Source organism: Bombina bombina, chromosome 1 (genome assembly GCF_027579735.1).
Source record: "Bombina bombina isolate aBomBom1 chromosome 1, aBomBom1.pri, whole genome shotgun sequence".
NCBI classification, from domain to species: Eukaryota; Metazoa; Chordata; class Amphibia; order Anura; family Bombinatoridae; genus Bombina; species Bombina bombina.
Window position 1 is genome coordinate 1,304,027,220 of NC_069499.1, and position 72,089 is coordinate 1,304,099,308.

A 72,089-nucleotide genomic window follows, 5' to 3' on the forward strand; every position below is an offset into this window, starting at 1 on the left:
AATTACGTGTCACATCTTTTAGAACTGGCCGTTGTTTTTTACGATTCGTAGCCTAATTTGCATAAAACTACACTTTATTGAGACTTTACGTGAACAAAATACTGGCGTAAGTACTTGCGACGACTAAAATGTGTATTTGCGCACATTTTAGTTGATCGCCGGTTTTTCCTACTTACGCCAGTTTAGCATCTGACGGCGCAGTATATTGGATAGGTCGAGTTGCGAGGTGAAATTACGGGCGGCGCGGGTTCTCTCGCTTGCGCCGAAAACTACGACCTATATCGGATTGCGCCCCATGTACCATTTTAGTAGCCCTCCTTTGGACAGTTTCTAGTTTATTTATAGCCTTCTGAAGTTATTGAATTTTCTATGGATATAGATAAAGAACTGTACACAATGTTCAAGATGAGGCCTAACTAGTGATCTGTAAAGTGACATAAGAACCTTTCTATTTCTGCTGCTAATACCTCTACCAATGCAACCAAGTATTCTACTGACCTAAGCAACTGCAATGCTGCATTGTCTACCAAATGTTTAATTATCTTAAAGGGCCATAATACCCAAATGTTGAAACACTTGAAAGTGATGCAGCATAGCTGTAAAAAGCTGACTAGAAAACATCACCTGGACATCTCTATGTAAAAAAGAAAGATATTTTACCTCAAAAGTTTCTCAGTAGCCACATCCCATTGTAAAGGACCTCTAAGCAACAAATCAGTATGTCTGTTCCGGGACAGCCGAAGGCGCGAGCTTTTGTGCACACTCATCTTATTTCCCTATTCAGTGTAAGGAAGTTTACAATGAAATCTCATGGAGTTAAGTGAAATCTCATGAGATCAGAGTAAAAGAGTTCATGACCTCAGCACTGTTGATGCTGATTGGCTGCTGTTCATGTCTTCATTTTTTTTTTTTTTTTTTTTACCTGCAGCTGGGCTGCAGCTGAGTATAAGTTTTTACACAGAACTTACTCTGCTGAGCTGAGGAAATTGTGAGGTAAAATATCTTACCTTTTTACATAGAGATGCTCAGGTGATATTTTCCTGTCAGCTTTTTACAGTTATGCTGCATCGGTTTCAAGTGATTTAGCATATGAGTATTATATCCCTTTAAATAAAATTCCCCAAGTCCTATTTATCTTTGGCAACAATTAGTAATGTACCATTGAGACTGCAATTGGCCTTTGGGTTTTTGAATGGGTGGGCTAAATTGAAAACGTAGCTTGATTGGTTGATTTATTACTTGTGGAGCCTGCTGGGAAACAGTTGGGACTAAAGGTGAGCACTAATATTTAATAAAGACACAACATATACAGTCACATATAATAGGTATGCTCACAAATGAAAACTCATATCTATAAGCCCACATCAAAGATATCTTAGCAGAATCTCCAATATTAACCAGGGTACGAGGCCCCACAATAAGCCTTATAACACCTCATGCACTCCTCATCCTGAGCCGCCTGGCTCCCTCCCTGGGATGTCCCTGGTGTGGGTTCCTCCCTATCCTCTCCCTCCTCCCCCCTTCTATCCCCATGTGTACCCTCTATCCCTCTTCTGAGTGTGCCTGGCCTTGGGGCAGCCCCACTCCCATCCTCCCTTCTAACTCTCCCTCTCCCCACTCCACTCACTCCCTGATGGGGACCCTGCTGCTCCTCATGTCCATAATCCTCTCCCTGCAACTCCACTTCCCTCCCCCCCCCGCCCTAGCTCTCCCTGTCATCCTCAAACTACACACACTCACACTCACTCCCACTTCAATCACACACAATCACAACCAAACACTCAGCCTATCACACTGTAAAAGATAAATAAAATGTGTGAGTTGTTATAAAAAAAAAGTGTTGTGTATTTTGTATATGTGTGCATGCAAAATGTGTGCAATATGTAAAAAAAGTGTAAGTAAATGTACAGGCTTAACAATCCAACAATCCGACCTAACTAACTGAATGAAATGCTCCTCTCTCACTGCTCTTACCACTAATCTCTACTCACTGTAGTGTGCTGTAGCTCCAAGAACCAACCAAACACACTAAAGAAAATGGCTGCTGCGCATGGGTTTATGTATGAATTTTGAATGGCATAATTACGTGTCACATCTTTTAGAACTGGCCGTTGTTTTTTACGATTCGTAGCCTAATTTGCATAAAACTACACTTTATTGAGACTTTACGTGAACAAAATACTGGCGTAAGTACTTGCGACGACTAAAATGTGTATTTGCGCACATTTTAGTTGATCGCCGGTTTTTCCTGCTTACGCCAGTTTAGCATCTGCTGGCGCAGTATATTGGATAGGTCGAGTTGCGAGGTGAAATTACGGGCGGCGCGGGTTCTTTCGCTTGCGCCAAAAACTATGACCTATATCGGATTGCGCCCCATGTACCATTTTAGTAGCCCTCCTTTGGACAGTTTCTAGTTTATTTATAGCCTTCTGAAGTTATTGAATTTTCTATGGATATAGATAAAGAACTGTACACAATGTTCAAGATGAGGCCTAACTAGTGATCTGTAAAGTGACATAAGAACCTTTTTATTTCTGCTGCTAATACCTCTACCAATGCAACCAAGTATTCTACTGACCTAAGCAACTGCAATGCTGCATTGTCTACCAAATGTTTAATTATCTTAAAGGGCCATAATACCCAAATGTTGAAACACTTGAAAGTGATGCAGCATAGCTGTAAAAAGCTGACTAGAAAACATCACCTAGACATCTCTATGTAAAAAAGAAAGATATTTTACCTCAAAAGTTTCTCAGTAGCCACATCCCATTGTAAAGGACCTCTAAGCAACAAATCAGTATGTCTGTTCCGGGACAGCGGAAGGCACGAGCTTTCGTGCACACTCATCTTATTTCCCTATTCAGTGTAAGGAAGTTTACAATGAAATCTCATGGAGTTAAGTGAAATCTCATGAGATCAGAGTAAAAGAGTTCATGACCTCAGCACTGTTGATGCTGATTGGCTGCTCTTCATGTCTTCATTTTTTTTTATTTTTTTTTACCTGCAGCTGGGCTGCAGCTGAGTATAAGTTTTTACACAGAACTTACTCTGCTGAGCTGAGGAAATTGTGAGGTAAAATATCTTACTTTTTTACATAGAGATGCTCAGGTGATATTTTCCTGTCAGCTTTTTACAGTTATGCTGCATCGGTTTCAAGTGATTTAGCATATGAGTATTATGTCCCTTTAAATAAAATTTCCCAAGTCCTATTTATCTTTGGCTACAATTAGTAATGTACCATTGAGACTGCAATTGGCCTTTGGGTTTTTGAATGGGTGGGCTAAATTGAAAACGTAGCTTGATTGGTTGATTTATTACTTGTGGAGCCTGCTGGGAAACAGTTGGGACTAAAGGTGAGCACTAATATTTAATAAAGACACAACATATACAGTCACATATAATAGGTATGCTCACAAATGAAAACTCATGTCTATAAGCCCACATCAAAGATATCTTAGCAGAATCTCCAATATTAACCAGGGTACGAGGCCCCACAATAAGCCTTATAACTAAAGTTAAGCTCCACACAATTATGAATAATCTTTTCCACCAAATAATCTCTATCAAATGCCTCTGTGATGAAAATTCAAGAGCATTATACACCAGCAATAGCTTGGAGGAGGAAACTTTAAAAGTGACCTGATTTCATTGCAATTCCTCACCCCATTTTATCATTCTCCTCAGACAATGCTCTACTTACCCAATAAGGGAAGAATAATTTCCCGTAAATGAACTGCTACTGGGTGCCTACCCGTATAGTTAATATCCTCCTCATTCATACAGATTCCCAATGTTTCTGTCACTGCTGCAAAACAGAAAGCATACACAGTGAATTCAATGTATTCAAACCAAACAAACTTAAAAATCTCAACAAAATACAAAATATAAATGCAAAGGGTAAGACTCATCATAATGAAGAGAGACTTCTGCTCTAATCTGCAAATGCTCGCTAACACTGCAAATTGCTATAAATTGCTGTACCAAACCTTAAATCTTTTTCCCCTTCTTTTCTTCCTTTGCATAATCTGATCAGTCTTTCTGAACTGTTCAGCCCCTAGAGTGGAACATTAAGGTGGCTGTATTTTGCTTGGGACAATAACATAGATATATGGGTCATAATATAGCCTAAAATAACTGATTAAATATAGACATTTTAACTAAATAGGTCAACAATTATAAGAGGATAAAAATCACAGAATCACTTCCTAAGGGTATCATTAAATCTGTATTTTGAGAAAACATTTATATATATGTATTTGAAGTTGAAAATAATTAAGGGGCATAATAATAGGTTCTATTCCAACCTATTAGAAGCTAATTCAAAGTATTCTTTATGGCAGAAGTTTTAAATTTGTGGCTATTCCAATCCATTAAATGGCATGTTATCATGTGACTTTCCTGCAGCTTTACACTGCATTACCTTCACCAATAATTTGCATTAAAAGAATACATGAACTATACTGCATTGCATCACAAAACACTTTTTAAGCAGCTTTTCTTATGCTTTGCTTTCTTTGCTGTCAACATGATTTTTAGGCCTTGATGATAGAAAGTGCTGGGAGGCGGCGATATATTCATAAGGTATCCAACGCGATGTTGAGAATTCCGACAACATATTAAAAAGGGTTGACATTGCTGTTTTAAAGGCAACATTGTCAATAGTCATTTTACTATACATCACAATGGGTGGTGATGCTGGTGAAATATTCCAAGCAGCATCGGCACCAATATTGGCAATATACAGTAAAGGATCCCCTTCAAATATATAGCATCAAGCCTGATAAATATAACTATGTACCCATAAACCAACATAACCCAAACCGCAAACTAACCTTACACTAAATAACCGCAATAAACTTCCTAACCTATTAACTCCTATACCACCAATAGCCCACTGCAATAAACTTCCTAACATATTAACTGGTATATATAGTCAAAAGCCCACCGCAATAAACTTCCTAACCTATTAACCCCTAGACTGCGAATAGCCCATTTCAATAAACTTCCTATCCTATTAACCCCCATAACTCTCCACAAAAACACCCCCTAACCTATTAACCCCTAAACTTCCACAAACCCCAAGGCAAACACCCCCTAACATTTTAACCCCTAAACCACCACAATGCTGAACACAAACACCCCTATCATATTAATCCCTAAACCACCACAACATTCCTATGCAAACTAGCACTACACTACTTAACTACCTAACAGCTAACTCCCCAACTCCCCCTAAGTTACACAATATAACAAACATTACGGCCCTGGAAATTTTCTGAAAGCTAGCCGAGACCCCGCCCCCTTTCTGATCCAGCCAACCATGCTCCACCACAGTCCAGCCCCCCACCCGCCTTGTGTCCTGCTTTGTGCGCGCTTTGTGTCCTGGCCGGGAAGTTCCCTCTGCACCTCTGCCCAGGATGTGGCCCTGTGGCACTAGCAGCCCAAAAGCCTACCAGGAAGTCTCCCATCATCCTGGTGGGAAAATCCATCACTGTTTATAATGGAAATGGAAACTGCGCCTTAGAAAAAATTTTCTTGGTCGCTTACACAAAATTTTCAGTATTAAAGTTCTTACATATGCTTTGTTCATGTAATAAAAATGGGTTCACTTTATGTAAAAATTAAAAATATAATTCAAATCAAAATATGAAACTTGTACACAAATTAAATACTCTAATATAAATGTTATTTTTTTTTATTGTAATCAAGTGTTTGGAGGTTAAGACTTGTTAATTATAAAATTAATCAAAATGATAAGACATTATTAATTGTACACATTTCATTAATTAATAATATTGTTTAAGTGTAAACACCTGCATTCAAACATTTTAGACAGTCATCATAAATGTTTAATTTTAAATTGATTATCTGTCTTGTCTTACTTTCATTATGGACACATATCTCTTACTTCTATGAAGCTATCTGAAAAGACTTGAAAAAACCTACTTTAAAATTATGCATAATCTTTGTTTCATAGTTGTTGTTTTTTTTAATGTGTTTAAATACCTGGGAGCAAAAAAGTATAGGAAGCCGGGAAATATCCTAAACAACCCAAGTTGTTTTTGGATATTCATCAGGCATTTGACAAAAAAAATGGAATACAGGAATCCAATGTTGACATTTTGGGTAAAATAACCACTTCTTCAGAAGTGAAAACATAATTTTTACACGTACCAAATAGCAGATTATGGATATCCATACTGCAAATTTTGTGCCAACAGAGGGCTAGATTATGATTGGCGTGTTAACTGTTGTGTGCAAGCGAAAAGAGTTTTACCGTGGCTCTTTGTGCGTTTCGGAAATACTGTGTATTATGAATTGAAAGTAAACGTGTTCACTTGAGCACAATTCAATTTAAAACACATCAGGACTTCAGAGCTTTGGTTTACTGTTACACGAAACAAAAAAGTTGCATAAAACACATTTAAAAGAACAGTTACACACATAAAAAACTGATATATTTTTTATATATATATATATATATATATATATATATATATATATACACTAGAGTAGCAGCAAAGCAAATATGCATGTACCCACTTATAAGTTATCTAACAATTGTGCAGACCCTTTAAGAAATTTAATAGATAGTATAGGAAGAAGAGACAGTGCTACAATCCTCACTGAACAAAAGAAAGGGAATACATCACTCTTTTCATAATTAAAAAATTCATATTCATTTATTATTTTCAAGAGATTAGTAATGACTTTATAATCTCATTTGTAAATTTGCAAGTTACTCATCACGGATTAAAAACAATACTCCCCCAAACATAAACCACACAAAGAAATCAAATACAAAACAGTGAAATAAAAAAAAATGAAACAAATTCATATAAGTGATGTCCAGGTAGTTACCACCCAAGATAGATTTATGTACAACACCCTGCTGTGTTGTGATTTATGTACAACACCGGACTATGAGGAGCAGGAAACGCCTGGGCAGGTTATCAATGAATTCTATGTACACTGAAATGGCAGCAACACTGAGTAGAACCCGAAAGCCATGGGAGCAGGAAGAAAGTTAAGCAATGTGTATACAGTAGCCAAGCGGTTGGGATCTGAAATGTAGCAAGCAAGTTGGTATCGGCATAGAAAGGTAAGGCAGCTAGGCAATGTTGGTTAGTAGCGGCACCTAGAAACTTGTAATACACGTGCTACCCGACTCACGCAAAAAGCTTACTTCTAGCTGAGTTGACAAGTGAGCAGGAACGCAAATCTAGCCCTCATAATCTAGCTGGAAACTGGCTGTGAGTATCTGTAAAAAGTTTCTGTTTAGTGTCCACTATATAACAAAATGCATCCTATTCTGTGTCACCCCTATATGAAAAGCCAAGCAATCAAGCTTAAGTTGGTAAAATAAAGAACTAGATCATATAAATTAAACAGATTGGGCGAGATTACATATGCGGCGCAAGCTTAAGCGCAACTGCTGAAACCCGCGCCGCCCATAATTTCACCTTGCACATCGGGGTATCACATATACAGCGCCAGCAGTTTATAAAGTGCGGTAAGTTGGATAAACTAGCGATGTCCAGAAATTAGCTTAAATACGTATTTCTGATTTTAAGCACTTTAGAACTGCCGGCGCCTAAGAAAATAAATAAAAAATATCAAATCTCCCGTAAAAAAGTCTGATCCGCCTCCCAAAAATAAACACGACACGTAAAACCCCTATATCCGCCATCAAACCCACATCGGAACTAATAATAAAAGTAATAACCCCTGAACCAACAACCCCCCAACCCGCAATATGCCTAATTAAACTATTAACCCCTAATCAGCCATTCACCCACATCGCAATCTACCTAATAAAAGTATTAACCCCTAAATCAGCCAACCTCAACATCGCAAACTACCTAATAAATGTATTAACCCCTAATCAACCATTCACCCACATCCCAAAGTCCCTATTAAAACTATTAACCCATAATCTGCCATTAACCCACATCGCAAAGTACCTATTAAAACTAGTAACCCCTAATCTGCCATTAACCAACATCGCAACAGACCTTAAAAATCTATTAACCCCTAATCCGCCAAACCCACACAACGCAATCATCCTAATTAAACTATTAACCCCTAAACTGCCAAACCCCCACAACGCAAATAACTCATTAAATTACTAAGACCCTAACCTAACACCCCCTAACCTAACACCCCCTAAATCAACCCCAATTACTTAAATTAAAAAATACTAAGTTACAAACAATTAAAATAAAAAAGCTAACATTACTTTAAAAAAAAAAAAAACTAAGATTAAATTAATTTAAGATTACAAAAAATAAAAAAGTCTAACATTATGTAAAATAATTTAACCAAACTATTAAAAATATAAAATAAAACCTAATACCTATGAAAATAAAAAACAAAATAAATACACCCCAATCTAATGCTAAACTACCAAAAGCCCTTAAAAGGTTCAAATCTCTCATCCTATTGGCTGATTTGAATTTGAAGACTCAAATTAGCCAATAGGAATGCAAGGTATCCCATATTTAAACATGTACCTTGAACTCAATCCTCAGTGTGCGGCGGTGATCATACGAAGAGGATCTCCACGCTCCATTGCCGGTCTTCAGTTCTGCAGTCAACGGTCTTCAGTTCCGCTCTCCGCTCTGCGCCGGCTTGTTCCTGTAAGAAGATGGAAAATATCACCATTTGGAAGAAGACTTCACCGCCGGACTTCAGGAACCGTGAGTACTTATCTGGGGGTTAAAAAGAGCTGAATGCCCTTTTTAAGGGCTATTGGTATCTTAGCATTAGATTAGGGGGTGTTTTTATTTTGGGGGGCTTTTTAATTTAATAGGGATTATGTTTAATTTTAAAATTTTTGATAATTTGGTTTATTATTTTATGTAATGTTAGAATTTTTTATTTTTGTAATCTTAGATTAATTTAATCTTCGTTTTTTATTTTTAAACAATGTTAGTTTTTTTATTTAAATTTTTTGTAACATAGTATTTTTTAATTTAGGTAATTGGGGTTAATTTAGGGGGTTTTAGGTTAGGGGCTTAGTAATTTAATTAGTTATTTTAGTTGTGGGGGTTTGGCAGATTAGGGGTTAATAGATTTATTACATAAATCTATCTTTGTAGCGATGTGGGTTAATGGCGGATTAGGGGTTAATAGGTTAATTAAGTTTATTGCGTTGGTGGGGGTTGGCGGTTTAGGTTATAGTTTTAATAGGTACTTTGCGATATGAGTGAATGGCAGATTAGAGGTTAATAGTTTATTAAGATATATTGCGTTGTGGGGGGTTAAACATAGAAACATAGAATTTGACGGTAGATAAGAACCAAAAAGGCCCATCAAGTCTACCCATATTACATGTTACTTTTTCCTTAGGATAGCCTTATGCATGTCCCAGGCATTTTTAAATTCCTTTACAGTCTTTGTGTTTACCACCTCAAATGAATCCACCACCCTTTCTGTAAAAAAATGCTTCCTTAAATTTCTCCTGAATCTGCTAAACTCTAACTTTAGATTGTGACCCCTTGTTTTGGCATTTATTTTTTTGTGATAAATGCTTTCAGCTTCTATTTTATTAAGTCCCTTCATATATTTGAAGGTTTCTATCATGTCACCTCTTTCCCTTCTATCCTCTAAACTATACATATTTAGATCATAGAGTCTTTCTTTGTACGTTTTATATTTTAGACCATGTACCATTTTAGTAGCCCTCCTTTGGACAGCTTCTAGTTTATTTATATCTTTCTATAGATATGGTCTCCAGAACTGTACACAGTATTCCAGATTTGGTCTAACTAATGATCTGTAAAGTGGCATAAGAACCTTGCTATTTCTGCTACTAAAACCTCTTACAATGCAACCAAGCATTTGACAGGCCTTGCTGGCTGCACTGCAGCATTGTGTACCAAATTTTAAATCATCTGAAATAATAATTCCCAAATCCCTTTCTTCTTTAATTTAATTTTTTGACCAGTCCTCTAATTTATTAATGTCACAGTTCATTTGATCAACTCCTCCTGGAACATCTACCCTGTTACAAATTTTTGTATCATCAGCAAACAAGCAAACCTTCCCCTTAAGCCCACTTCCAATATCACTTATGAACATGTTAAACAAAACAGGCCCAAGAACTGACCCTTGGGGAAAACCACTAGTAACTGATGCCTCATTTTAATGTACTTCATTAATTGAAACCCTCTGTCGTCTATCTTTAAGCCAGCATTCTACCCACTTAACAATCTTAGCATCTATTCCAAGGCAATACATTTTGTGAATAAGTTTGTTGTGTGGGACGGTGTCAAATGCTTTGCTAAAGTCTAGATATGCAACTATATTAGGGGTTAATATAGTTTATTAGTTATTTCGGTGGGGGTTGGCAGTTGACAGGTAGATAGATATTGCGCATGCGTTAGGTGTTAGTTATTTTCAGGAGCTAGATAAATATTGTGCATGCGTTGGGTGTTAGTTACTATTTTCAGGGGTTACGGTGCTCACATACTCAGCGCAAGTCTTGCTGCTCCTGCCTATGTGTGGTGAGGTTAAAATGGAGTAAAATTTCTCCATTTTCACTGCGTAAGTCCTTGCGATGAATATGTGATACCGATTTGCGATGCGGTTCCATGTTAGCTTATTTTTTATAATTGCGGGCGACGGGTGAAATATATGCGCCACATTTATATGCGGCACTGTATATGTGATATCAAAACCGCGTAGAAAACTGTGTCAACGGATTTTGCGGGCAACGCCGCATATGTAATCTTGCCTATTGTATCTATTTATACAAAATCAAATAAAAAGTTTAATGCACATTCAAGGAGTATATATCGATAAAGTGCCTGCATATTCTAAACCTTAAATGAGCATGAATGCAAAAAGAAAACTTCCATGCTTCAAAAAGAGCATGCAATTTTAAGATACAATTCAATTTACTTCTATTATCAAATTCATTTTGTTCTCTTGCTATCCTTTGTTAAAAGCAAACCTAGGTTGGTTAGGAGCAGCAATGCAGTACAGATGGCTAGCTGGTAATAATGATAGGCTACGCTCATATGCCTCTTGTGAGTGGCTCACCTGATGTGTTCATTAGCGCATTAGCGCATTGCTGTTCTGAAGCTAAGTATTGGTTTAAGCCCTGTATATATATATATATATATATATATATATATATATATATATATATATATATATATAAAGCAACAGAGCATTAATTAAATGATTTACATGTTACTTTAACACCAAAACAGATCTCATTACTACATAACACAGAACATAATGTATCTCATGACTTGACATCACAGGAATGAATATGAAAATAATATAATAGAATATCGGGCTAAATTACGAGTTTTGCGGTATGAGTGAAAAAGCAGCGTTAAGGCTCTTTTTCACTACCGCTGTTATTATTGAGTCTTGCAGGTATAGGTGCACCGCACACTTTTTTGGCCGTAACGCAACGTAACTATCGCAGCTTTCAAAAAGTCCTTTTTCAATGGGACTTCCTTTGCGCCGGTATTACGAGTTAGCCTTGGAGGCCAAAAAGTGAGCGGTACACCCTATACAGTCAAGATTCGTACCGCCACCTGAAAGTCAGTAGTTATGAGTTTTATGTTACAATGCCGTAACATTAAACTCATAACTAAAGTGCTAAAAAGTACACTGACACCCATAAACTACCTATTAACCCCTAAACCGAGGCCATCCTACATCGCAAACACTATAATAAAAATATTAACCCCTAATCTGCTGCTCCGGACATTGCCGTCACTAGAATAAACATATTAACCCCTAAACCGCCACACTCCCGCATCGTAAACACTAGTTAAATATTATTAACCCCTAATCTGCTGCCCCAATCTCGTCACAACCTACATACACTTATTAACCCCTAATCTGCTGTCCCTAACATTGCCACAACCTACATTACTGTTATTAACCCCTAGTCTGCTGTCCCTAACATCGCCGCCACTATACTAAAGTTATTAACCCCTAAACCTAACCCTAAGTCTAACCCTAACACCACTAAATTTAATATAATTAAAATAAATCTAAATAAAAATTACTATCATTGACTAAATACTTTCTATTTAAAACTAAATACTTACCTGTAAAATAAACCATAAGATAGCTACAATATAACTAATAGTTACATTGCAGCTATCTTAGGTTTTATTTTTATTTCACAGGTATGTTTGTATTTATTTTAACTAGGTAGACTAGTTAGTAAATAGTTATTAACTATTTACTAACTACCTCGATAAAATAAATAACCTAACCTGTCTTACACTAACACCTAACCTTACACTACAATTATTTAAATTACATTAATTAAATACAATTAACTAAATTAAAAAAACTATAAACACTATATTACATAAAATAAAAAAGAAATGATCAAATATTTAAAGTAATTACACCTAATCTAATAGCCCTATCGAAATAAAAAAGCCCCCCAAAATAAAAAAAAAACCTAGCCTAAACTAAACTGCCAATAGTCCTTAAGCCCCAATAGCCTATTGCCCCAAAGAAATCAGCTCTTTTACCTGTAAAAAAAAATACAACCCCCCCCCCACAGTAAAACCCACCACCCACACAACCAAACTGTCAGGGTGCCAGGAATCAGACTGAGACGAGAAGTGCAAAAATAATCACAAAACCAGAGCCAGACGAGCCGAGTCAGGAGCCAAAGAGAATAGTCAGACGAGCCGGAATCAGAAACAAGGAAAACATCAGAGTCAGGAACAAGCCAGGGATTAGGAACCAGGAAGGACGTCAGGCAGCCAGGTAATACACAGGGACTGTCACAAACAGGTCTGAGACAATGCAAAGGCAAAGCATACTGAACAGAGCCCCTTTAAATAATAAGTGATGACATCACAATTCTGAGACTGCATCCTGTCTCACATTGATGATGCACACCAGTCTGGCCATAAAAGGAAGTGCAGGAATTGAGCAGCATTCCCCACAATGCACCATAGTCAGGAAGAGAGTTGAGTAAAATAGCTGCCAGCAGCACATGGCAAACACAACAGGGAAGAAACCCTAGCACAAACCCCCCAAATAAAAACCTATCTAAAAAACCTAACCTCTCCATTGCCCTGAAAAGGGCATTTGGATGGGCATTGCCCTTAAAAGGGCATTTAGCTATTTTTCTGTCCAAACCCTAATCTAAAAATAAAACCCACCCAATAAACCCTTAAAAAAACCTAACACTAACCCCAGAAGATCCACTTACAGTTTTTGAAGTCCCGACATCTATCCTCAACGAAGCGGCAGAAGTCCTCATCCAAGCCGGCAGATGTCTTCATCCAGACAGCATCTTCTATCTTCATCCATCCGGCGCGGAGCGGCTCCATCTTCAAGACATCCAGCGTGGAGCATCCTCTTCTTCCGACAGCTAACGAAGAATGAAGGTTCCTTTAAGGGATATATATAACCTCTAAAGGTTTAAGCATTTATTTGTGCCCCATACTCCTACTTTTTCCTTTTCAAAAGGTATCTAACTATATCATTTGGGGTTGATATCTCAGGAGTTATGGCTTACCAGTACTAAGCAGAGCAGAAAAGTTTTTAAAAAACTCCTCTTTCTTTAAGGGACGTCATTCCAAGATGGCGTCCCTTGAATTCTGATTGGCTGATAGATTTCTATCAGCCAATCGGAATTAAAGGTGAACAATTCCTATTGGCTGATGCAATCATCCAATAGGATTGAGCTTCAATCCTATCGGCTGATCCAATCATCCAATAGGATTGAGCTTGCATGAAGATAGAAGATGCCGTCTGGATGAAGACTTTTGCTGCCTTGGAAGAAGACTTCGGCCCGCTTGGATGAAGACTACTGCCGGCTTCGCTGAGGATTTCTGCCGCTTCGTTGAGGATGGATGTCGCGTCTACAAAAAATGTAAGTGGATCTTCGTGGGTTAGTGTTAGGTTTTTTTTAAGGGTTTATTGGGTGGGTTTTATTTTTAGATTAGGGTTTGGGCAGAAAAAGAGCTAAATGCCCTTTTAAGGACAATGCCCATCCAAATGCCCCTTTCAGGGCAATGGGGAGCTTAGGTTTTTTAGATATGTTTTTATTTGGTGGGTTTGGTTGTGTGGGTGGTGGGTTTTACTGTTGGGGGGTCTTTGTATTTTTTTTTACAGGTAAAAGAGATGACTTCTTTAGGGCAATGCCCCGCAAAAAGCCATTTTAAGGGCTATTGGCAGTTTAGTTTAGGCTAGGTTTTTTTTTATTTTGGGGGGGCTTTTTTATTTTGATAGGGCTATTAGATTAGGTGTAATTAGTTTAAATATTTAATAATTTCATTTTGTGCAATTTAGTGTTCTTTTTTTGTAATTTAGTTAATTGTATTTAATTAATGTAATTTATTTAATTGTAGCGTAAGGTTAGGTGTTAGTGTAAGACAGGTTAGGTTTTATTTTACAGGTAAATTTGTATTTATTTTAGCTAGGTAGTTAGTAAATAGTTAATAACTATTTAGTAACTATTCTACCTAGTTAAAATAAATACAAACTTAGCTGTGAAATAAAAATAAAACCTAAGCTAGCTACAATGTAACTATTAGTTATATTGTAGCTATTTTAGGGTTTATTTTACAGGTATTTAGTTTTAAATAGGAATTATTTAGGTAATAATAGTAATTTTTATTTAGATTTATTTTAATTATATTTAAGTTAGGGGTGTTAGGGTTAGATTTAGGGTTAGGGGTTAATAACTTTAGTATAGTGGCGCCGATGTTGGGGGGTGACAGATTAGGGGTTAATAAGTATAGGAAGGTGGCGGCGACTCTGGGGGCAGCAGATTAGGGGTTAATAAGTGTAAGTAGGTGGCGGCGGCAGATTAGGGGTAAATAAATATAATGTAGGTGTCAGCAATGTCGGGGGCAGCAGATTAGGGGTTAATAATTGTAATGTAGGTGTCGGCGATGTCAGGGGCAGCAGATTAGGGGTGTTTATACTCTGGGTTTATGTTAGGGTGTTATGTGTAAACATAACTTTTGTTTCCCCATAGGAATCAATGGGGCTGCGTTACGGAGCTTTACGCTCCTTTATTGCAGGTGTTAGGCTTTTTTTCAGCCAGCTCTCCCCATTGATGTATATGGGGAAATTGTGCACGAGCATGTACAACTAGCTCAAAGCAGCGCTGGTATTGGAGTGTGATATGGAGCTCAATTTAGTTCAATTCTTACTTATTGCCTGCTAACGCCGGGTTTATGCAAACCTGTAATAGCAGCGCTATAGGGAGGTGAGCGGTGACAATAACTTGCAAGTTACCACTGAGCAACTCTTATCGCAAAACTCGTAATCTATCTGTATATTAGTTAATTGGTTTGGTAATTACTAAATAAAATATATATTACCACAAATTGGATATTACAAGATGAAAAGGAGCAGAATATAGTAGCAACACACAGATGACATCTAGAATTAAAAAACATCCATTACCAGGTGACTTATAGATGATTTATGATAGATATAACATCCCTTAATAATATTGATAAGATATCACATTAAAAAGGCAAACATATGTATAATAACAATCAAAGCATATAAAAAATAATCATTGCTAAGAGATCACAAAGACAGGTAATGCAACTTTCATTCTGTGAGATCACATATAGAAAAAAACAACTAAATTGTTCCTAGAAGATTATAAGATTTAGGGCTTATTACCACTGAGCCGCAATTGAGTTGTAAAACGAAAAAACTGCTATTAGAAGCCATTCTGTTTAGCCACAGTTTCTGATGGCGCATTTTTCATCATTACTGGCAGTTGGCTCCGGCTGCCGAAATAGAATTATGCGGCCCATAGAAAATAATAGGAGCCAAAAAACATAAATTTACAACAGGTTTCCATTGAAAGCGCAAACAGTTAAACCACTGTCAAAAGCTGTCGATAAGGTTTCAAACATTACGGCATGCTCCGCTAGGTGTCTGAATATATAAATTTATTGTTATGTATAATATTTATTGCTGGGCCAGGTGTTTGGAGTTATGTTCCGTTTTAGCACATATCTCCAAAATTCCAACTAGGTTTATGACTAGGGCAGTGCTAAATATTACATTTATCATTAAGTTTTAATAAAACAACAAAAAAATGTTTTTATTAAATAAAAAATATTTTAATTTATTTTAATTTGTTAATGAATTCAATGTATCTTTGTTTTGTTTCCCTCTAGAAGCAATCAATTTTATAGTGTGTGGTTAGGTTATCATAGAAACAAACTTGCTATGGTGCGATTTCCAAGAAATCTGGCGTTGAATGGAAGCATTATTAACTTACACCTACATGAAAAGAGCAATGCACAAAATATTTCAATGGAAGCCTGGTACTAAAATGGAGCTGTAAAATACATTTATCAGTGAGCAACTTCGGTAGCTTGCGGTTCCTTTTTTAACAGCTAAGTGGAAACAAGCCCTTAGTTAGTATTGAGGACATGTGGTTTGTGAATAGTGGACGTACAGTAACATGATAGTAGCAAAGTCAAATATATTGAATGCACCAGCAGAATATGTATACCAAGTTAAATGGGGTGAGCTTAGGAGAAAGCAGAGCCATCAGCAGAATATTATAAAAAATCCAGTCAATTTATCAATAATGATATAACAATAACTTTCTGTCATGATCAGTTGATCACATCACTTTTAATGCTAGCAAGATAGATTAATGTGAATCCTAGGGGCTCCATTTATGAAGCAGTGATAGCTGCTTTGGAGGCCAATAGTTTCAGACTTGCCTGAAACAGAATTTAAGAAGCATTGGTCATAAGACTGTTGCTCCTTGACCTGTCTGCCAAAAGGTTGCGGATTTAAATCATCCTGATACAATTGGAATGATTGACAGCTCCTGTTAGCAGCAGATTGGCCGCCAGTGGGCAAGGGGCAGCACTGCACAAGCATTTCATTAGAAATGCTTGTGCAATGATAAATGCTGACAACGTATGCTGTCGGCATTTAGAGATGTCTAGCGGACATGATTCGCTATAGCGAATCATGTCCACTCGACATTTAATACATTTACCCCTAGGTCTTTAATAGTGTCAACAATGTTATCAAAGTAATGCACTGAGTCAACCTTTATTTGAAAATAAATAATAATATTAAATTATTGTTCAAGAATCAGAAATAGTATTTATAATTGATAATAGCAATTGCCTGACTCTTATCAGCTGGGCATATTGCTATATTGTTGACTCTCCTGAGATCTTTAAGGACAAAATGTTCAGATTTTATGAGTGTGTGTCTTTTTTCAGGTAATGATTTTATTTATGTTTCTATTTAGTTGTTTGCCTTTCCTTTCATTATGCTTTTCTTAACAATATAAAGCCTATATATCTAGGCTTAATTTGTTAAACCTGAGCATGCAGAAGCTTTTAATCTTAATAAATGACAACAAAAGTGAAATGATTAGCTTTGAGCCATGCATGAGGTGGAACTAAGCACATAAACATATAGGGCCAGATAACGAGTGGAGCGCAAGCATTTGCAAGCAAGCGATATCGTGTTTTTTCGATCGTTTTCTCACAGGTTAAATTGTGCTGGTATTACAAGTTGAAAATAAACGTGATCACTTAAGTGCAATTGTCACATTAGCGCGTCCTCAGAGGTTAACTGTTTTGCAAAACAAATAAGTCTCCTAAAACACATCAAAATATATTACAAAGTACAGTTACACTCATTATAACACTATCTAATACTAATTATTGAAACAAAATTGCATAAAAATGTTATAAGGGCTCAGAGATATGAGAACTCAGGGGCGCCATCCGATATGTAGCGTCGCCCGCAAAAGCCGGCGATGCCGGTTTTTGCGCGGGTTTGGTATCCTATATACAGCGCCGCATATAAATGCGGCACGTATATTTCACCCGTCGGACGTAGTTTTTTCCCCATAGACTAACATATAAAACCCACGCAATTTGGTATCCAATATCCAGCGCAAGGCCTTACGTGGTGAAAATGGAGAAAACTTACTCCATTTTCACCTCGCCATAAAATGCAGCCGTAGCAGGCCTTGCACTGATTATGGGAGCACCGTAACTCCCTAAAATGCCTGCAAAAAAAAAAAACTAACACCTAACGCATGTGCAATGTCTATCTACCTGTCAACCGCAATCCCCCACCGCAATACCTAATAAAGTGTATTAACCCCTAAACCGCCACTCCCGGAGCCCACCGCCACCTACATTATATGTATTAACCCCTAAACTGCCTCTCCCGGACCCCACTGCACCTAAATAAAGTGTTTAACCCCTAAACCGCCGCTCCTTGACCCCGCCGCCACCTACATTAAATTTATTAACCTCTAATCTGACCCCCCTACACCACCGCCACCTACATTAAATTTATTAACCCCTAATCTGACCGCACTACACCGCCACCACCTACATTAAATATATTAACCTCTAATCTGACCCCCCTACACCGCCGCCACCTACATTAAATGTATTACCCCCTAAACCTAAGTCTAACCTTAACACCCCTTAACTTAATTATTATTTAAATAAATATAAATAATATTAATATTATTAACTAAATTATTCCTATTTAAAACTAAATACCTATAAAATAAACCCTAAGATAGCTACAATATAATTAATAATTACATTGTAGCTATTTTAGGATTTATATTTATTTTACAGGTAACTTTGTATTTATTTTAGCTTGGTACAATAACTATTAAATAGTTAATAACTATTTAATAGCTACCTAGTTAAAATAATTACAAAATTACCTGTAAAATAAATCCTAACCTAAATTACAAATACACCTAACACTACACTATCAATAAATTAATTAAATAAATTAACTACAATTATCTAAAATAAAATACAATTAAATAAACTAAACTATATTACAAAAACAAACACTAAATTACAAAAAATAAAAAAAATTACAAAAAGTTTAATCTAATTACACCTAATCTAAGCCCCCTAATAAAATAAAAAAGCCCCCCAAAATAATAAAATTCCCTATCCTAAACTAAGTTACAAATAGCCCTTAAAAGGACCTTTTGCGGGGCAAAAAGCCTCTTCATACGTCAGAAATGACGAATCCGGCTTCCTCCAATCACGGCTTCTTCCCGGGGGAATCATGGCCTGAGGCAACACTGTGATTGGAGGAAGCCGGATTCATCATTTTGGATCCGCGAAGAGGGCTTGCGACGGGTGGAGGAAGCGCTGCAGTGGCTGTCAGGATTAAAAGGTATGTTTTTGCAGAAAACAAGTGAAATGTCAATTTTGATGAATTAAAGTGCCCTTGTTTTTAATAGGATTATTAAAAAAACGGGCACTAATTCATTGAAATTAAACTTCACTTTAGTAGATGAAAATATTAAAAACATAATTTATGTAAGAACTTACCTGATAAATTCATTTCTTTCATATTAGCAAGAGTCCATGAGCTAGTGACGTATGGGATATACATTCCTACCAGGAGGGGCAAAGTTTCCCAAACCTCAAAATGCCTATAAATACACCCCTCACCACACCCACAAATCAGTTTAACGAATAGCCAAGAAGTGGGGTGATAAGAAAAAAGTGCGAAAGCATAAAAAACAAGGAATTGGAATAATTGTGCTTTATACAAAAAAATCAAAACCACCACAAAAAAAGGGTGGGCCTCATGGACTCTTGCTAATATGAAAGAAATGAATTTATCAGGTAAGTTCTTACATAAATTATGTTTTCTTTCATGTAATTAGCAAGAGTCCATGAGCTAGTGACGTATGGGATAATGACTACCCAAGATGTGGATCTTCCATGCAAGAGTCACTAGAGAGGGAGGGATAAAATAAAGACAGCCAATTCCGCTGATAAATAATCCACACCCAAAATAAAGTTTAAATCTTATAATGAAGAAAACGGAAATTATAAGCAGAAGAATCAAACTGAAACAGCTGCCTGATGTATTTTTCTACCAAAAACTGCTTCAAAAGAAGAATACACATCAAAATGGTAAAATTTAGTAAAAGTATTCAAAGAAGACCAAGTTGCTGCTTTGCAAATCTGATCAATCGAAGCTTCATTCCTAAATGCCCAGGAAGTAGAAACTGACCTAGTAGAATGAGCTGTAATCCTTTGAGGCGGAGATTTACCCGACTCGACATAAGCATGATGAATTAAAGATTTCAACCAAGATGCCAAAGAAATGGCAGAGGCCTTCTGACCTTTCCTAGAACCGGAAAAGATAACAAATAGACTAGAAGTCTTTCGGAAATTCTTAGTAGCTTCAACATAATATTTCAAAGCTCTAACTACATCCAAAGAATGCAACGATCTCTCCTTAGAATTCTTAGGATTAGGACATAATGAAGGAACCACAATTTCTCTACTAATGTTGTTAGAATTCACAACCTTAGGTAAAAATTTATAAGAAGTTCGCAACACCGCCTTATCCTGATGGAAAATCAGAAAAGGAGATTCACAAGAAAGAGCAGATAATTCAGAAACTCTTCTAGCAGAAGAGATGGCCAAAAGAAAACAAAACTTTCCAAGAAAGTAATTAAATGTCCAGTGAATGCATAGGTTCAAACGGAAGAGCTTGAAGAGCCCCCAGAACCAAATTCAAACTCCAAGGAGGAGAAATTGACTTAATAACAGGTTTTATACGAACCAAAGCTTGTACAAAACAATGAATATCAGGAAGAATAGCAATCCTTCTGTGAAAAAGAACAGAAAGAGCAGAGATTTGTCCTTTCAAGGAACTTGCAGACAAACCTTTATCCAAACCATCCTGAAGAAACTGAAAAAAATTCTCGGAATTCTAAAAGAATGCCAGGAAAAATTATGAGAAAGACACCAAGAAATATAAGTCTTCCAGACTCGATAATATATCTTCCTAGATACAGATCTACGAGCCTGTAACATAGTATTAATCACAGAGTCAGAGAAACCTCTTTGACTAAGAATCAAGCGTTCAATCTCCATACCTTTAAATTTAAGGATTTGAGATCCTGGTGGTAAAAAAGGACCTTGTGACAGAAGGTCTGGTCTTAACGGAAGAGTCCACGGTTGGCAAGAAGCCATGCGGACAAGATCCATATACCAAAACCTGTGAGACCATGCTGGAGCCACCAGCAGAAAAAAACGAGCATTCCTTCAGAATCTTGGAGATTACTCTTGGAAGAAGAACTAGAGGCGGAAAGATATAGGCAGGATGATACTTCCAAGGAAGTGACAATGCATCCACTGCTTCCGCCTGAGGATCCCTGGATCTGGACAGATACCTGGGAAGTTACTTGTTTAGATGAGAAGCCATCAGATCTATTTCTGGAAGTCCCCACATTTGAACAATCTGAAGAAACACCTCTGGGTGTAGAGACCACTCGCCCGGATGTAACGTTTGGCGACTGAGATAATCCGCTTTCCAATTGTCAATACCTGGGATATGAACCGCAGAGATTAGACAGGAGCTGGATTCCGCCCATACCAGTATACGAGATACTTCTTTCATAGCCAGAGGACTGTGAGTCCCTCCTTGATGATTGATATATGCCACAGTTGTGACATTGTCTGTCTGAAAACAAATGAACGATTCTCTCTTTAGAAGAGGCCATGACTGAAGAGCTTCTGAAAATTGCACGGAGTTCCAAAATATTGATTGGTAATCTCACCTCCTGAGATTTCCCAAACCCCTTGTGCTGTCAGAAACCCCCATACAGCTCCCCAACCTGTCAGACTTGCATCTGTTGAGATCACAGTCCAGGTTGGAAGAAAAAAAGAAGCCCCCTGAACTAAACGATGGTGGTCTGTACCACGTCAGAGGGTGTCGAACAATCAGTTTTAAAGATATTAAATTAGATATCTTTGTATAATCCCGGCACCACTGGTTCAGCATACAGAGCTGAAGAGGTCACATGTGAAAATGAGCAAAGGGGAACACGTCCAATGCAGCAGTCATAAGAACCTAGAATTTACATGCATAAGGCTACCGAAGGGAATGATTGAGACTGAAGGTTTCGATAAGCTGAAACCAATTTCAGACGTCTCCTGTCCAACAGAGACAGAGTCATGGACACTGAATCTATCCGGAAATCTAAAAAAGGTTACTCTTGTCTGAGGAATCAACAAACTTTTTGGTTAATTGATCCTCCAACCATGTTCTTGAAGAAACAACACTCATAAAAAGCTGGAAAGGATCTTTCCATTGAAAATGAGCAAAGGGAATTGAATCCAATGCTGTTAAAACTTCTATGCATATATAGCAACTGAAGGAAATAATAGAGACTAAAGGTACCGACAGACAGAACCCAATACAAATTGTCCCTTGTCTGATAGAGACAAAGATAGTGACATAAACCATCTGGAAACCGAAAAAAAGGTGACCCTTGCGTGAGGAATCAAGAGCTTTTGAAAAAAGATCCTCTAACTATGTCCTGAAGAGCAAGTGAAACATATGAGAATCCGCATCCTCAGGAAATAATCTGAATGAAAACAGAAAAATGAAGAATACGCATTTATTGTATCTAAAGAAAACAAATAATGCTATCAATGACCACAAAAAGGCAAAATAGTTTGAATAAAACTCCAAAACCCAGTTCCTAGAAAAGGAACTGGAATAAAAACCCCAGAAGATTCCAGGTCTGAGCAGCACTTGAACCCCATGGGTACCCAGCCATGCCTCAACAGTATCCAAAATATATAGGACAGAAACACACTGAAAGAAAGTGTTAGCCTTACTGGAATAAAATCAAAGAAATTTCAAAGAAGTCTTAACCTGCCCCTTACCAGCCAAGCTGGAATACGGCACGTGCATCGCAACATTAGGGAGCTAATTTCGAACCCCAATTAAAAACATGTTACTTGGGAAAGAACTCAGGATTCGTTCTTTAATAAGAACAACCAAACTAGTATAAGCTTAAAGTATTAGTCTTAGAACTCAATCTTGAAGCCCATAGTAACAGTTAAGAATTGAATCCAATTATAATTGATTATCTTAGAACAAAAGAAATATGGATTTTCTTTTTTTTTTTTTTTTTTTTTAAATCACAGAATTCTTCTAGCTAAAATAGCTAAAGACATAGATTAACCCTCATTTGCGAATATATTCAATAAAATGAAGACACAAATGAAATCATTAGCATGATAGTCCAGTTTAAAGGACCAGTCAAAACAGAGGACTTGCAAAATGCAAAACAACAAGACAAATGCAACGGCACCTAGTCTAGTAAATGTTGTCCCTTAACAATGCTAAAATAAATCATGATCTGATACTTGATCTTAAAGTAAACAGAAGAAATGAAGCAATTGCAATATCACAGGACCAAGAAAAGTACCTGAAATAATTTTCCAAAAATAAGATACAACTATATAAAGGAAAATAAATACTATTTTGCTATAAAAACAATAGCATAATTAGTAGGAGTAGAGATAGCTCCAATAAATTGGAGAACCCTCCAAACTGAATTTAACTGCTGACAAGGAATATAGTTTAAAAATAAAAGAAATTTCTCAGCCTATTACATTCCCTAGTATGGGGAATTGGAAAGAAAACCTCTGAAATCACAGAAGAAATAAAAAGGCAGAAATAGTGTCAGCTAGTCTTAAAGAACTAGTTACCTTAATATCCAAAATAATCAACACCTCTTCAACAAAGAACAAATGTACTTTAATAATAAAAAAATTATATAAAAAAGTAGATTTGTTAGTGTCAATATCTGATGAAGAGAATTTCTGAAAGAGAAAAAAACATTATCAGAGAAGGATAAATCAGTATGTTGTTGGTCATTTGAAACTTCAATAATTAAAAAAGAAGTGAAAAAGACCTAAAAATCGTATTAGAAGGCACGAAGTCAGACATAGCCTTAATCAGAAAACATATTTCTTATAAATCTTCTAAACATTTCTTGCACTTAAGAATGGAAATGTATAAAGCATAAATACTAATGGAATCTGCATGTAAAAGTATATCATAATAACTTATTACAAACCATAGCTAAAGATAAACATTTATAACATTTAAAATAAATGAACTTAGCTTTGGTAGAACTGAAACTCAGTTAAGCATTTTTCCAGAAGTGGCTTCTGACTCAGGGACAAACGGAGACATCTTGCAATATGTAATAGAAAAAACAACATATAAAACAAAATTGATCAAATTCCTTAAATGACAGTTTCAGGAATGGGAAAAAATGCCAGTGAACAAGCTTCTAGCAACCAGAAGCAATAAATAATGAGACTTAAATAATGTGGAGACAATAGTGACGCCCATATTTTTTAGCGACAAAAAAGACGCCCACATTATTTGGCGCCTAAATGCTTTTGGCGCCAAAAATGACGCCACATCCGGAACGCCGACACTTTTGGCTCAAAAAAACGTCAAAAAAAGACGCAACTTCCGGCGACACGTATGACGCCGGAAACAGAAAAAAAAATTGGCGCCAAAAAAGTCAGCGCCAAGAATGACGCAATAAAATGAAGCATTTTCAGCCCCCGCGAGCCTAATAGCCCACAGGGAAAAAGTCAAATTTTAAGGAAAGAAAAAATTGATTCATTCATATGCATTATCCCAAATATGAAACTGACTGTCTGAAATAAGGAATGTTGAACATCCTGAGTCAAGACAAATAAATGTTTGAACACATATATTTAGAACTTTATATAAAAGTGCCCAACCATAGCTTAGAGTGTCACAGAAAATAAGACTTACTTACCCCAGGACACTCATCTACAAGTAGTAGAAAGCCAAACCAGTACTGAAACTTACTTCACCACCTCCATAGGAGGCAAAGTTTGTAAAACTGATTTGTGGGTGTGGTGAGGGGTGTATTTATAGGCATTTTGAGGTTTGGGAAACTTTGCCCCTCCTGGTAGGAATGTATATCCCATACGTCACTAGCTCATGGACTCTTGCTAATTACATGAAAGAAAGCATATTTATGCAATATTCATATTTAATAAAGTGTTATACTGGGTATTTACTGTAAATATTTCACATTCCATTGTTCTGCACATAGCAAAATATGTTGTATGTTTAAATAGGAATTCATATATATATATATATATATATATATATTTAAAAATATATATATATAAATAATCATTATATAATTAATTGTGTGATATTTTAATTCCTATTTCAGATTTGTGGATGGTTGACTGATGAATTAAAGGGACATGAAACCTAAAAAATTTTCTTTCATGATTTAGGAAGAGAATGCAACTTTAAACAACTTTCAAATTCTATTCTATAATTTGCTTCATTCTCTTGATATCCTTTGTTTAAAAGCATATTTAGATAGGCTCAGTAGCTACTGATTGGTGGCTGAACATAGAGGCCTCGTGTGATTGGCTCAGTCATGTGCACTGCTATTTCTTCAACAAATGATATTTAAAGAATGAAGCAAAATAGATAATGGAAGGAAATTTGACTATTGTTTAAAATTGTATTCTCTATCTCAGTGTTTTTCAACCAGTGTGCCGTGGCACACTAGTGTGCCGTGAGAGATCCTCAGGTGTGCCGCGGCAGACTGACAACAGTGCGGGGGTGTCCCTCTTTCAAATTTTGAAATATTGGTAGGTATGTGACAGGCTCATCAGGCATCATTTACAACCATGACATTGACATTCAGTCACAGACAATGATTATGATTGTTTGTGAATGAATGTCAATATGTCATGTATAGTTTGTAGGAGGCATGACAGCACAGCACAGTGTGTGTGTATATATGTATGTGTATATATATATATATATCCTGTATTAGGCTACAATGTGTGATTTTGTAAAATTTTGGGATGGTGGTGTGCCACAGGATTTTTTAATGTAAAAAAGTGTGCCACGGCAAAAAAAAGGTTAAAAATCACTGCTCTATCTGAACCATGAAAGAAAAAAAATGGGTTTCATGTTCCTTTAATAGCTGCCATGCTAGTGGGATGTTCTGTGATAACTTAAATAAGCATGAATGTGTGTGTGTGGCTTTGTGTTTATGTGCATGTGTGTATTACATTGTGTGTGTCTGTATACAGTAGATAGATAGATTGATAGATAGATAGATAATAAATAGCTAGAGGATTAATACATAGCTAATTGATACATAGATAATTGATACATAGATAATTGATACATAGATAATAGATGCTGATTTTTTATTTCCACTTTTGAGAAAAGATGACCCTGCCTTGATAAGTTCATATAAAAATAGGAACAAAAGGAATAAAGTATCATAATACAGCTCACCTTGCTTGCATTGTAACTACATAGCACTATTAAAATGCATGGTTTGTTGGCAACATCACAGTAAAATAAATAAGATTAATTATTACACTGAGAGAAATCATACAGCGTATATTGCATTAAATCTCATGCAGAGGCCATCACACTTGAGCACACCCTACAGCTTATTGTTATAAGACCTCAGCAAACAGGGAAAAAAATAAAGAACAATGCATCAAGCGGAAAGGGGGCATTTTTCAACTCTTATTTTATTTTAATGTTTCTTAATTTAGCTTTCAGTCTCAATAGTATAACCTGTTTCTGAATAACAATTCGCAGCAGATTTGCAAATGAAACCCTATCATCATTTTTTCTAATAATTTCTAATAAATCAATCAAAAACTAGTTGAAGCAGTGATAAGTGGTGTCCGTGTGTGGGTTTGCTTGTTAAGACCTAGTGAGGTCTATCATTAGTTTAAACTACATATTCATTTCCTGATCCCATAATAACAGTATCGGCACTCATCCACATAAAAGAAATAATCATATATTATAATGCCATTTGCACAAAATTACAATAGTTTTGTCTAAAATCAATGTGGTTAGTTTAGTATGAAAGTAAACCAACGGGGAAAGAGAATAAGATAGCAGTATTGTGATAACTTAAATAAGCGTGCATGTGTGTGTGGCTTTGTGTTCATGTACATGTCTGTATTACATTGTGTGTATATTTTTTTTAAGATTAAGGTTTGGGCAAATTGATAAAGAGCTGAATGCCCTTTTAAGAGCAATACCCATACAAATGCCCCTTTAGGGGCAATGGGTAGATTAGGTTTTTTTTTAGAGTTAGGTTTTTATTTTGGGGGGTTGGTTGGGTGGTGAGTTTTACTGTTGGGGGGCTTTGTATTTTTTACAGGTAAAAGAGCTGTTTAACTTAGGGGAATGTTCTACAAAAGGCCCTTTTAAGGACTATTGGTAGTTTATTGTAGGCTAGGGGGTGTTTTTATTTTGGGGAGCTTTTTTATTTTTTATAGGGCTATTAGATTAGGTGTAATTATTTTTATTTTTGATAATTTTTGTAAGCTTAGTGTTTTTTATTTTTCGTAATTTAGTGTTTATTATTTTTTGTACATTTAGATGTTTGATTTTTCTTGTAGTGTTGGCGGTTTAGGGGTTAATATGTTTATTTAGTTGCAGAGATGTGGGAGGCCAGAGGTTTAGGGGTTAATAACTTTATTTTTACGTCTGTGGTGTTGGGGAGCGGCGAATTAGGGGTTAATAGCTTTATAATAGTGTCGGCGATGTCAGGGGTTGGCAGATTAGGGGTTAATAAATGTATTTAATAGTCACAGTGTGGGTGGGCGGCAGATTAGAGGTTAATAAGTTTCATATAGTGTTTGTGATGCGGGAGGCCGGCAGTTTAAGGCTTAATAGGTAGTTTATGGGTGTTAGTGTACTTTGTAACATTTTAGTTATGAGTTTTGTGCAACATTTTTGTTACACAAAACTCATAACTACTGCTCTCAGATGGCGGTATGGATTGTGTCGGTATAGGCTGTAACGCAAGCTTTTTAGCCTCACCGCACAACCTGTAATACCGGCGCTATGAAAATCCCACGCAAAAAAATTCATTTTTTTGAGTGCGGAATGGATGTTGCGTTCCAGGCTAAAATGCTTGCGGTATAGCTATACCGACATGACTCATAATATGCGTTACTGGCCATTACGCTGAAATTGCAATTAAATTTTTTTCAGCCTTAAAAGTCGTATTGCAAAACTCGTAATCTACCCGATAGTGAGATATGGAAGTAAGTTGACAACCCGTTTGCAAGTGTTTCTTCTGGCTGATTATTTAGAGCGGGATTACTCAGTTTTGTAACTGAAGCTGTGCACCACAAACCTTGTCATTTTTATTAAATTAACTAGGCCCAGACTGTGACAACAATAACTTTTTAACCAGACTTAAGTTCTTTATCACTAGCTGCAAAAGGTGATTAACTAGTGGTAATTAACACTTGGGACCAGAAGTTCTTTGGAACTCCCAAGCAGGGTCGGCTCCAAGGGGGGGCTTTGGGGGGCAATGCCGACACAAATGGAATGCTGTGCCCCCTCAAAACACAGGGCTGCTGCAGTGCAAAGAGATTTTTTTTTTTTTTTATTAGACAATCTGTTCTGTAGTGCGATTGCGGGAGCCTCTGAGGAACTGAAAGAGCACCCTGGACAGAATGGGGGAAGTTGTAATAAGCAGCACATTCAGTGTGCTGTTCTGTAGCTATTTCCCTGAATTATAGCAGCACTTCCTGTTAAGAGCTGTCCCCTCCCTTCTCTCCCCCTTCTTCCTGCCCAAGCGCAGTTCTTTTGCTTTGAGGCAGCTAACAGTGATCAGCCACATGAAAGAAAAGCAATTAGAGGTAAGAGAGGGGCAGAGGTCAGCAATAAATACGTTTTTGTGTGTGTGCTGCACTGCAGTTCACAGCAGGTCACAGCCTTTTAACCCCTCCTAGAGCAGAAGGGCTGCTTAGTGTTTGTGAATTCTCTGTTCAGGACACTGTATAAATGTGTTGCATAACAGGGAAAAATATTTCTATTCCTTTTTCTCCACTCTCCCTCTTTTTTTTCTTCTTCTTTCCTCCTCATCTCTCTTTCACTATCTCACCTCCTGTCTCTCTCTATGCCATTACCCCTTCACTTTTTATCATCTCTCTCCTTTTCTTTCCTCTTTCCCCTTTATTTCAATATTTTTGTTTTTTAATGTAGAAGAAAACTATCACCATAAAAGCTTAACAATAAAAATATTACTTTAAGTGAACATACACTGCCCTTTAAATAAACACTAGTGAGCCTACATCTGACAGCACTCTGGCACAAGATTAATTATTTATAGGTTACAAACAGAAAAACATATTTTATTGCAGCTTTAGTTGATTTAAGTAAAAGGTGTCAATTTGTAAAATATGTATTACTGGATTAGAGCATTTCATTAAAGGGACATGAATACATATGAATTTTACTGACAATTTACTGACAATGTTTTTTTCATTATTTGATTTGCCTATTTTCCTCCAATTTTTCCTGCCTCCCCACTGCCCTAGAAATGCTAGATTGCAACATTCTACGCAGTGATTTATGGATCACTGCAGGAGCTCATGTAGATCTGCCAATACATTCCAGTATTTTTAGGGCAATGGAAAAAAAACAGGACAAATTTGAGGTATGTGTATCTATGCGTACTGTTGAAGTGTGTGTGTATCTGTGTACTGTATGTGTCTGTATCTGTGTGTGTACGTGTGTGTATATCTGTGTGTGTATCTGTGTACTGTATGTGTCTGTATCTGTGTGTACCTGTGTACTGTGTATATGTGTACTGTGTGTGTCTGTATCTGTGTGTGTATCTGTGTACTGTGTGTCTGTATCTGTGTCTGTATCTGTGTGTATGTGTGTGTGTCTGTATTTTTGTACTGTGTGTGTCTGTATCTGTGTGTATCTGTGTGTGTGTCTGTATCTGTGTGTATGTGTGTGTCTGTATTTGTGTACTGTGTGTGTCTGTATTTGTGTACTGTGTGTGTCTGTATTTGTGTACTGTGTGTGTCTTGTATGTGTGTGTATCTGTGTACTGTTTGTATGTGTGTATATATATATATATATATATATATATATATATATATATATACAGGGAGTGCAGAATTATTAGGCAAATTAGTATTTTGACCACATCATCCTCTTTATGCATGTTGTCTTACTCCAAGCTGTATAGGCTCGAAAGCCTACTACCAATTAAGCATATTAGGTGATGTGCGTCTTTGTAATGAGAAGGGGTGTGGTCTAATGACATCAACACCCTATATCAGGTGTGCATAATTATTAGGCAACTTCCTTTCCTTTGGCAAAATCAGTCAAAAGAAGGACTTGACAGGCTCAGAAAAGTCAAAAATAGTGAGATATCTTGCAGAGGGATGCAGCACTCTAAAAATTGCAAAGCTTCTGAAGCGTGATCATCGAACAATCAAGCGTTTCATTCAAAATAGTCAACAGGGTCGCAAGAAGCGTGTGGAAAAACCAAGGCGCAAAATAACTGCCCATGAACTGAGAAAAGTCAAGCGTGCAGCTGCCAAGATGCCACTTGCCACCAGTTTGGCCATATTTCAGAGCTGCAACATCACTGGAGTGCCCAAAAGCACAAGGTGTGCAATACTCAGAGACATGGCCAAGGTAAGAAAGGCTGAAAGACGACCACCACTGAACAAGACACACAAGCTGAAACGTCAAGACTGGGCCAAGAAATATCTCAAGACTGATTTTTCTAAGGTTTTATGGGCTGATGAAATGAGAGTGAGTCTTGATGGGCCAGATGGATGGGCCCGTGGCTGGATTGGTAAAGGGCAGAGAGCTTCAGTCCGACTCAGACGCCAGCAAGGTGGAGGTGGAGTACTGGTTTGGGCTGGTATCATCAAAGATGAGCTTGTGGGGCCTTTTCGGGTTGAGGATGGAGTCAAGCTCAACTCCCAGTCCTACTGCCAGTTTCTGGAAGACACCTTCTTCAAGCAGTGGTACAGGAAGAAGTCTGCATCCTTCAAGAAAAACATGATTTTCATGCAGGACAATGCTCCATCACACGCGTCCAAGTACTCCACAGCGTGGCTGGCAAGAAAGGGTATAAAAGAAGAAAATCTAATGACATGGCCTCCTTTTTCACCTGATCTGAACCCCATTGAGAACCTGTGGTCCATCATCAAATATGAGATTTACAAGGAGGGCAAACAGTACACCTCTCTGAACAGTGTCTGGGAGGCTGTGGTTGCTGCTGCACGCAATGTTGATGGTGAACAGATCAAAACACTGACAGAATCCATGGATGGCAGGCTTTTGAGTGTCCTTGCAAAGAAAGGTGGCTATATTGGTCACTGATTTGTTTTTGTTTTGTTTTTGAATGTCAGAAATGTATATTTGTGAATGTTGAGATGTTATATTGGTTTCACTGGTAAAAATAAATAATTGAAATGGGTATATATTTGTTTTTTGTTAAGTTGCCTAATAATTATGCACAGTAATAGTCACCTGCACACACAGATATCCCCCTAAAATAGCTATAACTAAAAACAAACTAAAAACTACTTCCAAAACTATTCAGCTTTGATATTAATGAGTTTTTTGGGTTCATTGAGAACATGGTTGTTGTTCAATAATAAAATTAATCCTCAAAAATACAACTTGCCTAATAATTCTGCACTCCCTGTATAATGTGTGTGTGTATGTGTATACAGGTGTCTGGGATGCACAACATGCAGTGTGATGATCCCGTGTAAAGTCTTCAGACATCCACACACAACCCAGAAATATACAATAAGACATTTCATTACCTGTACAACCTCTCATGTTATTTATCTGCTCAGCTGTTGTTGTGGCCTATTTTATGTAGGAAAAACGACGGACAACGCAAGACTCAGGATGGCGAACCACAGATCAGCCATAAGGAGTGCCCTGGACAAAGGGGTATCGGACCAACCCGTGGCACGCCATTTCCTTATGGCCAAACATAAGGTAACGGACCTAAGATTCGTCTTGATTGACCACGTTCCACCACTTAAACGAGGAGGTGACAGGGACAAAGCCTTACTTCAGTGTGAAACGAGGTGGATACACAGACTTGGTACCCTACATCCTAAGGGCCTAAATATGTCTAACGATTGGCATTGCTTCCTCTGATAACAGTGTGGAGTGGTTAAATACCACTGATCCCATACTTGTGAGGATTCACCCGTGGTGAATCACCCGCTATAGTGGGACACTTGATAGAGCTTGATATCCAACCAGGGATAGTCACTTGTAGCTCTGGGATACACACTAAGATGGACCACCTCGATCTTGACTATACATGAGGGTTGGAATACTAACCAGTGTGTTTCATGTTACATAATGTGATACACACTGGATTAGGCATCCGTGCCACTCATGAGTCTCTACTGTTGCCTTATCAGAGGTGGTTTAAACATGAGAATGAAGGGCACTTGGATAATGTTAGGGTACCATGACACCTCCCCGAACCTAGTATGAATATAACTCTCATTTCTCCATGGAGTCACCTGTCACCATCATGAATGGAATTCTATGACCACTATAATACCACCACCTTATAAAAGGAGTTAACACCTTATAATGACTTATGTATGGACCAGAACTAAACTAGATTACATGCCCTTCCTTGATTGCCAATTATGAATAGTGAACCAATGATATTATTTGAGGTTCAGTTATATGGACACAATGGTATCCAGACACAAGGAGGTAATACTGTTAAACAAATGTTATGCTAACAAGTATCCTGAGATATATACTCATTTGCTAGTCTGTATCAGATATATGCTTAAAATTGGAGTAACAATACAATATGCTACCTTATTTGATGAGGTATGTGGGATACCATAATGTGTTGGACCATGTTATGTTGCTTCTAGTGGAAGCTTTAGTTGTATTTGTATTTACATTTAGTTTTATCTTTATGTACATTTTTGGTTTTTTTGAGTTTCTCATATGACCCATTTGCCATCATAGCTGCTGTAACCTAACAAGGGATTAACTACTAGAGCCTTAGCAACTACCCCACAATAGCTATATGGGTGACAATACACTTTAACTATGCACTATAAGTTGTGCACTATGTAAATTATTCCCCACCGGAGGAAGCCTTAATACCTTGCCCTTTTACATCTGTTTTAACCGTTCTGATGACATTGGGTGAGCTACTGCTTTATTGTTACATGGCCACTTAACACTCACTAATGTGTTCACATCACTCTGATAATGCTGTCAGGGCTTGAAGCTGTATAAACGCACCGCGGTTACCATGACTACAAGCAGTAGCGCAAGCTGGGTGACGTCAGCCGCATATGCTAATTAGCCATGCGGTTTGAGTAATTATACCACAGACGCCGGAGTTCACTGCTCAGCGTCTCCGAGACACATAACTTGGCACTTGACAGCAACACATCTATTTGGCAGACCACTAGTCAGACTGGGGATACTGGCATTTTTACATAAGGTATGTTCCTATACGGAGGTGTCTGCTATGGTTATCAGCAATAATTTAGATCTGTTATGACCTGATAAACATGATGCGTTTACAATAGCAGTGGCATAGATTTACTAGGATTCTCCAATTCTGGGTAACGCTTATTTAAACAATATGTGATATGGTGACTGTGTAATAACCTCAATTATGGACACATACAGACTCATATAAGTAACCAACTAGCTGTAAATTAGGGATAGATTATTGTGACTCAATTTTTCCATGCTTAATGTGACTTTGTAACATGAATCTCGTGCTGAATTATTGTTAACACAGTGTAACCTGATACTGCAAATGTTGGTCTATAGGGATATACATTGCTATAATGATATGTTTGTATTTCTGCTCTATATATTTTACTATTTTATTAGCTTAGTAGTATGGCAATATTGTTTGGTTGAGGGGGTCATCACCATGACAACCACGTTTTTGGCGCAATTCACACAGATATTGTTAGCTTATTGTATATATAAGGCACTATGTTCACTTGCATGTTTGTACTGGTCTGAGGAAGGAGTCTGTGGACTCCGAAACGTTACCACAATAAAATAAGTTTTATGCTTAAACCCAGCGAGTGCAGTCCTATTTTGAAAATACTATATATATATATATATATATATATATATATATATATATATGTATCTGTGAGTGTGGATGTATATCTGTGCTCATGGTGCATTGTCCCATTTCTTTGAAGTATTTTTTGTTCTGGGTAGGGGCCCTGTTCTGTCATTCTGCTTAGGGCCCCTACCCAGTCAGGTGGAGCAGTTGCATGAGAGGAGCTGCGCATAGGCTGCTGCTTGTTTCAGTCAATTTCTGACTGTTAATGTGCTTCTATTACCCAGCCAGCAGGTAGTCTTAGGAGTCTCCTCCTCCACCCTGAACCCAACCATCATGTGTGTGTTTTTGTATGTATGTGTATTGTGTATAAATGTGTGTGTAAGTATGTGTGCATGAGTATGTGTAAATATGTGTGTGTATACTATGTATGTGTAAATGTGTGTATGTGTGTGTATATATATATATATAGCAGTTAGCTGCCGAACTGTGAGGTTGCATCACGCATCTGCAAGGAGCTCCGTGTCTTAACCTCTTATTTGGAATTGGAAGTTAGAGACTTTTTGGACTTGTCTTAACCCTATTAAATTTACCTAAACATCGTGAGTTACTAATTTTTTTAAACAATAGACTATGATAAGAATATGATTGTATCATATAAATATAAGTCTATAAATGGCTACCGGCTTTTATCGATGCCTCAAAAAGTGCACTGTGCCGGGCCTAAGTTCACAGTGCACTTTTGAGGCATCGATAGAAGCCGGTAGCCATTTATAGACTTATATTTATATGATACAATCATGTTCTTATAGGTTCTTAAAGGTTCACAGTACATAGGTTGTATTAAGTAACCTGATATCCATTCGTTATTGTGAAACAGGTATAGCTAAATCTAATCTACAAAATTTCCAGTACCTGAAAACCTAGTATCCTCACTACTATTGCAAACAAAGGAGTTAATTGCATAGGGGGGTTTGGGGTGAATGGCTGTTTAGGGGACATGATTGAGATTTGAGAATGCGTTTAATGGTTTTGGATCATGGTGGTTAAGGGGTGAATTGTTTTTAAGGAGCTATTGCACTGGGGGTCTCAAGTTTAATGGCTCTGTTTTAGTGCACTGCATAGGATTTAGACTTAATTATTTTACCTAGTGATTTAGCACATATTTTCCAAATGTTAATAGTGGGGGATAAGCCAGCCACTTTCCTGCAGAATATGTAGGTCTGCTCTTATTTTGACTCTCATACATGTTTTGTAAATGTGTGCCCCCTCGTTAAAAAAAAATGCCCCCCATTTCATTCGTTCTGGAGCCGACCCTGCTCCCAAGCAAGGTCTCCAGTTATAAAATGACATTAGAACATCATTTTTCACAATAATATCTTGTTAATTCATCAGGAATTATTTGCTGCATTGCAAAAGATCTGCATGCAAAATAAAGCATTTGAAAATGTAATTTTCTTGGATAAAAATAAGTATTGTTTTGCAGACTTAATACATACCTTATTTGCTGTGCCGATTAGGGAAAGAAATAAACAATCACACGTACACAACAACTAATCTCTCTGCAGCATGTAGGAGTGTCAGTGCTCTGAATTCCATGGAATTCACTCTTTGAAAAATGAAATATGTTGTGCTAGATTACAAGTGGCGCTTTATCTGTTGTTTATATTGGCTCTTTCCAAGTTTCGAAAAAAGCTTGTGTATTACAGGTTGAAATTTAGCACACAGGGGGATAGTGTGACTTCAGAGCAGTGATAAACTGTTATGCCAGACAAAAAAGTGGCACAAAGCACATCAAAATTATATTTAAAAGTACAGTTACACTCATACACTCATAATACCACTATTAAACACAAATAAAAATATGTCACATTCCAATGTTCTTCACATAGGGGAACATATTCTAAGTATTTTAGAATAGATATTCCTATCTAAATATATATATATATATATATATATATATATATATATATATATATATATATATATATATATATATATATATATATATATATATATACACATACAGGTAGCCCTCAGTTTACGCCGGGGTTAGGTTCCAGAAGGAATGGTTGTAAATCGAAACCGTTGTAAATTGAAACCCAGTTTATAATGTAAGTCAATGGGAAGTGAGGGAGATAGGTTCCAGGCCCCTCTCAAAATTGTCATAAGTAGCACCTAATACATTATTTTTAAAGCTTTGAAATGAAGACTTTGAATGCTAAACAGCATTATAAACCTAATAAAATAATCACACAACACAGAATATATAATTAAACTAAGTTAAATGAACAAAAACATTTGCTAAACAGCATTATAAACCTAATAAAATAATCACACAACACAGACTTCACTTGCATTTTTCTGCAAACAGTTCTTTCTATGCATTCCAGTCTGGACTGATTTATAGACAGGAAGATCTTGTTCCTTTGAAATCTGCTCGATAGCTCAGGTCTGGTTAAACTGATTAATTTCAGCTTGCTTGGCTTTGCTGCAACACAAGCGGACAGCTCCACCTACTGGCTATTTTAATAAATGCACTGCTTCTCAATGCTTTTCAATAGCAGTCACATGACTGGAAAAAAAGGTTGTTATTCTGAAACGGTGTAAATTGAACCGTTGTAAAATGAGGGCCACCTGTATACTGTGTGTGTGTATATATATATATATATATATATATATATATATATATATATATATACTTATACTGTATATGTGTGTGTGTATATATCTATATACAGTGGGTATTGAAAAGAATCACCCCCCTGAAAATAATCACATTTTGTTGCTTTGCAGCTTGAAAGACAGACACAGTTTTTGTTTATCCAGTTGTAATTACCCAGTGCAACTTATAACATCCAAGTGAAAGATATAACACCAACATGTCAGGCAAAAATAAAAACAATTCAAATACAGAATCACTGAGTTGGAAAAAGGATCACCCTCTCCTAAAATTACTTGTAAACTCAAACAGGTGTAGCTAATCACCTTCTCAACATCACACACAAAGCCATTTGACCTTCAACTGTGATCAACTATGGACATATTGATTAGAGCTTTCCTGGAACATCTCAGTCCCTGGTAGTGCAACTGACGCAAACAATCAACTATGGGTGGCAAGGCACTGTCAAAAGATCTCCGGGATAATGTTGTGGACAGGCACAAGTCAGGAGAACTATACAAGACAATATCAAAGGTTTTATCATTGCCTAGATGCATTGTGAAGTGTATTATTAAGAAGTGGAATGTATTTGGTACAACACAGACCCTTTCTGGGTCAGGACGTCACTCCAAACTGGATGAAAGAGCCAGGAGGAAACTGGTCAGAGAGGCTACCAAGAGGCCCACAGCAACTCTGAAGCAGTTGCAGGAATTTATGACAGAGTGGTCCTTGTGTGCATGTGACAACACGATCACAAATTCTCCACAAATGTGCCTTGTATGGGAGGGTTGCAAGAAAAAAGCCACTCCTCAAGAAAGGCCACATGCAGTCACGGCTGAGCTTTGCCATAACACACCTAGGAGATTCTTAAGCCACATGGAAAAAGGTGTTATGGTCAGATGAAACTAAAATTGAATTATTTGGCCTCAATACCAAAAAATATGTCTGGAGGAAATCCAATACATCTCACCATCCAAATAACACCATGGCTACAATAAAGCATGGAGGTGGTAATATCCTGTTATGGGGGTGTTTCTCTGCAACAGGCACTGGAGCACTTGTCAGGATAGAAGGAATAATGGATGGGGCAAAATACAGTCAAATTCTTGAGGAAAATCTGCTGCCCTCTGCCAGGAAGTTGTCAATGGTGAGAAGGTTTACCTTCCAACATGACAATGACCACCCCATTGAATATCTTATGCAAGGCTTGAAGACTGCAGTCAACAAACAGTCACCATGAAATGTAACGGAAATAGAGCAGTTCTTCAAAGAAGAGTGGGCAAATATTACACAGTCTAGATGTGCAAAGTTAGTAGACACGTATCCTAACAAACTAAAGGCTGTAATTAAAGCAAAAGGTGGTTCAACAAAATACTGACACAAGGGGGTGATCCTTTTTTCAACTCAGTGATTCTGCTTTTGAATTGTTTTTATTTTTGCCTGACATGTTGGTGTTATATCTTTCACTTGGATGTTATAAGTTGCAGTAATTACCACTGGATAAACAAAAACTGTGTCTGTCTTTATTTCAGGCTGCAAAGCAACAAAATTATTTTCAAGGGGGGGTGATTCTTTTCAATATCCACTATAGGTATAGTATATTTTACAAATATATATATATATGTCTGTGTGTGTGATTATGAATAAATACAACATATTCTGCTATGTGAAGAACATTGGAATGTGAAATAATAATTTTTGATGTCGGGTAAAAGAAAATGTGATCAGGTTTGTGTGACTTGTTGGGTGTTAGTTTTTTTCCACTTTTTGTGAATCATTGAAGTCTATGGGGGATATTTATCAAGCTGTCAACTGTGCTGCATTCGCCGATACCAATACGCTCGCCTAACATTGCGGCCGCGGACCTGAATACAATCTCCATATTTATTAAAAAAAAGCCAGCAAAAAGATGTGCACCACGTACGGGGTGTTGAGCATCGAACTGTTGTTAACTAGCAGTCATCGATCTTCGGCTTTTTATCAACTTTATTTATACCCTGTCACTAAATGCCGCCACTATACTAAAATGTTTAACCTCTATCCCTCCACTCCCCGACCCCGCTGCATCCTATATCAAGTTATTAACCCCTATCCCGCCGCTCCCGGACCCCGTCGCAACCTAAATAAAGTTATTAACCCCTATCCCACCACTCCCAGATCCTGCCGCAACCTAAATAAAGTTATTAACCCCTATCCTGCCACTCACGGACCCATCCGCAACCTAAATCAAGTTATTAACCCCTATACCGCCGCTCCCGGACGCCGCCGCAACCTAAATAAAGTTATTAACCCCTATCCCGCCACTCCCAGATCCTGCCACAACCTAAATAAAGTTATTAACCCCTATCCTGCTGCTCCGGGACCCAGCCGCAACCTAAATCAAGTTATTAACCCCTATCCCGCCACTCCCAGATCCTGCCACAACCTAAATCAAGTTATTAACCCCTATCCTGCTGCTCCCGGACCCAGCCGCAATCTAAATCAAGTTATTAACCCCTATCCCGCCGCACCAGGACCCCGCCGCAACCTAAATAAACATATTAACCCCTAAACCTCGCGCCTCCCACATCACTACCACTAACTAAACCTATTAACCCCTAAACCGCCAGCCCCCCACATCACCACAAACTAAATTAAACTATTAACCCCTAAACCTAACAACCCGCTAACTTTAAATTACATTTACAACATCTCTATCTTCAAATAAATTTAAACTTACCTGTATAAATAAACTATTTTTAAACTATTAACCTACCCTAACTATTATTCTACAACTAAATTAAACTAGCAATTAAATAAACTGTATTACATATTGAAAAAACCTAACCCTACTCAAATTATTTAAATCTACAATTAAACCTTATTAAAAATGACTAAATTACCAAAAAAATAAATGCTAAGTTACAAAAATAAAACACACTAAAGTACGAAAAACAAACAAACCACATTATCAAAAATAAAAAAGAATTACACCAAATCTAAAATAACACCCCCCAAAATAAAAAAAAACGTAGCCTACAATAAACTACCAATGGCCCTCAAACACCCCCCAACAGTAAAACTCACCTCCCAACCAACCCCCACATTTAAAATTACCTAAGCTCCCCATTGCCCTGAAAAGGGCATTTGTATGGGCATTGCCCTTGAAAGGGCATTTAGCTCTTTTACTGCCCAGACCCTAATCTAAAAATAAACCCACCCAAAAAAACTTAAATAAACCTAACACTAACCCCCGACGATTCCCTTACAGTTATTGAAGTCCCGCTTAAAGGATCCATCCAGCCGGCGAAGTCCTTATCCAGACGGCAAGAAGTCTTCATCCAGACGGCATCTTCTATCTTCATCCATCTGGCGCGGAGCAGGTCCATCCTGAAGAAATCCGGCGCGGAGCTCCTCTTCATAGGGTCACCGCCGTAAACTGGAACTTCAAAGCAAGTGACATCATCCAAGATGGCGTCCCTTGCATTCCTATTGGCTGAAAGATTTCAATCAGCCAATAGGATTATAGCTACTAAAATCCTATTGGATGTTCCAATCAGCCAAAAGGATTTGAGCAGCTCTCATCCTATTAGCTGTTCCAATCTGTCAATAGGATGAGAGCTCAATCCTATTGGGTGATTGGAACAGCCAATAGGATATGAGCAGCTCTCATCCTATTGGCTGTTCCAATCAGCCAATAGGATGAGAGCTCATTTATTTATATGCATAAATAAAAAGAGAGAACCGCTCAAACTGGGAATGAAAAATAGCATAATAGCTTGTTCTATGGCTAGTTACCACCCAAGAAGCAGCCTCTTATTGCTCAACATGTGCCTTTCACAGAGAAGAACTTTCCTGAAGCATATCAGTCTGATTCTGACTTCACAGTACAGTCCAGCCCCGAAATATCAGGCAATCCCTCTCTAAACATGAGAAACAGCAAAACCCCAGACGTACTTCTAGGCCCACTGTGGGCCCCATCAGTGAGGCGCAGTCATATCCCTCCAGGCACATTGAGCAACGGGTCCACGTCTGGATTCCCGCATCACACTTATGGAGACTTCCCTAAGTGTCATAATTTGCATAAATAAAAAGAGAGAAGCGCTCAATCTGGGAATAAATAATAGCTTGTTCTATGGCTAGTTACCACCCAAGAAGCAGCCTCTTCTTGCTCAACATGTGCCTTTCACAGAGAAGAACTTTCCTGAAGCATATCAGTCTGATCCTGACTTCACAGTACAGTCCAGCCCTGAAATACCAGGCAACCCCTCTCTGAACAATAGAAACAGCAAAGCCCCAGACGTACGTCTCAGCCCACTGTGAGCCCCATCATTGAGGTGCAGCCATATCCCTCAAGGCACACTGAGCAACGGGTCCACGTCTGGATTCCCACATCACACTTAGGGAGACCTCCCTAACTGTCATAATTTGCATAAATAAAAAGAGAGAAGCGCTCAACCTGGGAATGAACAATAGCATAATAGCTTGTTCTATGGCTAGTTACTACCCAAGAAGCAGCCTCTTCTTGCTCAACATGTGCCTTTTCACAGAGAAGAACTTTCCTGAAGCATATCAGTTTTATCCTGACTTCACAGTACAGTCCAGCCCCGAAATACCAGGCAATCCCTCTCTGAACAAGAGAATCAGCAAAACCCCAGACGTACGTCTCGGCCCATTGTGAGCCCCGTCAGTGAGGTGCAGCCATATCCCTCCAAGCACACTGAGAAATGGGTCCATGTCTGGATTCCCGCATCACACTTAGGGAGACTTCCCTAAGTGTCATAATTTGAATATCTAAAAAGAGAGAAGCGCTTAACCTGGGAACGAAGAATAGCATAATAGCTTGTTCTATGGCTAGTTACAACCCAAGAAGCAGCCTCTTCTTGCTAAAAATGTGCCTTTCACAGAGAAGGACTTTCCTCAAGCATATCAGTCTGATTTTGACTTCACAGTACAGTCCAGCCCCGAAATACCAGGCAATCCCTCTCTGAACAAGAGAAACAGCAAAACCCCAGACTTATGTCTCAGTCCACTGTGGGCCCTTTCAGTGAGGTGCATCCATATCCCTCTAGGCACATTAGGCAACAGGTCTACCTCTGGATTCCCGCATCACACTTAGGGAGACTTCCCCAAGTGTCATAATTTGCATAAATAAAAAGAGAGAAGCACTCAAGCTGGGAACAAACAATTCATAATAGCTTGTTCTATGGCTAGTTACCACCCAAGAAGCAGTCTCTTCTTGCTCAACATGTGCCTTTCACAGAGAAGAACTTTCCTGAAGCATATCAGTCTGATCCTGACTTCACAGTACAGTACAGCCCTGAAATACCAAGCAATCCCTCTCTGAACAAGAGAAACAGCAAAACCCCAGACGTATGCCTCATCCCACTGTGGGTCCCGTCATTGAGGTGCAGCCATATCCCTCCAGGCACACTGAGCAACGGGTCCACATCTGGATTCCTGCATCACACTTAAGGAGACCTCCCTAACTGTCATAATTTGCATACACAAAAAAAGAGAAGAGCTCAACATGGGAACGAACAATAGCATAATAGCTTGTTCTATGGCTAGTTACCACCCAAGAAGCAGCCTCTTCTTGCTCAACATGTGCTTTTCACAGAGAAGAACTTTCCTGAAGCATATCAGTCTGATCTTGACTTCACAGTACAGTCCAGCCCTGAAATACCAGGCAATCCCTCTCTGAACAAGAGAAACAGCAAAACCCCAGACGTACGTCTCGGCCCACTGTGGGCCCCGTCAGTGAGGTGCAGCCATATCCCTCCAAGCACACTGAGCAACGGGTCCATGTCTGGATTCCTGCATTACACTTAGGGAGACCTCCCTAACTGTCATAATTTGCATAAATAAAAAGAGAGAAGCCCTCAACCTGGGAACAAACAATAAATAAATATACATATGCAACAAAAAACCTGACAAAAGGAGTTAAAATTGAACCTCAAAATGTGAAATTGCTACTTAAAGGGAGACTCGAGACAAAAAGGAAATTTATGCTTACCTGATAAATTGATTTCTTCTACAATACGACAAGTCCACGGATTTCATCCTTACTTGTGGGATATTATCCTTCTGCTAACAGGAAGTGGCAAAGAGCACCACAGCAGAGCTGTATATATAGCTCCTCCCTTCCCCTCCACCTCCAGTCATTCGACCGAAGGTTATAGGAAGAGAAAAGAAAAGCTAAAAGGTGCAGAGGTGACTGAAGTTGTAAATAATAAAAACCATAATCTGTCTTAAATTGACAGAGAGGGCCGTGGACTTGTCGTATCGTAGAAGAAGTCAATTTATCAGGTAAGCATAAATTTCCTTTTCTTCTACAAGATACGACGAGTCCATGGATTTCATCCTTACTTGTGGGATACAATACCAAAGCAACAGGACACGGATGAAAGGGAGGGACAAGACAGGAACCTAAACAGAAGGCACCACTGCTTGAAGAACCTTTCTCCCAAAAATAGCCTCAGAAGAAGCAAAAGTATCAAATTTGTAAAATTTTGAAAAAGTATGAAGGGACGACCAAGTCACAGCCTTAAAAATCTGTTCAACAGATGCATTGTTTTTAAAAGCCCATGTGGAAGCCACAGCCCTAGTAGAATGAGCCGTAATTCTTTCAGGAGGCTGCTGTCCAGCCGTCTCATATGCCATGCAGATGATACTTCTCAGCCAAAAAGAAAGAGAGGTAGCCATAGCTTTCTGACCCCTACGCTTTCCACAATAAACAATGAACAATGAAGATGATTGACGGAAATCCTTAGTTGCCTGTAAGTAAAACTTTAAGGCACAGACCACATACAGACGCTCCTTCTCGGAAGAAGGATTAGGACACAACGAAGGAACAATAATTTCCTGATTAATATTCTTATTCGAAACAAACTTAGGAAGAAAACCAGGTTTGGTATGTAAAACCACCTTATCAGAATGAAAAATGAGATAAGGAGAATCACACTGTAGCGCTGAAAGCTCAGAAACTTTTCGAGCTGAAGAAATAGCAACCAAAAACAGAACTTTCCAAGATAATTTTTTTAAATTTATGGAATGCAAAGGTTCAAACGGAACCCCTTGAAGAACTCGAAGAAATAAATTCAAACTCCAGGGAGGAGTAATTGGTCTAAATACAGGCTTAATTCTGGTTAGAGCCTGACAAAAAGACTGAACATCTGGCACATCTGCCAAATGATTGTGAAACAAAATTGACAATGCAGAAATTTGTCCCTTTAAGGAACTAGCTGATAAGCCTTTCTCCAATCCTTCTTGGAGAAAAGACAGAATCCTAGGAATCCTAACTTTACTCCATGAGTAGCCCTTGGATTCACACCAATAAAGATATTTACACCATATCTTATGATAGATTTTTCTAGTGACAGGCTTTCTAGCCTGTATCAAAGTACTAATCAGAGAATCCTCGCTTCGATAAAATCAAGCGTTCAATCTCCATGCAGTCAGCTGCAGAGAAGTTAGATTTGGATGTTGGAAAGGACCTTGAATGAGAAGGTCCTGTCTCAAAGGAAGTTTCCACGGTGGTAGCGAAGACATGTCCACTAGATCCGCATACCAAGTCCTGCATGGCCACGCAGGCGCTATCAGGATCACTGAAGCTTTCTCCTGTTTGATTCAAGCGATCACATGAGGAAGGAGAGGAAATGGTGGAAACACATAAGCTAGGCTGACCGACCAAGGCACTGCGAAGGCATCTATCAGTTCGGCCTGGGGATCCCTTGACCTGGATCCGTATCTTGGAAGCTTGGCATTCTGTCAAGATGCCATCAGATCCAATTCCAGTTTGCCCCAATGGAGAATCAAAGAGGCAAATACCTCCGGGTGAAGTTCCCACTCCCCCGGATGAAAAGTCTGTCGGCTTAGAAAATCCGCTTCCCAGTTCTCTACTCCTGGGATGTGGATTGCTGACAGGTGACAAGAGTGGGTCTCTGCCCAACAGATTATCTTGGATACCTCTCTCATTGCTAAGGAACTCCTTGTGCCCCCTGATGATTGATATAGGCCACAGTCGTGATGTTGTCCGACTGGAATCTGATGAATTTGGCCGAAGCCAACTGAGGCCATGCCTGAAGCGCATTGAATATTGCTCTCAATTCCAGAATATTGATTGGAAGTAGAGACTCCACCTGAGTCCAAACACCCTAAGCCTTCAGGGAATTCCAGACTGCACCCCAGCCCAGAAGGCTGGCATCCATTGTCACTATCACCCACGAGGGTCTGCGAAAGCAAGTCCCCTGGGACAGATGATACAGCGACAACAACCAAAGAAGAGAGTCTCTGGTCTCTTGATCCAGATATATCTGAGGAGATAAATCCGCATAATCCCCATTCCACTGTCCGAGCATGCACAGCTGCAGCGGTCTGAGATGAAAGCGAGCAAATGGAATTATGTCCATTGCCGCTACCATTAATCCAATTACTTCCATACACTGAGCCACTGATGGCTGAGGAATGGACTGAAGTGCTCGGCAAGTATTTAGAATCTTTGATTTTCTGACCTCTATCAGAAATATTTTCCTGGTTACCGAGTCTATCAGAGTTCCCAAGAAAGGAACCCTTGTCTGTGGGACAAGTGAACTTTTCTCTATGTTCACCTTCCAACCGTAAGTTCTCAGAAAAGACAGCACTGTGTCCGTGTGAGATTTTGTCAGATGATATGTTGATGCCTGGATCAGGATATCGTCCAGATAAGGCGCCACTGCTATGCCTCATGGTCTTAGAACTGCCAAAAGAGACCCTAGAACCTTTGTGAAGATTCTGGGTGCTGTAGCCAACCCGAAGGGAAGAGCCACAAACTGATAATGTTTGTCCAGGAAGGCAAACCTTAGAAACTGATGATGATCCTTGTGGATAGGAATATGAAGGTAAGCATCCTTCAAATCCACGGTAGTCATATATTGACCCTCCTGGATCATCGTTAAAATTGTTCGTATAGTCTCCATCTTGAATGATGGAACTCTGAAAAACTTGTTTAGACACGTGAGGTCTAAGATGGGTCTGAAAGTTCCCTCTTTTTTGGGAACCACAAATAGATTTGATTAAAACCCCTGTCCCTGTTCCAATTTTGGAACTGGACAAATTATTCCCATAGTAAAAAGGTCTTTTACACAGCGTAAGAACGCCTCTCTTTTTATCTGGTTTGCAGATAATTTTGAAAGATGAAATCTCCCTCTTGGGAGAAAGTCCTTGAATTCCAGTCGATAACCGTGGGTCACTATTTCTAGTGCCCAGGGGTCCTGAACATCTCTTGCCCAAGCCTGGGCAAAGAAAGAGAATCTGCCCCCTACGAAATCTGGTCCCGGATCGGGGGCCGCCCCTTCATGCTCTCTTAGTAGCAGCAGCGGCTTTTTGGATTGTTTACCTTTATTCCAATTCTGGTTGGGTCTCCAGACTGACTTAGATTGGGTAAAATTCCCTTCCTGCTTTGTAGCAGAAGAGGAAGCTGACGGTCCTCCTTTAAAGTTCCGAAAGGAACGAAAATTATTTTGTTTACCCCTCATCTTAACAGACTTATCCTGAGGTAGGGCATGGCCTTTACCTCCTGTAATGTCAGAAATGATTTCCTTCAATTCAGGCCCAAAAAGGGTCTTACCTTTAAAAAGAATAGCCAAAAGCTTAGTTTTTGATGAGACATCAGCAGACCAAGATTTGAGCCACAACGCTCTGTGCTAGGATAGCAAATCCTGCATCTTTTGCCGCTAATTTAGCAATTTGAAAAGCGGCATCAGTAATAAAAGAATTAGCTAGCTTGAGAGCCTTAATTCTATCTAAGATGTCATCTAATGGAGTCTCAACCTTAAGAGACTTTTCTAGAGCCTCAAACTAAAAAGCTACTGCTGTAGTTACTGGAACAATGCAAGCCGTAGGTTGTAAAAGAAACCCCTGATTAATAAATAATTTCTTTAGTAGACCCTCTAATTTCTTATCCATAGGGTCTTTGAAAGCACAACTTTCCTCAATGGGTATAGTTATACGCTTTGCTAGGGTAGATATAGCTCCCTCTATCTTAGGGACCGTTTGCCAAGAGTCCCGAATGGTGTGATATGGGAAACATTTTCTTAAAATTAGGAGGGGGAGAGAACGGTATACCTGGTCTATCCCATTCCTTTCTTATAATTTCCGAAATTCTCTTAGGAACCGGAAAAACATAATTTATGTAAGAACTTACCTGATAAATTCATTTCTTTCATATTAGCAAGAGTCCATGAGCTAGTGACGTATGGGATATACATTCCTACCAGGAGGGGCAAAGTTTCCCAAACCTCAAAATGCCTATAAATACACCCCTCACCACACCCACAAATCAGTTTAACGCATAGCCAAGAAGTGGGGTGATAAGACAAAAGTGCGAAAGCATAAAAAATAAGGAATTGGAATAATTGTGCTTTATACAAAAAAATTATAACCACCACAAAAAGGATGGGCCTCATGGACTCTAGCTAATATGAAAGAAATGAATTTATCAGGTAAGTTCTTACATAAATTATGTTTTCTTTCATGTAATTAGCAAGAGTCCATGAGCTAATGACGTATGGGATAATGAATACCCAAGATGTGGATCTTCCACGCAAGAGTCACTAGAGAGGGAGGGATAAAATAAAGACAGCCAATTCCGCTGAAAAAAATCCACACCCAAAATAAAGTTAAAATCTTATAATGAAAAAAAATGAAATTATAAGCAGAAGAATCAAACTGAAACAGCTGCCTGAAGAACTTTTCTACCAAAAACTGCTTCAGAAGAAGAAAACACATCAAAATGGTAGAATTTAGTAGAAGTATGCAAAGAAGACCAAGTTGCTGCTTTGCAAATCTGATCAACCGAAGCTTCATTCCTAAACGCCCAGGAAGTAGAAACTGACCTAGTAGAATGAGCTGTAATCCTTAGAGGCGGAGTTTGACCCGACTCGACATAAGCATGATGAATTAAAGATTTCAACCAAGATGCCAAAGAAATGGCAGAGGCCTTCTGACCTTTCCTAGAACCGGAAAAGATGACAAATAGACTAGAAGTCTTTCGGAAATTCTTAGTAGCTTCAACATAATATTTCAAAAGCTCTAACTACATCCAAAGAATGCAATGATCTCTCCTTAGAATTCTTAGGATTAGGACATATTGAAGGAACCACAATTTCTCTACTAATGTTGTTAGAATTCACAACCTTAGGTAAGAATTTAAAAGAAGTTCACAACACCGCCTTATCCTGATGAAAAATCAGAAAAGGAGACTCTCAAGAAAGAGCAGATAATTCAGAAACTCTTCTAGCAGAAGAGATGGCCAAAAGAAACAAAGCTTCCCAAGAAAGTAATTTAATGTCCAATGAATGCATAGGTTCAAACGGAAGAGCTTGAAGAGCCCCCAGAACCAAATTCAAACTCCAAGGAGGAGAAATTGACTTAATAACAGGTTTTATACGAACCAAAGCTTGTACAAAACAATGAATAACAGGAAGACTAGTAATCTTTCTGTGAAAAAGAACAAAAAGAGCAGAGATTTGTCCTTCAAGGAACTTGCAGACAAACCTTTATCCAAACCATCCTGAAGAAACTGTAAAATTCTAGGAATTCTAAAAGAATGCTAAGAAAAATCATGAGAAAAAACACCAAGAAATGATAAACCTTCCAGACTCTAAAATATATTTTTCTAGATACAGATTTATGAGCCTGTAACATAGTATTAATCAGAGAAACCTCTATGACTGAGAATCAAGCGTTCAATCTCTATACCTTAAAATTTAAGGATTTGCGATCCTGATGGAAAAAAGGACCTTGTGATAGAAGGTCTGGTCTTAACGGAAGAGTCCACGGTTGGCAAGTGGCCATCCGGACAAGATCCGCATACCAAAACCTGTGAGGCCATGCTGGAGCCACCAGCAGAACAGACGAGCACCCCTTAGAATCTTGGAAATTACTCTTGGAAGAAGAACTAGAGGTGGAAAGATATAGGCAGGATGATACTTCCAAGGAAGTGACAATGCATCCACTGCCTCCGCCTGAGGATCCCTGGATCTGGACAGATACCTGGGAAGCTTCTTGTTTAGATGAGAAGCCATCAGATATATTTCTGGAAGTCCCTACATTTGAACAATCTGAAGAAATACCTCTGGGTGAAGAGACCATTCGCCCGGATGTAACGTTTGAGATAATTCACTTCCCAATTGTCTATACCTGGGATATGAACCGCAGAAATTAGACAGGAGCTTGATTCCGCCCAAACCAGAATTCGAGATACTTCTTCATAGCCAGAGGACTGTGAGTCCCTCCTTGATGATTGACATATGCCACAGTTGTGACATTGTCCGTCTGAAAACAAATGAACGACTCTCTCTTTAGAAAAGGCCATGACTGAAGAGCTCTGAAAATTGCATGGAGTTCCAAAATATTGATTGGTAATCTCACCTCCTGAGATTCCCAAACCCCTTGTGCTGTCAGAGACCCCCAAAAAGCTCCCCAACCTGTCAGACTTGCATCTGTTGAAATCCCAGTCCAGGTTGGAAGAAAAAAAGAAGCCCCCTGAATTAAACAATGGTGGTCTGTCCACCACGTCAGAAAGTGTCGAACAATCGGTTTTAAAGATATTAATTGAGATATCTTTGTATAATCCCTGCACCACTGGTTCAGCATACAGAGCTGAAGAGTTCGCATGTGAAAACGAGCAAAGGGAACCGCGTCCAATGCAGCAGTCATAAGACCTAGAATTTCCATGCATAAGGCTACCGAAGGGAAAGATTGAGACTGAAGGTTTCGACAAGCTGAAACCAATTTCAGACGTCTCTTGTCCGTCAGAGACAGAGCCAAGGACACTGAATCTATCAGGAAACCTAAAAAAGGTTACCCTTGTCTGAGGAATCAATGAACTGATTGGTAAATTGATCCTCCAACCATATTCTAGAAGAAACAACACTCATAAAAGACTGGAAAGGTTCTTTCTAGTGAAAATGAGCAAAGGGAATTGAATCCAATGCCGAGGCCATAAGACCTAAAACTTCTATGCATATATAGCAACTGAAGGAAATAATAGAGACTAAAGGTACCGACAGACGGAACCCAATAGAATTATCCCTTGTCTGATAGAGACAGTGACACAAACTTTCTGGAAACCTAAAAAAAGGTGACCCTTGTGTGAGGAATCAAGAGCTTTCGGAAAAAAAAAAAGAACCTCTAACTATGTCCTGAAGAGCAAGTGAATCATATGAGATTCCGCATCCTCAGAAAATAATCTGAATGAAAACAGAAAAATTAAAATATGCATTTATTGTATCTAATGAAAACAAATAATGCTATCAATGACCATAAAAAGGCAAAATAGTTTGAATAAAACTCCAAACCCGGTTCCTAAAAAATGAACTGCAAGAAATACCCCAGAAGATTCCAGGTCTGAGCAGCGCTTGAACCCCATGGGTGCCCAGCCATGCTTCAATAGTACCCAAAATATATAGGACAGAAACACACTTAAAGAAAGTGTTAGCCTTACTGGAATAAAATCAAAGAAATTTGGACAAAATAGAACCAAATAATTTTCAAAGAAGTCTTAACCTGCCCCTTACCAGCCAAGCTGGAATACGGCACGTACATCGCAATATTAGGGAGCTGATTTCGAACCCCAATTACAAACATGTTACTTGGGAAAGAACTCAGGAATTCGTTCCTTAATAAGAACAATTAAACTAGTATAAGCTTAAAGTTTTAGTCTTAGAACTCAATCTTGAAGCCCAGAGTAACAGTTAAGAATTGAATCCAATTATAAAAACAAATAATTGATTATCTTAGAACAAAATTCTTCTAGCTAAAATAGCTAAAGACATAGATTAACCCTCATTTGCGAAAATATTCAATAAAATGAAGACACAAATGGAATTATTAGCATGATAGTCCGGTTTAAAGGATCAGTCAATACAGTGGACTTGCATAATCAATAAATGCAAAACAACAAGACAAATGCAACAGCACCTAGTCTAGTAAATGTTGTCCCTTAACAATGCTAAAATAAATCATAATCTGATACTTGATCTTAAAGTAAACAGAAAAAATGAAGCAATTGCAATATCCAAATAAATCACAGGACCAAGAAAAGTACCTGAAGCTAAATAATTTTCCATAAATAAGATACAACTATCTAAAGGAAAATAAATACTATTTTGCTATAGAAACAATAGCATAATTAGTAGAAGTAGAGAGAGCCCCACTAAATTGGAGAACCCTCCAAATTGAATTTAACTGCTGGCAAAGAATACAGTTTAAAACCTTTGAAAAAGGAATAAAAGAAAATTCTCAGCCTATTCCATTCCCTAGAATGGGGAATTGGAAAGAAAACCTCTGAAAACACAGAAGAAATAAATAGGCAGAAATAGAGTCAGCTAGTCTTAAAGAACTAGTTACCTTAATATCCAAAATAATCAACACCTTTTCAACAAAGAACAAATGTACTTTAATAATAGAAAAATAATAAAAAAGTAGATTTGTTAGTGTCAATATCTGATGAAGAAGATTTCTGAAAGAGAAAAAACATCATCAGAGAAGGATAAATCAGTATGTTGTTGGTCATTTGAAACTTCAATAAGTCAGACAAAGCCTTTAAAATAGAATCAGAAAATATTTCTTATAAATCTTCTAAATATTTCTTGTACATAAAATGTAAGAATGGAAATATATAAAGCATAAACACTAATGGATTCTGCATGTAAAAATATATCATAATACCTTATTACAAACCATAGCTAAAGATAAACATTTATAACATTTAAAATAAATGAACTTAGCTTTGGTAGAACTGAAACTCAGTTAAGCGTTTTTCCAGAAGTGGCTTCTGATTCAGGGACAATCTGAGACATCTTGCAATATGTAATAGAAAAAAAAACAACATATAAAGCAAAAATGATCAAATTCCTTAAATGACAGTTTCAGGAATGGGAAAAAAATGACAATGAACAAGCTTCTAGCAACCAGAAGCAATAAATAATGAGACTTAAATATTGTGGAGACAACAATGACTCTTGAATTTTTTAGCGCCAAAAAAGCCGCCCACATTATTTGGCGCCTAAATGCATCCGGTAACGCCGACATTTTTTGGCGCAAAAACGTCAAAAAAATGACGCAACTTCCGGCGACACGTATGACGCCGGAAATGACAAAAAAAAGTTTGCGCCAAGAAAGTCCGCGCCAAGAATGACGCAATAAAATGAAGCATTTTCAGCCCCCGCGAGCCTAACAGCCCACAGGAAAAAAGTCAAAATTTAAGGTAAGAAAAAAATGATTTATTCATATGCATTATCCCAAATATGAAACTGACTGTCTGAAATAAGGAACGCTGAACATCCTGAATCAAGGCAAATAAATGTTTAAACACATATATTTAGAACTTTATATAAAAGTGCCCAACCATAGCTTAGAGTGTCACAGAAAATAAGACTTACTTACCCCAGGACACTCATCTACATGTAGTAGAAAGCCAAACCAGTACTGAAACGAGAATCAGTAGAGGTAATGGTATATATAAGAGTATATCGTCGATCTGAAAAGGGAGGTAAGAAATGAATCTCTACGACCGATAACAGAGAACCTATGAAATAGACCCCGTAGAAGGAGATCATTGAATTCAAATAGGCAATACTCTCTTCACATCCCTCTGACATTCACTGCACGCTGAGAGGAAAACGGGCTCCAACCTGCTGCGGAGCGCATATCAACGAAGAATCTAGCACAAACTTACTTCACCACCTCCACAGGAGGCAAAGTTTGTAAAACTGATTTGTGGGTGTGGTGAGGGGTGTATTTATAGGCATTTTGAGGATGGGAAACTTTGCCCCTCCTGGTAGGAATGTATATCCCATACGTCACTAGCTCATGGACTCTTGCTGAATACATGAAAGAAAACATCAGTGTAAGTAGGTACTTCTAGATATGTATCCATCTTACACAATTTCTCTGGTTGAATTACAATAGGGTCACAATCATCCAGAGTCGCTAAAACCTCCCGAAGTAACAGGCGGAGGTGTTCAAGCTTAAATTTAAAGGACATAGCGTCCGAATCTGTCTGAGGTAAAACATTCCCTGAATCTGAAATTTCACCCACAGACAGTAATTCCCTGACCCCCAACTCAGAGACCTGTGAGGGTACATCGGAAATAGCTAATAAAGCATCAGAGGATTCAGTATTTACACTAATACCTTACCTACTGCGTTTACCCTGCAACACTGGTAATTTAGATAATACCTCAGTAAGGGTAGTTGACATAACTGCAGCCATCTCCTGCAGAGTAAAGGAATTAGACGCACTAGAAGTACTTGGCATCGCTTGTGTGGGCGTTAAAGGTTGTGACACTTGTGGAGAATTGGATGGCATATCCTGATTCTCTTCAGACTGAGAATTATCCTTAGGCACACTTTCTTGACCTAATATATGGTCTTTACAATGTAAGGCTCTTTCAGTACAAGAGTTACACAATGTTAGAGGGGGTTGCACAATAGCTTCTAAACACATAGAACAATGAGATTCAGATTCCTCAATGTCAGACATGTTTGAACAGACTAGTAATAACCACAAAAAGTCGTTTAAAACACTTATTTATTGATTAAATAAACTTTTGAAAAAACGTGTACTGCGCCTTTAAGAAAAGAAAAAGTGAACATTTTCCCAAACTGCTTAAATAACGTTAAATTATCTTCAAATTTAACTAAAAATCGTTGGTTTATCCAAAAATTACTGCACCCCAGTAGAAAGGGGAGAAATAAGGCTTTAAAGTACTTAACAACTTTTTATAGTCAAAAATACCCTGTGCACCTCGCCACAGCTCTGCTGTGGTGCCTACCTGCCCCCAGGGTACTTCGAAACAACTTTCCAACACTCCAGACCAGATTGCACAGTCCAGGAGCCACCGGAGTTACTGCTTGCTGCTGCCTAGTCTGAAGGAAGTGCGCATCTGAGTGTGCGAAAATAGGCCCCGCCCCTTAAGGTCGATGCCGAAGTAGGCCCAAACACAACCGCATGGGAAAGCGGTTTTACACCTAAGTCATCAATACACAGTATAACCCCTCAAACACACCAGTAATAAACAGGTTAATGCCAAAAAATAAACACGTTATGCATCGTTTTTCTTTGTGTCTTTTCTTTGTGTCTCCCATAGTGTCACATAATGCCCATATAAGGTCAGCTATGTATAAATAAAAACCAGGGACTCCAGTAAGACCCTTCTGTAAAATAGGATTACTGCTTACCCCATTCCCAAACAGGGAAATAAATGTCAGCCAGTTCTGATATATCAAGTCTCCTCAGAAATAAAAGGCTGCACATACCTTAATTGTATGAAACCGGTCTCCACACTGAAGATGTCTCATGGTTACCTTCAGAAGTCTTGTGGGAACCATCGTGGATCTTAGTTACAAGTGCTAAGATCATCAACCTCAGGGCAGAAATCTTCTTCTATATAAACCCTGAGGAAAATAGTACTCACTTGTACCATTTAAAATAAAAAACTTCTTGATTGAAGAAAATAAAACTAGCACCTCACTTTACCTCTTCCTAGTACAACACAGGCAAAGAGTATGACTGGAGGTGGAAGGGAAGGGATGAGCTATATATACAGCTCTGCTGTGGTGCTCTTTGCCACTTCCTGTTAGCAGGAGGATAATATACCACAAGTAAGGATGAAATCCCTGGACTCGTCGTATCTTGTAGAAGAAATAAACTTTAATGATTTAGAAAGAGCATGCAGTTTTAGGACACTTTCCAATTTACTTTCATTGTCAAATTTTGCACAGTCTTTTTATATACACACTTTCTGTGGAACAAAATCCTACTGAGCATGTGTACAAGCTCACGGGGTATATGTATGCCAGTCTGTGATTGGCTGATGTCTGTCACATGATACAGGGGGCCAGAACATGGGAGAAAAAAAAATTGTCAGAAAAAACTACTGCTTATTTGAAATTCAGAGTAGGTGTTAAATCATTGTCTTTGTATTATGCACTTGTTAATTATGCATTGAGTGGTCCTTTAAGTAGACGTGAAGCTATAAAATCAGGCTATGACCAATGGCCATGTGGTATTTGTTCTTGACTGGGCATATGAGTTGCTTTGCAAACACAGGACTATTTACTGAATAAGCTTTAGTTAATGTTACACATATTTTCAATAACCCTCTCATAGAGACACTAGTTAATATTGCTTGAAGTGTTCCTTGAAAAATGAGATGTATGATATAAAAGTTCACTTCTCTCTGCTCAACAGCCTTTGCTATTCACAATCTATTTTATTTCCTCGGTAGCTTTCAAAGTTAATAATTTAATGAGTGTCAGATTTTTTTTTAAAAATGGCACTAAGGGGGCAGCCAGTGCAAGAGGATATGAACTGCAAGTTATCATTTCTTTCAAGATGTCATATTCTCTCATCTTGAATTTGGGTGTCTGTTCATCCTTTGTTGTACTAGACTGAAAAGGTTTTATTTTATTTCTTCCTGCTGGGCCACACAGCTACATTGTGCCAGATATCCTGCTCTGAGCATGGATTTTTTTAGCAGATTTAACTTTACATTATAAAATTATGAAATTGTCAACAATTCGGACCTATTTGAAATTATCTGGGCTGACTGGAAATCTATGTTCAATACCCAGTGGCTTCCCAATACCGACCTCTAGAGGAAGACCACTTTCCTTCTTCCTTCCCTTTTTCCTTCCCTCCAACCCCCTTTCTATGAGTTATTCCCAATCTCCCTTCCCTCAACTACCCGACTTAAAACTTTCGGATACTACTTACATTGTACTAATGTGTAATACCTCACATTCGTCGAGATTACGAGTTTGGCGTTAACAGGGGTACGGGGCTAACAAGGCTTTTATTTCTAACGCTACCTTAAGCCAACGCTGGTATTACAGGTTTTTTTAAACCTGGCGTTAGCCGCAAAAAGGTGATCGTAGAGCAGAATTTAGCTCCACATCTCACCTCAATACCAGTAGCGGTAAGCTGGCTAAACGTGGTCGTGCACGATTTCCCCGTAGGAAACAATGGGGCTGAGCTGGCTGGAAAAAAAAACTAACACCAGCAAAAAAGCAGCGTCCAGCTTCTAACGCAGCCCCATTGTTTCCGATGTGGAAAGAAAAAATATGTCTGCACCTAACACCCTAACATGAACTCCGAGTCTAAATACCCCTAATCTTACACTTATTAACCCCTAATCTTCCGCCACCGACATCGTCGCCACCTGCATTATATTATTAACCCCTAATCTGCCGCTCCGGACACCGCCGCCACCTACATTATAGTTATAAACCCCTAATCTGCCCCCCAACGTCGCCGCTACTATAATAAAGTTATTAACCCCTAAACCTAAGTCTAACCCTAACACCCCCCTAACTTAAATATAATTTAAATAAATCTAAATTAAATAACTACAATTAAATAAATTATTCCTATTTAAAACTAAATACTTACCTATAAAATAAACCATAGTTACATTGTAGCTAGCTTAGGATTTATATTTATTTCACAGGCAACTTTGTATTTATTTTAACTAGGTACAATAGTTATTAAATAGTTATACCTAGCTAAAATAAGTACAAAATTACCTGTAAAATAAATCCTAACCTAAGTTACAATTACATCTAACACTACACTATCATTAAATAAATTACCTAAACTACCTACAATTAATTACAATTAAATACAATAAACTAAATTACGAAAAAAACAAAACACTAAATTACAGAGAAAAAAAATTACAAGAAGTTTAAACTAATTACACCTAATCTAAGCCCCCTAAAAAAATAAAAAGCCCCCAAAATAATAAAATGCCCTACCCTATACAAAATTACAAATAGCCCTTAAAAGGGCTTTTTGCGGTGCATTGCCCCAAAGTAATCAGCTCTTTTACCTGTAAAAAAATACAATACCCCCCCAACATTACAACCCACCACCCACACACCCCTACTGTAAAACCCACCCAATACCCCCTTAAAAAACCTAACACTACTCCATTGAAGAGGCAGAAGATGACATCCAGACCGGAAGAAGTCTTCATCCTATCCGGGCAGAATGCGAGGTCAATTCTATTGGCTGATCCAATCAGCCAATCGGATTGAACTTCAATCCGATTGGCTGATTGCATCAACCAATTAGATTTTTCCTACCTTAATTCCGATTGGCTGATAGAATCATATCAGCCAATTGGAATTTGAGGGATGCCATCTTGGATGACGTCATTTAAAGGAACCGTCATTCGTCGTTAGTCGTCGTCCTGGAAGGATGCTCCGTGCCGGATGTCTTCAAGATGGAGTCGCTCCTCGTCGGATGGATGAAGATAGAAGATGCCGCTTGGATGAAGCCTTCTCCCAGTCCGGATGTCCTCTTCTGCCTGGATAGGATGAAGACTTCTGCCGGTCTAGATGTCTTCTTCTGCCCCATCGGATGAAGACTACTGGACGGATCGGATGACCACTTGTGTCCGGCTGGGTGAAGACGGCTCAAGGTAGGGTGATCTTCAATGGGGTAGTGTTAGGTTTTTTTTAAGGGGGTATTGGGTGGGTTTTAGAGTAGGGGTATGTGGGTGGTGGGTTGTAATATTGGGGGGGGTATTGTATTATTTTTTTACAGGTAAAAGAGCTGATTACTTTGGGGCAATGCCCCGCAAAAAGCCATTTTAAGGGCTATTTGTAATTTAGTATAGGGTAGGGCATTTTATTATTTTGGGGGGCTTTTTATTTTATTAGGGGGCTTAGATTAGGTTGGTAATTAGTTTAATGATAGTGTATTGTTAGATGTAATTGTAACTTAGGTTAGGATTTATTTTACAGGTAATTTTGTACTTATTTTAGCTAGGTAGCTATTAAATAGTTAATAACTATTTAATAACTATTGTACCTAGTTAAAATAAATACAAACTTGCCTGTGAAATAAATATAAATCCTAAGATGGCTACAATGTAACTATTAGTTATATTGTAGCTATCTTATGGTTTATTTTACAGGTAAGTATTTAGTTTTAAATAGGAATAATTTTAAAAAATGTTTTTAATTTATTTCGTTTCATTTTAATTATATTTAAGTTAGGGGGGGTTAGGGTTAGGTTTAGACTTAGGTTTAGGGGTTAATACCTTTAATATAGTAGCGGCAACGTTGGGGGTGGCAGATTAGGGGTTAATAAATGTAAGTAGGTGTCGGCGATGATAGGGCAGGCAGATTAGGGGTTAATAAAAATTAACTAGTGTTTGCGAGGTGGGGGTGCGGCGGTTTAGGGGTTAATACATTTATTAAAGTGGCGGCGATGTCCGGTCGGCAGATTAGGGGTTAATAAGTGTAGTTAGGTTGCAGCGACGTTGGGGGCAGCAGATTAGTGGTTAATAACAATAATGTAGGTGTCAGCGATGTTAGGGGCAGCAGATTAGGGGTTCATAAGTATAATGTAGGTGGCGGCGATGTCCGGTAGGCAGATTAGGGGTTAAAAAAAGTATTATAGTGTTTGCGATGTGGGGGGCCTCGGTTTAGGGGTTAATAGGTAGTTTATGGGTGTTAGTGTACTTTTTAGCACTTTAGTTAAGAGTTTTATGTTCCGGCGTTAGCCCATAAAACTCTTAACTACTGACTTTTAAATGCGGTAGAAGTCTTGACAGGAGAGGGTCTACTGCTCACTTCTTCCAAGACTCGTAATACCAGCGTTAGGCGAATCCCATAGAAAAGATAGGATACGCAATTGACGTAAGGGGATTTGCGGTAGCCTTGAGTCGCGGAAGAAAAGTGAGCGGTAGACCCGTTCCTGCCTGACTCGTAATACCAGCGTTAGATAAAAAGCAGCGTTGGGACCTCTCAACGCTGCTTTTTAAGGCTAACGCCAAACTCGTAATCTCGCTGATTACTATTTGATTAAGAGATATATGTGACTACCTTTTTCTTCTTATTGACATGTGAATCTTGTGCATATATACTTAAATATTTATCACTGTACTTTTGTTCTTAAAATAATAAAAATATTTGGGGGGAAAAAAAACACAGTAAGTTCACCTCAGCAAATGTTACTTTCCTGTTGTCTTCTGAGAGGCTGGGGTACAAAATTCTTAGACATTTTCTCTGTTCCATATAAAATTTATTTTAAACTGTATTAACGGGGGGGGCGGAGGCAAGCCGTGCAGGAACATGGCCACAAATCTGTAAGGCTCCGTGTCTGCCTTCTCTCTTAGCAAGAAATACCTTGATCAGGACTTTATTTATTCTATGCTGGACACTACTTTATTTGCCTAAACTTTCCTGCCTTCAGATCCAAGCTGCTAGAGGGCTGATTACAGACAGGACCACTCGCCTCTCTAACTACATCAGGCGCGGGACCGCAGCGCCATTTCCCCGCACCTAAACTTACAGCCGGATCTGCTCTGTCTGTCCGGATTTTTCCGGCCTACCGCCCAAGCATTTGAGGGACTCTTAGACGTGGTTGATACAGCCGCTCTCTACCTAGCTGTGCCCAGATTCCGCTGCGCTCTCTGGGGCGTTGGGGCCTGTCTGTGGGTGAACACCGGAACTCTAACCTTCTGCTGCAGGGCTACTCACACCTCCCGGTCTCCATCCGAGACCCCCCACTGAGGTATCTTACGATATTCTGGGTCTGGGTTTGCGGTTGGCCCCGGGCATGTCCCTGGAGGAGGGGGGGTAAACAGAAAGTTAACTCCACTGGGAGTCTAAATAACAAAATAGCGGCCATTACTTGAATAAGCCACGTGGCCTCATATCCTAATGTGTGTTGTTGGGCAGTTGATGTGAGACCTGGTTCTTACACCTGCAAATTTACAAGCTTTAATTTTATAAAATAAGGGGAGCAAGGATCACTGAAGTTTGCCTGAACTAAACATTGCTCCATCTGCAGCTTCAAAGCCTGACAGAGATCTTTTCAAGTTATCTGTGCAATATCCTCACTTTTCATCTTGCCGATGCTTCTGATGTGCTAAAACACCTGTGTTTTTCATAACTGGTTAATACACTCTCTTACTCCCTGCCATTACATATCCCCCCCCCCTCCTATCCCTTTTATTCAATAAACATTGAAAGGAATTAATACAGCCTACTAAGGAAGAAAAATCAATACAAATTTGCCTGTGCTTCAACATTGCTTCAGCCACAATTTCAAGGTTTTACAGGGGACTGTATAAGACATTTGTACAATACTTTTAATCCTCACTTAACTGATGCTGTTGGGATGCTAAATACAACTTTGTCTCCTCCGCTACTTAATGCAACCCCCTGCTACCTACCACGTCAAGCTCTTCCCTGCCTATCCCTACCTCTATATTAACATTTGAAGAAACTAATACAGAATACCTTACCCCCTCTGCTAGAGGGCACATACCTAAGATGGCTTCTAAGAAGGGACAGAAATCTGACAAGCCAAACAAACCACTCTCCCAAACCCCATCGGTATCTTCCTTTTTTCAAGCTTCAGACTCAAACCCAGCTCTGCCTGACACCCTACTGGAACAGCCGGGCCTTCCAAGCCTAAACATAAACCCGAATGGCCAACAGGACCCATTACACGCTATCCACGAGAGGCTGGACACGCTTCCTTCCAAATCTGACCTGGACTCTCTTAAATCTTTTATTAAGGAAGAGATGAGGGACCTCAAAAGAGATCTTAATGAAATGGGTGCTCGTATGGATTATCTTGAGGAGGGTCAGGAAACCCTGAATAACCTAGTCAGCTTGAACACACAACAACTCTCTATTCAGGACTCTAAAGTTCAATCTCTTCAGGACAAAATAGAGGATTTGGATAACCGCGGACGCAGGAACAACCTGAGGTTCCACGGTGTCCCGGAGGAGGTGACTCCTGACCTCCTCAAAGGATACATCATTGGCCTAGCGCAGCATCTTTCTCCTGGATCACCGCCGCTATTACCTGAAGATCTAGACAGGGCGCATAGGGCATTACGCCCTCTTCCTAAGCCCCCACTTCCCCCACGGGATATCATTGTCCGATTCCTAAGATTTTCATCCAAAGAGGACATATGGCAGGCAGCAAGGTCCCAACAGTCCATATCCTTCAGGGGCCATTCCCTCCAGATATACCAAGACCTCAGCCCCTACACGGTACAGACACGCAAGGAGGTTAAATTTATCACCAGCGCTCTACAAGACCACCGCATTAAATACCGTTGGGGTTTTCCCTTTAGTCTGATTATTAATCACAATGGTTCACAAATTATTTATAAAGACTTTAACGACCTTGACCAACTCTCCAGAGCTCTTAACATTCCATTCAACAACCCATTGGATCCACCCGTCTTGGGCCCACCCCAAGCCGAGGAGCCAGGGCCTTCACGCCCGTTGGGACAAAGACTGCAATGGCAAAAAGTTCAACCCAAAAGGAGAAAAATGGACAACTTACCGCCTAAAAGTAACTCTCCACCCTCTGGATGACCTACTCCCAGGCCCTGATATAGGGACTACCTAATTATTTCCTTTTGCTTTCTTTCCATCCGGTGTTCATGGAATGCCCTTCTCCATGGATGGATCCTAAGCCTTCCCACATAGGCTAACCTGCAATGTATAAACCTCTATCTAAACTCTTGATACCCACCTGGCCACATTGGATGGCCTCTCTACAGTCCTGACTTCCTGTTGGTAACGTATAAAAATGCTTATATCCTTAGCTTTATGCCTGATTTATAATTTTGATTATATCTACTACCTATGCCATGGCCTATCCCTCCTGGCCCTTCCCAGGGTGGCCGTCACACAACCTAGGCTATATAGAACTTTGCTCTATTGGACACTAGATGTTCCTGGACATTATAGCTCAATCAAAGTTTGGTTATTCCCACTAATGTTACTATCTGTTACTACACGTTATGTATATTATTGATTGACCCTCCAGTAAACGAGGCAGTAAGCTTTTCTTAGATCAACTGAGTTAATTTCCCTCGGGTCATTACATATTTTTGCACCGGGTTGTGAGGGTCACATGCAACATGTTTGTGCTGGCTTGTGCAAATAATAAGCTAAACTTTGCGTTGCCCCTCTCTAACCCGTAGCAACAATCATTTAAGTTATGCATATGTTTAATATGTTAAAAAGCTTAAATATGTGAATTTTTCTTGTCTGCATTCTCACCCTTACTCTGCCCAGGTCATCACTGCATAGCTTACTCTCCACAATGTTTAAGGTTTCTACTTTTGGCCACCAACAAGTTGGTACTTTCTTGTATTTATCTAATTGCCTTGACCCTTCCAGATTGGCGCCTCCAAGGTGCGTCTTCTGGCTCCCTTGAATTCTATCTTGCTGATTACCCTGTGCCCTTAAAGGTCATCTCACAACTAACCATGACCTATTATACACTGAACAGCATTTTAGACACTATATTTGAATGTATAAAATCGGTCTAGGGACCTAAGCGATGCTTATATCATTTCACTTGCTAGGTTGTGTGTGTATAGTTTTTATTCAGGCAACCCATGATTATAATGTTTTGATGTTATTTCGTTTAAAGAGTCAAATGTTTTACGATACATATTGTTATATTGTTTACCTTATGGTAGTGTCAATCTCCGATGGCCCAGACCCTGGTCAATTGATGTGTCTGTCTTATGAAGACAAGGCTACCCTGCTTAACTGTCCAATCCTGATCCCTAATACATGTAACATAACCTAAGAGTATGATAGGCGATACTCTCCCCCCTATTTGTAAAGTGTATTATAGATTGTTTTTTACACTTTGCATAACTGTTACTGTTAAAATGATGCTCATGACTTTATATTATGCTTTTCCCCCATCTTCAATGTGTGATTTTTGACTTTTTCTTTTAAACTCTCCTTCCTCCCTCCCCTTCTGTCCAGCCTCGGGAGCTTCATCCCCATCCCAAGTAGGCGGCGCTTTACTTTTGCTTACATTGGCAGATTCCACTAAATCATCTGTCAATGAATAGCTCAACTTCTAAAATACAAATCCTCTCGCACAATACTAAAGGCCTCAATGGCCCTAATAAACGGTCTATGGCTCTAAAAGATTATAAGAGACACAAGGGAGACTTTTAAAAGGGGTAGCGAACCAAAAGCTAGTTTTCGGAAATTTGGACAGAGTTTCTTCTCTTCTAATACCACGAAACATAAAAGGGTTGGAATCCTGATACACAGAGGACTTCCCTTTGTTGCTTCCTCCACTTATAAAGATAGGGAGGGAAGATACTTGATCCTGGTCGGTTATCTCTATCATAAACCACTGACACTGGTTAATATATATGCCCCCAATGTGAACCCAGCTCCCTTTTGTCGCCAACTTAGCAATAAAATCCTAGAAGTAGCTAGGGGTAGCCTCATATTGGGGGGCGACTTCAACTTAGCTTTCGACCCAACACTAGACTGCTCTTCTGGCACATCTTCTATACCACATAAAACTTTAAGGCAAATTAAACACTCCCTCTCATGTCTAGCTGTACATGACACTTGGCGCCTTCACCACCCAAGCGATAGAGACTTCACCTTTTTTTCAAACCCCCATCAATTATACACAAGAATAGACTACATTTTTGTTGATGTCTCTAGCTTATCTTCTATTGCTCAGACTCATATAAACCACATAACGTTGTCAGACCACGCCATCATCAGCTGCCAACTTCATTGGCATCCCATTGACCCGTCCACCTCTCGGTGGAGACTTGACAACTCCTTACTTAGAGACCCCCAGATATTTTTACAGATACAAAAAGCACTGATCGACTATTTCCAAACAAATAACACCCCTGAAGTTCACATACACAACATATGGAATGCTCATAAATGTGTTATCCGAGGGGAATTAATCGCCCTCAAAGCAGCGAAACAGAAACAACAGAATGAGTACCTTAATTCTCTTTTAGCTGACATTCATAAACTACAGGACTTACATAAATTACACCCCGCAAGTACTTCTTTGACAGATAGCATCACCCACAAAAGAGACCAACTTCGTATATTTTTAGGCACAGAGGCCAAGAACAAGGCCTTATATCTTAGAAAAGTTTACTATGAAGGTGCAAACAAACAAGGCAGGATGTTGGCCCGGCAACTCCGGAAACGTACCAATAAACACTATATTATGGGATTACGCAACCCTGGAGTTGCTAGACTGTCCACCTCCAAAGACATTATTCAGGCCTTTAGGGATTACTATGACACCCTTTATAACATCCGCAGAGGTTTCTCTGATCCTCTCCAGACAGAAATAACAGATTACTTAAGCGATATTAACCTCCCTAAACTGACTGAAGAACAAAGGGACGAGCTAGACGCCCCATTCTCGGAGGAAGAGCTTCTGCAAGCTATTACCTCTTTCCCCCCTGGGAAGGCTCCCGGGCCCGATGGCTTTGGGAACTCTTATTATACACTATTTAAGGAAATATTATCCCCATACTTATTAAAATACTTTCACAGCATAGACGAGGTAGGTGCTTTCTCACCACTTTCGCTTCAAGCTCATATCACTGTAATCCCCAAACCTAACAAATCCCCAGACTTAATAACTAATTACCGCCCTATCTCACTCATTAATACTGACCTTAAGATTTTCGCTAAATTAATCACAACCCGCCTTAATAGACTTCTCCCTTCCCTCATACATAACGATCAAGTCGGATTTGTCCCTGGGCGAGAGGCTAGGGACAACACGACACGAAATATACACCTAATTTGGCATGTCTCAAACAAAAATATCCCAACCACGTTCATATTCACTGATGCTGAGAAAGCATTTTACCGGGTCAACTGGTCATATTTAAGAGCTACCCTACATGCTTTCGGCCTTGGCCCAACAACCCTTCAACGCATATTTGCCCTATATTCCTCGCCCAGTGCTCGTATTTTAGTAAACGGCTCCCTATCCTCACCGATCGAAATTACAAATGGAACACGACAGGGCTGCCCCCTCTCCCCCTTTTATTTGCCCTATTTATTGAAACATTTGCACTGAAGATTAGGAATTCACCTGAAATCCAAGGTGTCACAGTGGAAGATGATGAATTTAAGATTTCTTATTTGCTGACGACATCCTATTCTCTTTGACCGAACCTGAAACCTCCATCCCTCCTCTCCTATCCGAATTATCCCTCTTTAATAAGCTCACAGATTTCCTTATCAATCCAAACAAATCTGAAATATTGGCCCTCGGCCTATCCGACCATTCTGTAAACGTAATTAAAAATTGCTGCCCCTTGAAATGGTGTTCTAAAGCTCTCAAATACCTAGGAATTTATCTCCCTCGGTCAGTCGACAATCTATTTCATACTAACTACACACATATCAAAACAGCAATAATGCGAGACCTTTCTTCGTGGGGCTCAAAAAAGCTCTCCTGGTGGGGCAGAATCCACACTATAAAATGAATATCTTCCCAAGATTGCTCTATATTATGAGTGCGGTTCCGGTGCCTCTACCTCCTAAGTACCTCACCCAAATACAAAACTTAATCAACTCTTTCGTGTGGAAGAAAAAACCACCTAGAATAAATAAAAAGACCATGCTGCTACCGCGGGAACATGGTGGGCTGGGTCTACCCGACCTAGAAAAATATAGAATGTCTGCAAAGAATTCTGGACTGGAGAGTGGGAGATGATCAGAGGAGGTGGGTCCGACTTGAGAGACAACTTAACCCCGACTTATCACTAGCTTCTACATGTTGGAGCCCTAACTTCCATGAGAAAATTAAAACACTACTTAACCCCATCACAAAAGAGACTTTCACACAGTGGAAAAGGGCTTCTTACCATCACCCTTGTCTATCCTCTAACCCTGGTCCTCTAACTTCCCTCAGAAATAACCCTGACTTCTCTATAAATCTCTTACAAACATCACTACCTAATACCTCTAGTGAAGATGATATTCTCCTACATAACGTCACCACCAGCGATTCCATAAATACTCAAACACAACTGATAGATAGGGGCTACGAATGGGCACGCAACTAGTTTTCTTACAGAAGACTCCATAACTATATAACCACACATAAACATAAAAATAACATGACTCGCCCTCCAACTAATATCGAGAAACTCTATCTCTTAACCTCACCAATTAAACACTCTCTTTCCGCTATATATAAAATCCTCACCCAACCCACACCAGGTAATCTTCCTTACTCTATAGAAATGTGGGAAAGGGAGCTGGGCATAATCATTCTACCTCAAACAGCTACTAATATATTCATTAATACCAAAAAGTCATCCACTTCAGCATCTATTCTAGAAACCAATTATAAAATACTACACTGTTGGTATCTAACTCCAAGGAAATTACACCGGCTATATCACAACACCAGTAACAAATGCTGGAGATGTGGCCATGTAGGGAGTGGCATGGGTCATATGTGGTGGTGGTGCTCTCAGCTAAACCACTTCTGGTACAAAATAATAGATGAAGTCGGTAATATATTACATACGACCCTGCCAGATGATCCCCTCATTTGGCTGCTAAATAGGTCCGTCAAGCTTCCTTTTAAATCTCTTCTCCCTTTTTTCCGAATATTTACTAACAGCGTGAAAATCCTGATTGCCAGACATTGGAAAGCAAAAGATGTTCCCACTCTGAGAATGTGGAGGGCTAAAGTGACCGAGTTACTAGAGTTAGAGGAGTATTCCGTTTATAAGAGAGGTAGCACAGACAACTTTATATCAATACAAGCAATATGGGATGAATACATTAGAACAATGAGATCCAACTAAGCTAATGGTGTCCCACTTCGACAAGAGCAGAATGCCGCTTTTTAACGTTACCCCGAGGCTGGACAGTCCCCCATTTCCCCTTCTTCCCTCCCCTAAACTTAATGGCTATACCGAGTTTTTTTTTTTTTTTCTCTCTCCTCCTCATATGGTACTTGTTCTATAAATGTTTGGATCTGTGCCTTCCTTTAACATCTTTAATACTGTAATGTATACCATAATGTGCATATATGTTGTTGGATGTGTATTGATTCACTTCAATAAAAAGAATTTGACTAAACTGTATTAGCGGTAACCTGTTCTGCTTTTAAGACAGTTTTGACTGATATGCACATTTGTTTCTATTCTCTGGTACACTGAATACCTACTGTTCTTAAAGGTGTTATACTGTGTGTCATTAAAAAAAACTTTTCACTTGAGTACAGTTGCGCTTTTCTTCTTTTCCATGATTTCAGTGTAAACTGTATTAGCGCATTTTATTGTTATGAAAAATGGATTTTCCTGTGCTAAATAAATAAACTATTGTTGTGGGATTTTTTCCAATCAAAACAAACAAAACATTTTTTTTATAAAATTGTAGGTCAAAACCCTTGATCTAAACTGCTTAGGACTAGGATTTCGGAATAGTAGTATATTTGCATCTGTAAAATGTGACACCTTGGAGAGGGGTTGGGACCAAGGACCCGTTGCTCATGTCTGAAAGACATGATAAACTGTAGCGTATCATGTCCGCCAGACATCGCTGAATGCCGACAGCATACGCTTTCAGCATTTAAAATTGCACAAGCAGTTCTGGTGAACTTCTTGTACTATGCCGCCCCCTGCAGATGTTATATATATATATATATATATATATATATATATATACATACATATATACAGTATATATACAAAATACAGATCCAAGGACAAAATGTGCTTATATACTTATTTACTTTCACCGAGATTACGAGTTTTGTGGTAACAGGGGTGCGTTGCTAACAAGCCTTTTTTCTTTTTAACTCTCCCTTAAAGGGACACTGTACCCAAACATTTTATTTCGTGATTCAGATTGAGCATGACATTTTTGGTATCTTTATTTGAAATGCAAGAATGTAAGTTTAGATGCCGGCCCATTTTTGGTGAACAACCTGGGTTGTCCTTGCTGATTGGTGGATAAATTCATCCACCAATAAAAAAGTGCTGTCCAGAGTACTGACACCAAAAAAAAAGCTTAGATGCCTTCTTTTTCAAATAATGATTGCAAGAGAACAAAGAAAAATTGATAATAGGAGTAAATTAGAAAGTTGCTTAAAATTGCATGCTCTTTCTCAATTACAAAAGAAAAAATTTGTGTTCAGTGTCCCTTTAAGACAACGCTGGTATTACAGGTTTTTTTAAACCTGGCGTTAGCCGCAAAAAGGTGAGCGTAGAGCAAAATTTAGCTCCACATCTAACCTCAATACCAGCGTTGCTTACGGTAGTGGTCATGCACGATTTCCCCATAGCAAACAATGGGGCAGATTCATCTGGAAAAAACCTAACACCTGCAAAAAGCAGCATTCAGCTCCTTACGCAGCCCCATTGGTTCCTATGGGGAAATACTTTTTATGTCTACACCTAACACCCTGAACATGAACCCTGAGTCTAAACACCCCTAATCTTACACTTATTAACCCCTAATCTGCCACCATCAACATCGCCGACACCTGCATTATATTATAAACCCCTAATCTGCAGCTCTGGACACCGCCGCCACTTACATTATCCCTATGAACCCCAAATCTGCTGCCCCCAACATCGCCACCACCTACATTATATTTATTAACCCCTAATCTGCCCCCCCAACGTCGCTGCAACCTAACTACACTTATTAACCGCTAATCTGCCACCCCCAACGTTGCCGCTACTATATTAAATTTATTAACCCCTAAACCTAAGTCTAACACCCCCTAACTTAAATATAATTTAAATAAATCTAAATAAAATAACTACAATTAAATAAATTATTCCTATTTAAAACTAAATACCTATAAAATAAACCATAAGACAGCTACAATATAACTAATAGTTACATTTGTATCTATCTTAGGGTTTATATTTATTTTAAGGCAACTTTGTATTTATTTTAACTAGGTAGACTAGTTATTAAATAGTTATTAACTATTTAATAACTTCCTAGTTAGAATAAAGACAAATTTACCTGTAAAATAAACCCTAACCTAAGTTACAATTACACCTAACACTACACTATCATTAAATTAATTACCTAAACTACCTACAATTAATTACAATTAAATAAAATAAACTAAAGTACAAAAAACAACAAACACTAAATTACAGAAAATAAAAAAATAATTACAAGAATTTTAAACTAATTACACCTACTCTAATCCCCGCAAAATAATAAAAATCCCTACCCTATACTAAGTTACAAATATTGCCCCAAAGTAATCAGCCCTTTTACCTGTAAAAAAAAATACAATACCCCCACATTAAAACCCACCACCCACACACCCAACCCTATTCTAAAACCCACCCAATCCCCCCTTAATAAAACCTAACACTACCCCCTTGAAGATCACCCTACCTTGAGCCGTCTTCCCCCAGCCGGGCACAAGTGGTCCTCCAGAGGGGCAGAAGTCTTCATCCGATCCGGCCAGAAGAGGACCTCCAGATGGGCAGAAGGCTTCATCTAGGCGGCATCTTCTATCTTCATCCATCCTGAGCGGAGCAGGTCCATCTTCAATCCAGCCGATGCGGAGCATCCTCTCCAATCAGCCAATAGGATTTTTCCTACCTTAAATCCGATTGGCTGATAGAATCCTATCAGCCAATCGGAATTCAAGGGACGCCATTTTGGATGATGTCATTTAAAGGAACCTTCATTCTTTGCTTGGACTTCGTTTGAAGAGGATGCTCCGCGTCGGCTGGATTGAAGATGGACCCGCTCCGGATGGATGAAGATAGAAGATGCCGCCTGGATGAAGCCTTCTGCCCGTCTGGAGGTCCTCTTCTGGCCGGATCGGATGAAGACTTTTGCCCCTCTGGAGGACCACTTGTACCCGGCTGGGTATTGTATTTTTTTTTACAGGTAAAAGAGCTGATTACTTTGAGGCAATGCCCCGCAAAAGGCCCTTTTAAGGGCTATTTGTAATTTAGTATAGGGTATGGATTTTTATTATTTTGGGGGGCTTTTTTATTTTATTAGGGGGATTAGAGAAGGTGTAATTAGTTTAAAATTCTTGTAATTATTTTTTATTTTCTGTAATTTAGTGTTTGCTGTTTTTTGTACTTTAGTTTATTTTATTTTATTGTAATTAATTGTAGGTAGTTTAGGTAATTAATTTAATGATAGTGTAGTGTTCGGTGTAATTGTAAGTTAGGTTAGGATTTATTTTACAGGTATATTTGTCTTTATTTTAACTAGGAAGTTATTAAATAGTTAATAACTATTTAATAACTATTCTACCTAGTTAAAAAAAACAAAAACAAAGTTGCCTGTAAAATAAATATAAACCCTACAATAGATACAATGTAACTATTAGTTATATTGTAGCTATCTTATGGTTTATTTTATAGGTAAGTATTTAGTTTTAAATAGGATTAATTTAATTGTAGTAATTTTATTTCGTTTTATTTAAATTATATTTAAGTTAGGGGGTGTTAGGGTTAGGATTAGACTTAGGTTTAGGGTAAATAAATTTAATATAGTAGCGGCGACGTTGGGGGCGGCAGATTAGGGGTTAATAAATGTACATAGGTGTCGGCGATGTTAGGGACGGCAGATTAGGGGTTAATAAAATTTAACTAGTGTTTGCGAGGCGGGAGTGTGGTGGTTTAGGGGTTAATATATTTATTACAGTGATGGCGATGTCTGGTCGGCAGATTAGGGGTTAAAAACTTTATTTAAGTGTTTGCGATGTGGGGGGGGGCTCGGTTTAGGGGTTAATAGGTACTTTATGGGTGTTAGTGTACTTTGTAGCACTTTAGTTAAGAGTTTTATGTTACAGCGTTAGCCCATAAAACTCTTAACTATTGACTTTTAAATGTGGTAGGAGTCTTGACAGGAGAGGGTGTACCGCTCACTTCTTCCAAGACTCGTAATACCGGCGTTATGCAAATCCCATTAAAAAGATAGGATACACAATTTATATAAGGGGATTTGTGGTAAGCTCGAGTCGCAGAAGAAAAGTGAGCGGTAGACCCTCTCCTGCCAGACTCGTAATACCAGCGGGCGTTAAAAAGCAGTGTTTGGACCTCTCAACGCTGTTTTTTAAGGCTAACACAAGACTCGTAATCTAGCCGTTTGTGCGTTAACTCCACTAGAAGTAAGCTTTTGCGCACGTCGGATATCGCTCGTATTATGAATTGAAAATAAAATGTTTTCACTAACGTGCTAACCTGACGCATGCTAAAAGCCGAGCTTCGAATACAGTGACCTTGTTAACGTATATATATATATATATATATATATATATATAAACTTTCATGAAAAGAAGAGGTACTCACAGGACTTAGTTAACACAAAATTTATTAATAGTTCATCAATTCAGTTAGTCAATGTTTCGGTCCTCGCAGGGACCTTTGTTAAGACTGTTTCTACACAAAAGATACAAAGTTAGAAGAAAACACAGTTAGTTCCACTAAGAGTAAAACTCCACATTAAACAAGACTAACAGCCATAAGACACTTGTAAAGATACGAAAAGAAAAACCACTATTTAAGAAAAGTCAAAAATTATATATAAAAAGTATTTGAACAAAACAGAATGAAGTTTCATGAGCCGTACGAGGGTATCCCCATATCTGCTTGTAGAGTATACTTAATGAGGTTCAAAGCCTTTCAAACAGAAGTTGCACATATACATGTTATAAAAGTTAACAAAAACATGTCAATTCATGAGTATAGGTACAAAATTTGTGTACATTAAAGGGACACTGAACCCAAATTTTTTCTTTCATGAGTCAGATAGAGCATGCAATTTTAAGCAACTTTCTAATTTACTTTTAGTATCAATTTTTCTTCATTCTCTTTCTATCTTTATTTGAAAAAGAAGGCATCTAAGCTAAGGAGCCAGCAAATTTTTGGTTCAGAACCATGGAGAGCACTTGTTTATTAGTGCTGTCCAATCAGCAAGGACAACCCAGGTTGTTCACCAAAAATGGGCCGGCATCTAAACTTACATTCTTGCTTTTCAAATAAACATACAAAGAGAATGAAGAAAATTTGACAGTAGGAGTAAATTAGAAAGTTGCTTAAAAGTGCATACTCTATCTGAATCATGAAAGAAAAAATTTGGGTTCAGTGTCCCTTTAACAATAGTGAAAACAAGAACAAGGTCCTATTGCACACAGCGCCTAGCGTGTTGCAACTGGTTCTTTATATACAAAGTGAGTAGTATGAGCAATATTATAGATCAGATCTTAAAGTAGACACATAAATAAATAAATACTAAAACAATATAAAGCCAAACAAGACAAAAAGTAAAAAATAAAGTCTAGAAGAAAATCAAAGGGACTTAAGGGACTAAAGTAGATTAAAAAGGCTCCAATCCTCACTAAGGGTGTCCATACATTTCCATAAATTTATTTACAGTAGTGTAGGCATAAACATGGGTGTAAAACACCTGGTTCAGAGATACGTTAAGATAATATGTAATAATGAACATATAGCCAAGCGCCCCTTGTAGTAAAGCGTGTTTACTAATAGATTAACATGTATACTAATAGATCAAAATAAGCGTAACAGTTCTAGACACTAGCAAATAGGTGTATGTTAACAGTAAATTGGATAACATCCGTGTAAAGCAATATGTCAAGATACTCGTGTACACCGAAGTGCATAGAATGCCAGGGGGACTGACAGTGTTACCTTGTAAACGAATTGCAGGATCACAGTGTTTTCAAAATCCGATAGTCAAGCATGTAAGTTTTACTTACCTCAGTAAGAGGGTGTATATTGTATAAAAAGAAATGGCATATCCCGGAAATCAAAAAGTAAAAAATAGCACCTTTATTCATATAACTTAAAATATAGACAGGTAGGTTTATGA